The sequence below is a fragment of the Xenopus laevis genome, chromosome 2S, assembly GCF_017654675.1.
Source record: "Xenopus laevis strain J_2021 chromosome 2S, Xenopus_laevis_v10.1, whole genome shotgun sequence".
In the NCBI taxonomy this organism is placed as follows: domain Eukaryota; kingdom Metazoa; phylum Chordata; class Amphibia; order Anura; family Pipidae; genus Xenopus; species Xenopus laevis.
The window spans coordinates 93,542,982-93,611,255 of record NC_054374.1 but is presented as its reverse complement, the minus strand read 5'-3'; the positions used below and the strand labels follow the sequence as shown (position 1 = coordinate 93,611,255).

General features: G+C 36.3%; 1 protein-coding gene across 1 annotated transcript; it reads right to left on the bottom strand.

Annotated features, from left to right (window-relative positions):
• Positions 1-14,139: 14,139 nt before the first annotated feature.
• On the bottom strand, positions 14,140-65,110 carry zpld1.S (zona pellucida-like domain containing 1 S homeolog). Its single transcript, NM_001094327.1, is given in 11 exon segments — positions 14,140-15,089; positions 27,436-27,465; positions 33,394-33,502; positions 34,100-34,271; positions 35,119-35,199; positions 37,558-37,655; positions 41,236-41,308; positions 43,021-43,202; positions 43,530-43,750; positions 45,580-45,693; positions 65,040-65,110. Coding segments are annotated over 10 exon segments (1,248 nt in total). The 5' UTR covers positions 45,686-45,693; positions 65,040-65,110; the 3' UTR covers positions 14,140-14,913.
• Positions 65,111-68,274: the final 3,164 nt, after the last annotated feature.

Below are 68,274 nucleotides of genomic sequence, written 5' to 3'. Positions count from 1 at the left end.
GTGATGATTTTCAAGTTGAGTTCTATTAAACAGATTTTATTGTGCACTTATTATTGTGAACTTATCAAGAATAACTCTGCCATGATCTGCTTCCAGAGATGTAAATCTGGAGAGAGTATTGTTCTAAAATTCTCTTTCTTTGCTTTTCATATACCTTATATACTTTTCACAGCTAGATAGCACCATCTGCAGTAATCCAGCCTCACTGTAGCATCATTGGTAGGTATGATTTACACCCTAATCCTGGTTTATAAATGCAGATCATTATTTACCTGTTTTGTACCCTTTATACAAGTTTTAACCTGTTATATGCTATTACTTCCTGGCACCTCCACCTACAGTATATAAAACCAGGCATATAGGCTTTACACACAGATGCTTCTCGTTCTTTATGCATTTATACATGCTATTGTCCACAGTGTTTATTGTACCTTGTTATGCCATGTAATGCTGTATACTAAGCACTGTTCATTTCTTTTTTTCCCAGTTTTATAACTTCCCCTTATTAATAAAATTGAAGCTCTCTAATTTGGTCTCAGTGGATCACTGAAGGAAGGAGTTTAGCTGCATGTCAAACTACACACTGTCCTAGGGTAACAAGTAGCAAGGACAGAACACACTAAGAGCCCCATTTTACACAAGAAACTTTCTGGTTGTGGGAAGCCTAATAAACAAAGACATTGTAGCATTGGCCATAGGATATATGCAGCGAAAGGAAACAGTAGTGTAGGAACTTGGTCAAGTGTATGGGCTTGGTCAAGTAATTTGGAATATAGATTATCAACCTGTTTTCTACTAAAAACTGATTAGATTCCTTTCATATCTTCTGAAAACCTAGCTCCCTGTCCCAACTACAATTCTGCTTCATCCCAATCTGTACTGTGTTTACCCTCAGACTGATGGTCATTTGGAATCGTCAATCTGTGAAATGGCCTCTGGAGCCAATGATGACAACGATAGACTCATTGATCATCGCACATGACCTAGAGATTCCTGACTGGCAGGATGAAAATCTAAAAAATCATCTGGGTAAGGTGAGTATCAACAGTGGTATAGAAGTATTGTAACATTTATACATATATTTATGCTTAGTTTATAGCTTTATTTGTAGTATTCAAATAGATTTCCATTGAACCTTAAACTACGAAGCCAAAGGCGACATTTTGGTGTTAAAGTAAACATCAGGTGCCACTTATTGGGTGGTGCTGGTGCTGGAAGATGAAGGAGCTCATTCCCGTTTCAGATAAGAGCAGTAAGTACATGTTTTGTGATTACAAATTAGGAATGATTGCAGCCCTGGGTAAATGGCTAGAGAAATAGGTGTATCAGAAAGCAGTGGGATTAGTTTGTAGAACTAATATATAAACAACACACAGCCATGAAAGCTCAAGGAAATGTATATTTATGGCAAATTGAAACATAAAGAATCAAAGCCCTTTCTATAGATCTCCAAAAGCAATACAGTAACTATACTCTTGCTCATAATAGATATTTTGTATGTTGACTAAAATTGTTTTTCTCTTGTTTTTTTGTGAAGTCTTCAGCTGTAATATTTCAGTGGGAGCCAGAGATCTCATTTCTCACATCTGAGGATGGTAAAAGTTGCATCAGAGGACAGAAACATCACTGTTAGCTTCTCATTTCATGGTTCTCACTGGTTGATGGAATAATTGCATGTAAACCAGACAATAACAGCAACATGCTACTTTAACGTACACAGGTACATAACATCAATGGATAGTTGGCATATATGTGTATTATCTACAACTACTGCACAAATGCCATGTCATCTGTTTGAAACATCAGCCCCACCTTTACCTGGGGCAATATCTCCGAGATTATAAGACTGCTTGGTAATATCAGGTTCTGGCAAGTGAAGGGCACTTGGGTAGGTATAACTATAGGTGGAACTAATGATGTATGTGACAGAATGTGAGATATAAAATGCCAAGGGTGCAACAAGAAGGCAAGTAGTTGCTAAGATTGCAGCCTGCCTTGCCTTCATGTTCATTGTGTCTATAGAAACCTTACCCTATTAGGAATATATATAATTTTTTAGCTATCCAGTTCAACAGGTTTTTTTCTCTATTCGTGGCATATTGGTAGATGGGATATTGTTAACTTCCCCTTTTATGAGTAACGGGTGATACTATATAAATATGCATTTTTAGCCTCTTGTGTTAATGACAAGAGACATCTTTCAATTGTAAAAGGGACATCTGCCATTGACTTCTACATGATATCGACAGGTTTTCTCTGGAGTATTTTTGTTTTTGGATTTGTCGCAATTTTGTCACATAATAAATGCCAAAATGTCACGCCTTTTTTTCAGTAACTTTTTAAAAAAATTTGAGAAGAAAAAACCTGACCAGAAAACTTAGACATTTAATAAATGTGCCCCAAAATGTCTGGCTCTTTTATTCAGAGAGACGGGTCCAGCACTGGTTCCTTAATGCACTGCTGCTGTCAAAGAGTGACATAGTGACACTGGAGGAACAGGAGATTTTAAATCTCTCATTACAGACTTTAATGGACACTGAAAGAAAAACTGTAAAAGTAAGGTCTTTTTTTTTTTTGTCCTACACAATGTTTTGATGTTTTTGATTAAACATTTGATAAACACTTTGCTTTATGTCCTTCTGACAAGTCACTAAACATTGATATTATTGATAACACAAAATTTCCAAGTGATTTCTCAAATTTGGATAGCTTTCAAGAAATATGTACCGCCATTCAACTTATAGAATTGAATTTTGGTTCATCTGAGAGATGATATTATAAAGCTGGTCACATACAATCCACAACTAAGGACCCTCAGAAAAATAGCCAGAGATCTACAAGGTACACTTCTAAGGACGAGAGGCTCAAAAGCATATTCCCAGACCCACCACTCTTAGCATTCAGACAGCCTCCCAACCTAAAGTCACTGATAACAAGAAGTGCCGTATTGCAACCCACCAAAAATGAAACACATCCATGTGGCAAAAAACAATGCAAAACCTGCCCACACATCCTGACTTCAGACAAAATACCAATTCCAGACACATTAGAGGAATACTGCATCCATGGTCAATACAACTGTTCTACTTCTAATGTGGTGTATTTAATACAATGCACTAAATGCATAATAGGTGGGCCATATATAGGAGAGACTGGGCAAAGCCTGAGAAAGAGAAATACACACCACTGATTCACTATAACCAATAAAAAACTGGACACACCAATAGGAAATCATTACAATGGCCCTCATCACTCCATAAAGGATCTAAAAATTTTGGTTCTTAAGGGCAATTTTAAAACAGATAATGAAAGAAAAGTGTGGGAATACAAATTAATGGAAACTTTCAATTCTCTGAAGAATAGACTAAACCTGGGCCTTGGATTTATAGCTAATTATGTGGACTAAGAAAGGATTGCACCAGGTCAGACATACCAACATATCTGCATATGGACTAAGAGATCATATGGAATTCCTTTGATTCTACACTCCAATAATTCAGCCCTAATTTATACTCAGCCTCTTTGACCCACATTATCTTGTACCTTATCTGCAGATCCCCTCGCAAATGACTTTGACACCTTACACATATAATAATATTAATAATTTTTGTTGGTCATTTGACCTATGAGCTGTATGTTGTACATATAGAACACCACAGCTTCAGTGTCATCTTGAAAAAGGAACTAAAATGTTCTGAAAGCTTGCTATGATTATATTAGTTAGCCAATAAAGGTATCACCTTTATACCAATTTTGTTATTTTTTTTATTTCAAAAGGGTTGCCCTGTAACATTTTTACTGGCTAACACAGTACAGCAACTTTACCTGCAAAAGCTGTTTCAGAAACAGGCAGAGAACAAATTGACCAATCTTCGAGTCTTTAAAAACATATCCTCTACAAAGAACAATCTGACCAGGGCAGAGAGAATACTTCTTAAAAATGTACAAAGTGACAAAGATATTGTAATTTGCTCTGCCAATAAAGGTGGTTCGATAGTGATATTAATTATAACAGGGAAGCTTTACTACAATTTAGTTATATGAATACCTATACCCTCCTGAGCACCAATCCCACCAAAGAATACCAAAATATCTTATTCCAACTCATAGATTGTGCTATAAACAAATATTTAATCTAAGAGGATACCTTGGAATACCTAAAGGTATAGTATCCAGTTTGCCCAATCTTTACCAACTTCCTGAAGAGCACAAATTCAAAGACCACCTGCAGGTAGACTCATTATAGCTGATATAAATTCCTTGGGTGAACTCAGAATTTATAGATCACTTTCTTCAACCATTAGTTTCCAGACTTTCCAGTTTTTAAAAGATTCCCAAGTTCCCATGTAATCACCATAATTGACAGTGGAAAACCAATTACCTGTGGCCCACTATATATGTAGCCTCCCTGTATTCTTCTTTACTGCACAATATGGGCCTTAAGGTGATAGCATATCATCTAAATAAGTATAGTACATACTCAGAGACATTGATAGACTTCATTCTTGAAGCTATTGAATTTTTGCTAACGCACAATCTTTTCTTGTTTGAGGATAGTTTTTTCTTCAGAAGTGTGGCACTGCCATGGGGGAAAAATTTGCCCCATCTTTTGCTAATTTGTATTAAGCATCTATCACAATGACAACCTGTTCCGAGAATACATTGTTTACTATGGCTGCTACATAGATGATCTCATCATAGTGTACTCTGGTAACAATGAACAGTTCATACAGTTTAGAAGGTACATTAATGATAATCCGTTAAACTTGAAATTCACCTATGAAATACACCCCATGTCTATTGCATTGTTAGATATTCTACTTTCAGCTCAAACTGGGTCAGTTACTATTTCACTACAAAGCAAGAAATGCATGGTTATCTCTATTCTAAGTGACTTTTTCTCACATCTATCACATCTAATACTCAACATCCCAACAAGTAAATTTTTAGGGTCTGATTTTAATGATTTTGTGGCTGTCTTGTGAACTTAGGGATAGGCTCTTTGACTCATACTTTCCGTAGAGCTGTCTATACCCCTAGGGATACTCTGTTTTCCCAATACAATAATCAATAATTCTGTAACCAACTAAATACAATGAGGAAATCATTAGTGCTTTGTAAACCCAATCCTGTATCCTGTGTGCTCACGTTTAGTCCACTATATGGTGACATTGTGAAAATTAATAAGAATAATCTATCCATTCTAAAAACAGACCCTGTATTGGATCAAGTCTTAAAAGATGGGTGTTGTTTTGTTATGAGAAAACCTAGGTCTCTTAGGGATGTTCTTTCTCCAAGTATGATTAATAGATCACAAAAAAAACATATGGTTGATACAGAAAGGATTATACAAATGTGGATCAAAGAGATGTACTACTAGTCAATACATGATGATGTGTAAGGAGTTTTTCTCATTGAGTACAAAGAGAACTTTAAGATTAAACAATATATTAACTGTAACACACCAAATGTGATATACCTGATCGGCTGTACAAAAATGTGGCTAACAATATGTGGATCAGACAAGTCGCTGATTGAAGGAAAGGATACATGAACACATTAGTAAACTTAAGAATAATATAGAGACAAATGTAGCCAAACATTTTTACAGATGTTGCAATAATAACTTGGATTTTCTCAGTGTTTAGAGAATCGAGAGAGTTTCCCTTAACAAATGGAGGGGGGATCTGATTCAAAAATATACATATAGAAACCAAATGGATCTACACTTTAGCTACCAAATTCCCTTTGGGTATGAACAGTGAATATGATATGACTTGCTATTTCTGATTGTGTTTCCTTTGTATGTATTTTTTATTAGAAATGTGTTCTTATAAAGTTTTGTCTGTCCTCCCGACAGATTGGGAGTACCAAGATGGAGCCCTTGGCTCAGTATGATGATGTCATATGCACAATTTTCCATCTTGCTTTGTGATTGGGAATTGTCATTCATGCCTGGGCACCCATTGGTGGACGTTCCTTTAAATATGCTATATAGTGTATGTTTGTGTACGCTATGATTAAGTATCTGCTGAGATATGAAATTAAGAATAATACAAAGACAAATGTAGCCAAACATTTTCACACATGAATAAAAAAAAAAAATAACAATATGTGGATCAGACAAGTCGCTCCTTGAAGGAAAGGATACATGAACACATTAATAATATTAAGAATAATACAGAGACAAATGTAGCCAAACATTTTTACACATGTTGCAATAATAACTTGGATTTTTTCAGTGTTCAGAGAATAGAGAGAGTTTTTCTTAACAAAGGGGGGGGGGAGATCTGATTAAAAAAATATTACATGTAGAAACCAAATGGATCTACACTTTAGCTACCAGATTCCCTTTGGGTATGAATAGTGAATACAATGTGACTTGCTATTTCTGATTGTGTTTCCTTTGTATGTATTTTTTATTACAAATGTGTTCTTATAAAGTTTTGACTGTCCTCCCGACAGATTGGGAGTACCAAGGTGGCGCCCTTGGCTCAGTTTGATGATGTCATATGCACAATTTTCCATCTTGCTTTGTGATTGGGAATTGTTAATCATGCCTTGGCACCCATTGCTGGAAGTTTCTTTAAATATGCTGTATAGTGTATATTTGTGTACCCTATGATTAAGTATCTGCAGAGATTTGAAACGTGTAAGGCGATGCCTAAATAGAATTTATTACGTCTGTCTGGAGGTATGGTACTTTGAGTGCTTGCTCAACTACATTACGGTTTAGTGTAGCACTATTTGTCAATGTAGTGCTGTACTCTAACAATATCATTCACGAGTCCTGGTAGTCCAAGCAGATGGTGATCAATCCCATTTAATTAGCCAGGAAGAAGAAGATCCCATATCACAGATCTAAGGGAAAGTGCCTCCCTCCTTCAGGGCAAGTGTCACTACTATGTCATTTATTGTCAGAAAAAAAGATTAACTATTTCACATCACTAGATCAGCAATGTTGCCCCTTTTTACAGTATTTAATTAATTTAAGGCTGACTGTGTTGATGAAGTAGGGCAGTGCCATTGGTTTTTTTTGAGTGGGGTGCAAGTAGGAGTAAGTTTCCTGAGCATACCCCTGAGAAGCAGTTATAGGTTAGAAGGCTGGGTATGTCTCAGTATAGCAAGTTATGATGGTGCATTAATCAGCACATACAGTATGGACAGCCATAAGGCATTTTTTGATTGTTAGTATAGTCTTTTACTCTCTAATAGATGAACAATATGGCAACAAAGTAATTGTGGTTTTTGCCTAATTCCTGAGCAAATTATACAGTGAACTCAGACTGTAGCACCAATGACCAGATTCTATAATGGCAATATAATGTAACTATACCCTGTTTAAAAAAAATCAGCAGGTAATAGAGTTGCATTCTGGACTCAAAGACTTAACTATTAAAGAAAAATGTAATTAATTATAGCCTATGATTTCTAGAACACAGGAAAAATATGGTTACCCAAACCAGTGTCACAAATTGCCTGATATTTTCATAATAACCCTATTCTCAATATAGATTCTATAGACAATCACTAGCAACTAATGTACTTGCTGCTCCAGGTGCTTAGCAACACTAAAACTGGAACCATCATGAAGTCATGATATTCATCAGATATTCAAGCTTTTACTATGCAGGTGCTTCGGATTCTGCAAATCAATTCATGTGGCTCATTTACCATTAGAGAAGTTATTCAACTGCACAGTAACCTAGCAACAATTTGTTTTAACTAATCTAGTGCAAGTTAGATAGTGAAAGGCCATTGCTGAAACATAGAGAATTTTACTTACCTACTTGACGTAAATTCCTTTTCTTCTAGTCCCGACATGTCAGTACACATGGGGCATTGCCCCTCCCAGACCTGGAGGTAGGACCTATAACATAGCCAATCAAAATGAATCATGACCTATAAGACCACATGACCTCCTCCTCACCACAGTTATACTTTTGCCATAGCAGTACAGTAACCAAAATAAATAATTGGGATGGGAAACCCTGTACTGACATGTCGGGACTAGAAGAAAAGGAATTTACGTCAAGTAGGTAAGTAAAATTCTCTATTTCTTCTACGTCCTCCATGTCAGTACACATGGGATCTACCAAGCCATGCACCGAAAACAAGGGGTGGGAATAACCAACATAATGCAAAAACCAAACTGATGCTAAGGAGGCCCTGAGAAAAGGCCAGCATCACATCCATCCAACAGGGGAGCTGATAAATGTATATCTCCTGAAAAGGGTAGATAAAAGGCACAATAACAACATGTCCTAGGACATGGTAAACAATTAACAAGAGCTACAAAATCAACCACAAAATTACAGAGACCGGTACTTGAGGATCAAGCATTGCAGATTAAGAATAACATATTCTGTTTAAAAAGGTTCCCTCAGTGACTAGAGGGATACCTGCAATATGGTTATCTGACAAAACCCCACCTGGGGAAGAACAAAATCCTGCAACTGTTAAAACAAAAAAGGTGCCTAGGACAAAACCAGAATGATGGCAATAGCCATCTCAGAACTAAAACACCCTAGAAACCACCAGGAAATCAATCAGATCAGAAACTAAACACAACTTTAATGCATCTATCACCAGTGCTGGAGAAATACACGATCCTCAGCAATAGCAAGTGGCCCTAAAAAGACTTGGCCCACATTAGCCTGGTCCTGCATCTTAATGGAAGCAGCTCAAACCAGTGCTGACCGGAGTCACCTCTACACCAGAGATCAGTCCAAGATCCACTAACTCCATGCTAATAATAACTAATGAAGACTTAACTAAATGAACACAAACTCTGGGTTATCATAAATCAGCATATCATTGTAACCATTGTAGAGCCAAGCTGGTACAGCCCAGTAGCTCCACCAACCACCAAATCTAAACTGGGTATACAACAGCACAAGGATAAGCTGCTGAACCAACCAATGTGACTTAAAGCCATCTACCAGTAAGCTATGCTGTTGCCCCAGCCAACTGCTACACAAGCAAGCAATGGGACTCAAGCCAATTACAGTTCTAGAAAACACCCACAAAAGCCGAGGCCACTACAGCTCAAGCTGCACAATGCTACAGTTTATGCAAAAACTGAACCAAACCTGTGACCATACATAGAAGCTACTGAACCAGCCAACAACTGGGATCACAATCCAAAATCAGGCATGCCAGAAGCTTATAGCCTACAAAAACTGGTACCAACCAGCAATGATGCACAATCCACTGGCAGAGAGCCAGCCACCATACATGCAACCAGTTTGTGGACCAGCCAGCTATTATGTATTCCAACATAGATGTGCAAGGCCATTGTCACACTAGCAGGCCAAGATGCCCGTCAGCTGAATTGTTTGCAAAAAACAGTGTGGAATTCGAATACACAAGCAATAGTAAATAAGCCAGCTATTGTGAATGCCACCCTTAGGGACAAGGTAACCAACTGCACTGGCACCTGACACAAAAGTCAATTTCCATACATGCAACAACGGAGCACGTCAGTTGTTGAACTTCAAAACCCTGGTCCACAAGCCAGCCTTATTGATAATAAGCAGTGGCATACAAGACCAAAAACAATGCATATAAGGCAGAAGAAAAGGTTAGCTGTAAGCCAACATATGACCAACATCAGCTGCTGAATACCAATCAGCAACAAAATTAGCTATGGGCTGTGAAACTCAGAGCAAACACCAGCTGATGGTACAACCCATGCTAGATCCAACCAAATAGTCAATCATGCCTACTGCTGGTGTAACCAGAACCATACCTGCAAGGATTGCAGACAAGACAAAACCAATGGCTGTTGTCCTGCCAAGGATTGCCGCAAGGCAAACAGACATGCCCACCAAGGGCCACAGCAAGAATAGTAACCATGCCTATCAGCCGCCACAGCCTGGCTGGCACAGCCAAGACTGGCAGCCACAAGCCCACAAGGACTATAATAAAAACTAGCGGTCACCTTAGCCAGGAGCCACAGAAAAGGCCAACAGCCCAAGAACCCTGGTAAAAGGCAAGCAAGCACCTAAGTTAAGGGCCATGAAAACAGGCCCGCAGCCATAATAACCCAGGTAAAAGGACAACCAAACAAATGTGCCAAGGGTAAAAGACCACACGAGCCAAAGGCTCATGCAACAGGCCAGCAGAACAAGGGCCCTTGTAAAAGGCCAGCAGACCCAGGAGCCAAGGACCATGGTAAAAAGCCATGGACCAAAACAAGGGCTCTAACCCAAGCCAAGGACCATAATGAAAGCTAGAGGCCACACAAACCCAGCTCCCTGGCGAGATACCCGAGGCCACACAAAGGGTACATAGACTACAAGTTGGCTTCAAGCATGTTAAGGTGCCAATAGACATAACAGTAAGTGCCCTTTAATCTACCAACAATTAAAGAAGGGAAACCTACAGTCACAAAAACTCAGTAGATGTTTTATAACTACAACTGAGCTCCCAACAAAAGCCACCAGATGGGAATAGAATATCTAAGAGAAGGCCTATATCACACAAAAAGACATCATATAACTCGGAACACTGCCTGTTAAGTGTGGAAACATCATAGGAAAAAATGGGGTACAATGCTGCTACAGCAGAACAAACCCCTAGCCGGTCCTGGAAATACCAGGTGTAACAAGAGCACACTTACCTACTGTGTCTGCGCAGAGAACTCGGGCTCACAAACCTAAGACCTCAGATGACAACTATACAAGAAGTCAGAGGAATACAGGCACCTAACCAGATAATGTGCGCTAGACAGTAGGAATAATCCAGACAGATACTTGGTGGCAGACTGCTTCTAAGGAGCAGACTCAGGGGCGTAACTAAAGAGGAAGCAGACCCTGCGGCTGCAGGTGGGCCCAAAAGGTATAGGGATCCATGAGGCCCAAATAAAGAGCAATTTCAATACGTATTGGTAAAAAAGCACAACCTCTGGATATGTTAGGGGCCCTAAAATGAATTTGCTGTGGGGCCCAATGACATCAGGTTACAGCACTGAGCAGACTTAATGTAAGGAAGGGCTACCATACTGCTTCAGCAGTGCAAGCCTCCAGCCAACCCTGCAAGCACCCAGTGTAATAAAAGGCAAATATAACCTCTGTGTCTGCACAGAGGACAATAGAAACAACAGAAGCAAACTGAGGAGTATCTGCACATTACCTGATAGCAATGAAAAGTCCGCAGGTTGGAAACTTCAGCTAGAACCCGGATAGCTTGCAGCTGAGGGACATAATTAGCTTATTAACATGCAGACTTAGTACCTTGTGTAACTGCATTTTGCACAGAGGACTCCAGCTCACAACATACGACTTCATATAATATAAGAAGGAACACAGGCAGCTTACCAGATAGCTCAGACTTGTCAGCAGGAATATCCAGTCCAGTGGAACACTGCTTGTTAAGAGCAGACTCATAAGAAAGGAAGGAGGTGCCATACTTCTTGAGCACATGAGCCAATATAACCACTGTGTCAGCCAAGAGGATGCAGGTTCACCCATACAAAACTTAAAATATTAAACAGCAATAGCAAATGGGCCAAAGGAACACCTGCACCTTACCAGATAGTGACTAGTTAGCTTGATGGAAACTCCAGCCAAAGCCCTGATAGCTTTCAGCTGAGGGACATATTAAGCATATTAACATGCAGACTTCCAGTGAAATTAATGTTTCAAATACACAATGGATACTGAGAAATCAAAATCTCTGGATTCAGGTACCACACTGCTTAGGCAGAGGGATTCACCAGCCAGTACTTAAAGTGCAGCAAGAGCCAATACTGTATTTTGCACAGAGGACGCCAGCTCACAACATAAGACTTCAGATAATACAAGAAGTCAGGGGAACACAGGCACCTTACCAGATAGCTCAGGCTTGTCAGCAGGAATATCCAGGTGGAACACTGCTTGTTAAGAGGAGACTCATAAGAAGGAAGGAGGTGCCATACTGCTTGAGCAGTGCAACCTCTAGCCCTTCCTGGAGGTGCCAATATAACTTCTGTGTCTGCACAGAGGATGCAGGGTCACCCATACAAGGCTTAAAATATTAAACAGCAATAGCAAAACGGGGCGAAGGCACACCTGCACCTTATCAGAGTGGCTAATTAGCTGGATGGAAACTCCAGCCAAAGCCCCAATAGCTCTCAGCTGAGGGACATAATTAGCTAATTAGCATGCAGACTTCCCAGTGCACTACACACAGTAGATAATGAAGAATCATACTCACCAGCTTCAGGCTGTTATAACTAGCCCATATGCATACCCACGGCCCTTTTGCAGAAGTTCTGTAGAGTTCTGTAAAGTCTCACATAACTCAAAAGAAAAGGGGAGTCCAAAAAGCTCACAGGTAACAATGTGGGAAGCCCACACCTGTGTCTGTTCCCAAAAAGCACTAGATTGAATCTTGTGCCTCGCTGGGCATATAGCAGGGGGCTGTTTTAGCACAAGGCTAGGACCATGGGTATGCCCACACCTGCACTTCTTCCCAATAAGCGATAATTTACAGATTATGCGTCTTGAGGCATCAGGTAAATTCTTCTCCATTACCTGGGAATCATCCCTCTGTGTCCACACAGAGGTAAAAAATAAGCAAAAATAAATAAATAAATAAAAATACAGAAGAAAAAACAAAAGGCTCACAGGTAATAATGTGGGAAGCCCACAACTGTGTCTCTTCCCAAAAAGCACTAGATTTAATCTTGTGCCTCGCTGGGCATATAGCAGGGGGGCTATTTTAGCACAGGGCTAGGACCATGGATATGCCCACACCTGCATTTCTTCCCAATAAGCGATAATTTACAGATTATGCGTCTTGAGGCATCAGGTAAAATCGTCTCCATTACCTGGGAATCATCCCTCTGTGTCTACACAGAGGTAAAAAATAAATAAATAAATAAACAAAAAGAAAATGCAAAAGAAAACAAAAACTTGTGTTTGATTTCTCTCAAAATTCAACAAAAAATAAAAAGTGAGGAGGGAGATCCTACCTCCCTGTCCAGTAGGACAAAAAATAACTGTGGTGAGGAGGAGGTCATGTGGTCTTATAGGTCATGATTCATTTTGATTGGCTATGTTATAGGTCCTACCTCCAGGTCTGGGAGGGGCAATGCCCCATGTGTACTGACATGGAGGGACGTAGAAGAAAATATGTTTTATGCACAGTTTGGGTATCTGGGGGTTTGTGTTCCTTTATAAGGGCTCTTACACATGGGTGACAACCCATGTTCACTGCAGTGGATTTCTCCTGCGTTCCACCAAAGGAGACACAAGAGGAAACTCAGCCCTTTGTTTCAGATTTTTCCCACAGGGCACTGCAGGGGAATAGGACTTAAAACACTTGCGTGTAACAATATAAGTATACTTATATTGTTTTACCTATGATTAAGGGCAGGGACACTCTAAACCTGTCAGGCAATAGCAGGTGCTGCTATACTTTTTAATGTATACCTCTAAACATTTTTATGGGATCCGATCTGGAAGTTGCTGCATTTCTCTGCAATTCTGTCCATCTGTGCACTAAAAGCCTAATGCCATTTCTTTTAGTACACAGTGATTTTGAGCAGATCTGCATTTTCTTCACTGGTGTGGATACACTGGCAGAGAAAAAAATTGGTGTGACATGGCCCTTATCATTTCTAGGCTATGTGCTGTGTGTGCATTACCCACTGTTGCTATAGGCGCCCCCTGCTATACCTGCTATCCCACAGCCACTATTCCTTCCCAGAGGCTATTATTCGACTGCTAATATAGGCACCATCTCTCCCTACTTTACCTGCTATCCCAGAGCCCCTTCCCAGTTGCTATTATCCCCACTGCTACTATAGGCACAATCTCTCCCTACTATACCTGCTATCCCACAGCCACAGTCACTTCCCAGAGGCTATTATCCCCACAGTTACTATAGGCATCATCTCTCCCTACTATACCTGCTATCCTACAGTCACACTCCCTTCCCATGAGTATTATCCACTGTTACTATAGGCACCATCTCTCCCTACTATACCTGCTATCCTACAGCCACAGTCACTTCCCAGAGACTATTATCCCACTGCTACTATAGGCATCATTTCTCTCTACTATACCTGTAATCCCACAGCCACAGTCCCTTCCCAGAAACTATTATCCCCATTGTTACTATAGACACCATCTATAACCCAAACTGGAGCTTGTAATACAAATGTTATATTTTTATTTTCTTTCTTTCCAATGATGATGAATGTATAATGTAAATCATGTACAGTAAATGACAACCTGCACCACAGCATACATTGTTGAGAATAATGGGATGTATAGTTCTGTGGCATCTACAACACAACATGCTTTTATACAGTATCAAGTATAGACAGGGAGTTTTACTAAACATCTAGAAAAGGGACACAACACTTGCAAAATATACTATTACTCTTGCTTTGGCCTGCTCCCCCTAATTAAATGTTACACACTCAAAGGTGCAATTCACTCAAAGGTGCAATTTAAAAGAGAGATTTAATACTACAACAGCTGCCTTTCTAAAATAAAGGAATTACTTAGCACATAAAAATGAAAGGGCCTGAAGCATGAACAGGTTAGAAAGTAAACATTCGGGATTATCGATCAATATCATTTTACACAAATCAGATATATGCATTCTATAGCAGTTTGATACATTATATAAAGAGCAAATCATTGTAATTGTAACTATTATAGCAATGCAAAAGTGCTCTTTATATATGCATACTTGTTAGACACAGTATTTAACACATGACATTCAATGTAGCATTTTATTTTCATATTTCAGTTTGCAAGATACTTATGGTCATCAAAACATTTCAGTGCTCATGCAAAAACAGGGAACCCAAATTTGATCGTTAGACATGGCAGTCCAATACTGAATTGTCCATGTTAGTACATTTTTAAAAACTTTTTTTTAAAAATGGGGGGGTGGAAGTGCAAATCAAACCAATTAATTGAAAACTGGGTTGCGAATGCCACACAAAACCAAACTGTTTTGCTTCTTTCTGTTCAGGAGAGTTAGGGCAATTATGAAGAAAGAAAAACTAGTTGCACCGAGGATTACAACTCCTGAGATGAGTGCGCTGGTGACAGAGTTTATCTGGAACTGCTGATTTCCTGGGTGAGCTGAAATAAAATACAAATTTGCCTTAAAAATTTACAATTATTACAGTATAGACAATATAGATAATATGATGTACTGGATCATAAATATCAAAGCTTTATAGATCAGTGCAAATTTATGAACAAAAATCATTTTCTTCTGCAGCTTGCTCATTATTCCTCTGTGTTTGACAACACCCCCAAAAGCAGGCAGCATAGAATTTGTTAGGAGTATTTTTTGACCAAAATAGTATTGTTTCTCTGTTTGACTCTGAAGTACTTTAAGGTGTACTTTAACAGCACATTTAGGTGTACAGTTAGGCATACTTTAACTGAACACATCTTAAATGGTATCTAAAACCAAAAGAAGAATTATTGTAAAGATTTACAGAGGCAATTTAATTTAATTTTCCATTTTCAGCAGTTTCTGAGAAATCAGCATTTTTAGACTGCTAACAACAAGATGTTGGCTCATCGGCATTCATGCCAGTGTTTGCGCATGCGCACGGGGGGCCCCAGAAGTGTGGAACACAGTGGGCCCCCACGCTCGGGTCCAACCCTGATGGTAGATTATATATACTTTTTATTTTCAGTAGTTTAGCCCATCAGGCTGATCACCTGGGGCTCCACTGCCTTGCCTACTATCTGTTTGTACTTTGAATTAATAGCATTTTTAGACCAAATGTTTAGATCTGCATATTTTGGCCCACTAAGTTGCAAATATCTGCATGTTTTTTGGCTACCTATGGATGCCTATTTATCAAAATTCAAATTAATGTATTTTATAGGTTTTTTTGTCAAATAAATTTAAGATTTTACCAAAGTTGAATGTTTCCTTATTTATTACCGTATATACTCGTGTATAAGCCGACCCGTGTATAAGCCGAGGTACCTAATTTTACCTACAAAAACTGGGAAAACTTATTGACTCGCGTATAAGCCTAGACACAACTAACATCACTACAGCGCAAACTAAATCACTGAAAATTTGTCCCCCCCCAGTGGATTTATATTACAGATATTTTTCAGCTGAGACAAAATATACTTTCCACTAGCAATTATACACACATAGACACACATATACTTTACACACACACTCTTCCCACAAAATAATCACACACACATACTATACACACAAACTCCCCACACATATACTATATACACACACAAACTCTCTACCCACACCATCATTCCCCCTCGGTGATGTCGGTGGGCAGGTTCCCCACAAAGAGTAGCACCAGTGCCCATCAGTGATACCCAGTAGCACCAGGGGCTTTTAGAGAAGTCACATTATAAACCTGTGCAGCCATGGAGGCGTCCCCAGCCCACAAGTAGAATAAAAATGCTAAAAAGTGGCGTCACAAGCAAACAGATAACTAAGACATCGTATTAAGGTGCCCCCAACCTGCCTGCCTTACCCCGGTAAAGAAGTGCTGCTGATGGTCCTGCTCTAGTACATCCACACTCTCCGCTAACCTCTGCGGTCACTGCTGGCTTCAATAAAGCGGTGTGTTTGGGTCCCAATAAAAACTACGGTACATTTCCCAGCAGCAGCGCGCGTCATGTGCACGTCAGAGATCAGAAGCCGCTCGCAAGGCCTTTCGGGAGCTGTCGGTGGGCAGGTTCCCCACAAAGAGACGGCAGCGCTGCGTGTCTGCCTTCTACCGTATTTCATCTAAAAGACCCGCGTATAAGCCGAGGTCAATTTTTTCAGCACATTTTGTGAGCTGAAAAACTCGGCTTATACACGAGTATATACGGTAACTTACTTATTTATCTAATTTTAAAGAGGGTGTTCACCTTTCAGTTCAGTTGGTTTCAGATCATTCACCAGAAATAAAGACTTTTTCCAATTACTTTCTATTTTCTGTTTGTGACCGTTTTTCTAATATTGAAGTGTAAATTAAAATGTTTCACCTTCTAAAGCAGCAGGGGGGGGGATCGCCGACTCTTTAACTGTTCTAAATTTATATATTTGTTATCTTTAACCCTGCTGAGTAGTGATGAGTGAATTTTTTTGCCAGGTTTCACATCGAAAAATACTCCAATTGAGTCCAATGCGTGAAAAAAATAGCTGTGCATCAAAAAAATTGTCACCCATGGACTTTGTCGCCGTTTAGTGAATTTTTGCCGAAGCAAAACGGGCCACGGATCACTGAGCTGCCAAACTGAAACACTAGAGACATGAACATTAAACTTTACAATTTTGAGAAAACAGTAAAGAAAAGGCGATAGGGCAACTTCAATTGTGCCAAACACCTATGTGCGCGCTCCACAGCTGGCATCATTACTTCTTTATTGCTGTGCCGGGGGCAAAGTGCTGGGAGCAGGTGAAGGAATGAATGGACTGACTGTGTGGATTTATGGCTGACCTGGGAGCTGCCTTGCAGCACTTACAGCAACAAATCACGCTGAGTTAAAACACAAGGGGCTAGAATATCCTTCATAAAGTTGCAGCAACTGACTTCAGGTTTGAGGAGGAGATGTGGGGAGGTCAAACCGAGCACTAGCATGTAGGGTCTGGCACTGTTAAAAAGATGACTTTTTTAATGTTATTTTTACATAAAGCACTTGAAATAAAAACTATTGTGCAGGATAGATGTATTGTTAGAGGGGTATAGAATGGATTTTGAAATTAATAAGTTTGAGTGTTACAGTTCCTTTAAGTTTCCTTAACATTGGTACCAATTTTATTTCAAACTAAAGGTAACAGCATGTCATAGTCTTGAATACGGAGAAAAAATACATATTTTAGGGATTTGCTTTTTCTTTATTAAATCATAAATGTTCCTGTGCAATACTGATCTTAAAAGAATTATATATATAGTCCCATCATTTGCCATCAATTCCAGATCATTTTCTATGCATAAGGTGCAGCATCATATTTTTAAAGGGATACTGTCATGGAAAAACATGTTTTTTACAAAATGTATCAGTTAATAGTGCTACTACAGCAGAATCCTGCATTGAAATCCGTTTTTCAAAACAAGAAATGGATCTAATTTTAAAATTTGCTATGGGGCTAGACATTTTGACATTTCGCAGCTGCCCTCAGGTCATGTGACTTGTGCTCTGATAAACTTCAGTCACACTTTACTGCTGCACTGCAAGTTGGAGTGATGTCATTACCCCTCCCTCCTACAAGCTGCTGTAATGTAAATAGAGCCTTGTCTGCTGAGCCTGTCAATGGAACAATAGGCAGGTATCAAGATAAGCTGCCACTGACACCACTTCAGAAGGACTGAAATAAGATAGTCCTGTGATCACTGCCCCCACTTACATTTAAAAAAAATATATATATATACACACACAATCCATTTTGGGCACTGGAAAAAATATTTTATATAGATAGTTTATTATATTTGTTTACACAAAAATGAATGGCAGAAACACAGGAGTACATTCCCAGGACTGATGACAGGAAATAGAAAAAAAGGATAAAATAAGGAGGACATACTTGAAAACCAGGAAAACTTAGGAGGAAGTCTAGGAAGGGTTAAAATAGCTCAGGAGAAAGGAGGCAGTAAGTAGTTAATGAAAAAAGAAGTATTGCAGGCAGGAAAGGAGCGCAGTGTGTGTGAGGTGGATAGCAGAGGGAACTCACAGCTCCTTTACCTCATCTAGAAACCAGTAAAACTGAAACCAGTAAAACTAACTAGAAAGGCAGCAAGGAGAGAAAGCTCCCCCCTCCAAAGGAATACAGAGAACAAACTTACAGAACCGCAGGAGCTTTGATAGTGTCTGTGGGAGGAGGGGCTGCTAGTGCAGCTGTAGAGCAGGACGTAGGAAAGTGAAAGTAATTGCTTCCCTGCAAACCATGTGACCTCTCTCCTCCAATCATCACACGCATGGGCAGAGAGGGGAGGTTGAGTGTACAGCTAGATTCTCATGTCGTAGTGCGACCTGGCTTTTCATTATAGAGTGGCTGCCTCCAAGCACACAGGTAATGCTGTGCCTGCTGTTAGAGCAGCACAGGATAAATGTTTAATGAGCAAAAATGGAAGCCCCCATGACAAAATAAAAACTAAAATAACTTATGCATGGATTTGTGGATTAACATTTTATTTGCCAGACAGTGTTTATGGATGTGTGTTTTTTATAAAAATGCAAAAAAAAAAAAAAAAAAGTTTAAAATGACGACAGATTCACATTAATGCAGGGGTCCCCAACCTTTTGAACCTGTGAGCAACATTCAGAAGTAAAAGGAGTTGGGGAGCAACACTAGCATGAAAAATGTTTCTGGACTGCCAAATAAGGGCTGTGATTGGCCATTAATATCCCCTATGTGGATTGTCAACCTACATTGAGGCTGTTTGGCAGTGCACCTGGTTTTTATACAACAAAAACTTGCTCCCAACCCAGGAATTTAAAAATAATCACCTACTTTGAGGCCACTGAGAGTGACATCCAAGAGGTTGGAGAGCAACATGTTGCTCATGAGCTACTGGTTGGGGATCACTGCTTTAATGTATACAATTCTTATACAGAATTTATCAAAATGATAATGTAAACACACAAAAGCAAAAAAAAAAGGAATCTCTAACATATCAACTTATTTTTCTAAAAACAACCATTGCATGCCATTTTCTGCTCAAGCCATCAAAATCACATGAAGGAATGTTACAAATAGCATTAGCAGACACAAATGTATGTAAAGTGGCCAATTGTTCCTCACATGGTTAATATATGTAGTGATAAGTCAATCTGGCCCATTTCGCTTCAAGTTAGCGAAACATTGAGAAAATTCACAAAACAGCAAAAATGCGTTAAAGTGAAAGGGCAGTTTTTAACAGAGAATTTCTCGTGCCTACTTTATCCATGCCAAATACTGTACATTGGAATCTATGGGTGATTTATCACAGTGACTTATTTCAGCTGTGAATTTTTCCACAGAAACTTTTTCTGTGCAGTCTATTGTTGTTGTTTTTTGTGGCAAATATTTAGGTGGCAAATTTATTCACAAACGTATTCAACAATCCATACCTAGAAAAAAATTGAAGTACTGTCTCTTTAAAAAACTTCAACTTTGTCTGTTCGCCACCTTAAAGCTGCCCAATTGCTATATTAACCTATGGGGACCTCCTAGAACTTATAGCCAGTATTTGGCTAAGTTTTTAGAAGTCAAAGGTTTTTTTTGGAAAATCGTTTGATCGCTCGATTAAATCGTTCGAAAATGGCAAAATTTAATCAAAAAAAAACTTCAACAGAATTTCTAAAATTCGGGGGTCGAATGTCGAAGTTTTACCACTTCGAAATTCGACCCATAGTAAATGTACCCCTGAAACATGCTAGTGAATGAAAAATTTGAGTCAAAAAATTATGGCATCTTGAAGCTAGTCCTAAATGTTTATAACATACCACTCATAGGGGCATATTTATCAAAGAGTGAAGTTAGAAATCTCCACAATCCACTAGAGTGAAATTCCTCCACTCTCCATTCTTTTCTATGCAATTTTAAAAAGAGTATTTATCAATGGGTGTATGTGAAAGTTCATCTTTTGATAAATACGCCTTTTGAAATCCCATAGAAACGAGTGGAGGAATTTCACTCTAGCGGATTTTGGAGATCGCTAACTTCACTCTTTGATAAATTTGCCCCATAGCATGGGCCACATTCCGTTCAGTGAGAAAAGTTCTCTCATGTTTTATCACATGAAACTCATGGTGGCAGATTCACTAATCGGCAAATTTTCGCCAACAGATTCGCACCCATTGCACCACTTCGCCAGCGCAAATAATTCACTAAAATGAGAAGTTTCATCCCGGGCGTCAAACACTGCCAACTTGTGCGAGCATTTCGTAGGGAAGATGCACTAGCATTCATTTGTGCCTAGAGAAACGTCACTAGTAATCTAGTGCTTAGGCCAATTTGCATAGGGCGGAAAATTTAAAGTTGTATGGACGTCTTTATTTTAAAAATTGTGGCAAATGGTTTAAGTTATCGGTTTATATTACACATGTCCAGGGAAGACAAGAGAGTTGATATAATTCCCAATGTGTGGAGAAAACCGCTTACACAAAAAAGTAAGTTAGGACTTTTGCAGCCAATCCCACTTAAAAAAAGGAGAAGTCGCCAGGGTTATTTGAACTTTAATGCATTTTCAGCACACAGGATATGATATATGTGACAGAAGATTGAGGAAGATCTAGCTGCTGCTTTATAGCACTTCACCTGGTCTGAGGTGCTGAAGGCAACTCTGGCGAAAGAGCTAACGTTCAGTAAAAGAGAATTTGCGGAGTAACGTCCGTTCGCCAGAGTGAAAAGTCGCCTGGCGATAGAGTGTGAATTATCGCTAGTGAACGGAACCGTCAGGAATTGACGATCTCGCAACGCTGGCGAAAAGTCACTAGCGTTAGCCTCTTCGCTCTTTAATACATCTGCCCCATGGACAAAATTCAATTCAAGGAGAAAATACTTTCCAAAAACATTTTTATTCAAAGTGTTCAGTGGTTTTGATAAAGTACATACCTACTAAAAACAGCAAGTTGTACTAATTTCAGAACCCATCCCCCAGCACTTCAAAATAAGTAAAATTGTAATTCTCTAATGTGGTATTATTGCTTTTCAAAGCTAAACCACATGCGTATTTTACACATAATAACAATATTGCAAATATTAAAGTCTAAGGAACAATCAGTTCTGTAGTTTAAAGTAGAGCAGCTCCACACAATTTAATTAAAGTAAGCAGATTACTGCAAATGGAATTACCTTACTGCTTCTGTACAATATTATTTTAATAAAAACACAAAGAGGAAAAAAACAAGAGAGCATTAAGTAATGAGCCACATGGTGAGGGGAATACTCTTTATCTGTTTATAAATGCTGCTATCCACACGCTCCTATGTTGTGTCTTTACTTTTTTTTATATATATATAATGCAGTTTGAATCTTCAGTGTTTTCTACTCCCTACCCCTTTTAATTTTTGTTTCTCTCAGGGGCAAACATTTCACTTGTACAGCTGTTTACCTGCAAATGGGCCCTACAGCGTGGGTGCACAGGAGTCCTCTATAGCATAGAGGCTCTCAGCAGAGCAAAAACGCATTGGATAAATAGTGAGGAGTCCTTATATCTGAAACCAGAGCCGGGCCAAGCCAGGCAGGCGCCCTAGGCAGCCTGCCTGGTTGCTGAGCCGTCTGGGTGCACGCATGCGTGCCAGCTAGGCGATTGTGCACATGCGCGAAAAGACCCTCGTGCGCATGCGCGAATAGATGCTTGGCAGAGAAGGCACCTGACTAGTGGTAGAAGTAAGTACGTGCCTGGCGCCCCTCCACCTCTGCGCTCTAGGCACGTGCCTACTCTGCCTACCCCTAGTTCCGGCCCTGTCTGAAACGACTCCAAGAACGAGTGTGAATTGAGAGAGCTTGAAATCCAGACCATAGAGGGACTGATTGCCGGCACGGGACTGGTTGTGAGCACCAAACACACAGAGTGGGACAGAGAGCGAGACATAAGGACAGATAAGAAACTTATATGCGATTACTATATTTTTTATCCTGTGAGTGTAACTTTGTATGCAGGGATATGTTGAACTATAACTAAATACTGCAGATCCCTTGTCTCTTTGCGCTTTTATTTTTAACTACAGATTAAACAAAAAGGTGCAGAGTCAACAAAAAGTCTCTATTCACTGCAAAAAAGATTCCGCACTCTCACGACTTATAATTATATAAAAATTATTTTGTTGCAAAGGACTAACGTTTCGGCCTGTCCCCTGGCAGTAAGTATCGTGACAGTAAATTACAAAGCATATTACAATAATTTTATAATATTCCATAAATTAAAAAGAGTTTCAGAAGCTCCAGCACTGATTTTTAAAATGAGATTAAGTACCCAATTGAGATTTTTTTTCCATGAATCCCAAGAAATTTGTAGTTTTCCTATATTTATAAAAAGCTTTAAAATTTCAAGATTTATTAAGTGTAAAAACCTCGAAAAGCCCTTAATGCCAAACTTCGCCAAGAAAAAGTTGTTGACATGCTGTAGAAGTCAATGGGTGCAGCGTAGATCCTATTGGGCCATTTCTAAACCAAAAAAAAACGTTTTCCAATTTTTTTCCGCTACAAATTGAAAAGAAACTTGAATTTTTAGAGGTTTTTGAGGCAATTGTATTTTTTTCAGATCTTTCAGCTCTTTTTTCATTCATACTTTTTGTAATCAGAACTTTTAATGAATCAAATGACAATCATGGTTCTAGAGTTTGTGAGTTTAGTTGTTTCAAAGACTTCTAAAACCACTAAAATCCTACCTGTAAGCCTCATCGTGATCTATTAACTAACTTTCCAGTTTCTTTTTTTTTCAAAAATATATATATTTTTTTATTAATTTTTTTATTACTATAATTCAAGATTTATTACTTTTATTTTGGCACTTCCTAGAAATCAGTGCCCTTCTCATATTTTCCCTCTCCACTCAGAGTGTATAATTGTGTAGGCTGTGCATGGGCATGAGCATCAGGTCCCCTTTTCTGGTGCATGCATGATATTTTGACATGAGGCAATGCTTTCAGTGATAACAGCTTCCACAAATAGCACCTGTCTGTATGCTTTAACTGTCAATTCCAAAATAATGAAGAAAACAAGATTTCATTAAATAAAATAAGATTTGGATTTTTAGTCTAAATAAAATGTAAGTAAAGCTTTGGTTTATCCATTAATATATATATATATATATATATATATATATATAATTCAGTAAGCAGGACCCGCACTCGTTCAAATTCAGTGAAATAAAAGTGTCTTTATTCACAGGTTCATTTTCCAACGTTTCGGTCCTCACTGGGACCTTTTTCAAGGATAAATGACTAGTGCACAAGTGAAGATTTAAATACAGTTCAAAATTGGCGCCAAGTGTGACGTCATGACTTAGAAAAAACCTTTTTCAAACAGTTAACAACATGTATACAGTTGTGAATGTAAATGCAATACATTTACATTCACAACTGTATACATGTTGTTAACTGTTTGAAAAAGGTTTTTTCTAAGTCATGACGTCACACTTGGCGCCAATTTTGAACTGTATTTAAATCTTCACTTGTGCACTAGTCATTTATCCTTGAAAAAGATCCCTATTGGGATCGAAACGTTGGAATAAGATACCATGTCACAATAAAAGATTGTTGATTTTCACCAAAAGGGAGTGCTGGTCTGGAAACTTTGCTGTATGTCAATATTACCGTGCACCCCTACTTATCCATTGCCTTGGAGTGCGGATACTCATCCAAGAAATATATATATATATATATATATATATATATATATATATATATATATATATATATATATATATATATAAAACTGAATGACTTTCTTTTTACTGGCATTTTTTACTGTTAAAGGATTGCTTGCATTGAGACTAAATCAAATAAGACAAATTCAGAGAATACCTGCAAACCTAAAGTCATATTCTTTTGTTGTAGATACAGCGTAAGCAGTATTATATAATGACATATCTCTGGAGCAAAGGAAATTACATTAGATACAGGATTGTGAATGCATTTTTATTTATTTCTTACAATTTTTAGAAAATAGCTTTACATAGATAGAAAAGTAATTGAATAAATTACAACTTAAATATCAAGAGAATAAAATGTACAATAAAGCACAAAGTAAATATGAAATTTATTTTTGACATAATTTTCTTTAGGTAGTCGTAACTCCAAATATATATGCCTGGCATTTATCTAAATGTAAGGAGGTGATAGCTACAGAAGAGGACAATTATCAATTCAGTGGACACAAATCTGGGATTTTTTGCTGAATAGGCAGGCAGGCCTAGTACCCACCTCCCTAAAATTAACTGATGGGAGTGTTTCTATGATCTTCAGCATACAAAAGACAAGATCCTAGTAAGTCCCAACACTCAAAAATATAAATGTCATTCACAAAAGTACTTAGGGTCTATTTACAAATTATACAGTGTACAAAGTTAAAGGAGAACTACACCCTAAAAATGAATTTTATTAAAAATGCCATATTTTACATACTGAACTTATTGTACCATCCTAAAGTTTCAGCTTCTCAATAGCAGCAAAAAGCCAGGACTTGTCACAGGGGGTCAACATCTTGGAAAGTGTCTGTGACACTTAGTTGGCTCAACAACTTTTCAAGCAGAAAATAAGGTTGGTCTGTAATATAAACTGATGCTACAAGGCTGACTATTAAATTGTGATGCTAATGAATGCACTGCTTTTTGAACTGAGATGTAGTAATTAAGCAGTAACTGAAAGAAGCACAGAGCATGTGCAGTGAATGAGCAGACACAAAAATGGGGAGCTACTGGGGCATCTATGGAGACACAGATCTTCCCTGCTAAAGGGCTGTCAATGCCTTGGACTGGTACAGAAGCCCAAACCATAGTGCACAACATTTCTAGCTACTTCTTTAGTTAAGCTTTAGTTCTCCTTTTAAAAAAAGGCCACAATTGGCCATTTCAGAGACAAGAGACCTGCAGAGCACACTTTAAGTGGAACCCTGCCTTTGTTAGGCAGCACTCCATTTAAGAAGGGCAGAAGGAGGCAAATTATTAATGAACCCTCATCTTTTAGAATTTTTTTTTTAAATTGTGAGGTGCTGTCAAAGGCTTTGTTAGTGAACCAACAGCTACATTTATGGGCAGATTTATCAAATGTTGAATTTCAAATTTATTTTTTTTAACTCTAATAAATTAGAATATACTCACAACTCGAAGATTATTTAAGTAAAAATTTGAATGTGTGAATTTTGACACCAGAAAAGTATTTGAAAATTTGAATTCAAATTTACTATTCAATCCTCAATAAATCTTAACCTTAATAAAGTGTTATCAGGACATGTATATCAACTTTTGATCAGTTCGTTCCTGCAGGGGCAACTATGCTTAGATACCCTAAAAAGTGGAGACCCTTTGCACAGTGTTATACAGTATATATTTCATAGATTTGCCTCATCACTAGCAGATAAATTCCAAATTAGAGGAAAAGTAAAGAACCACGGGACAAATTGAACGCCACTATTGATCAATAAAGAGTACTGTGAATGACCCTAAAGAGGCCTCTTTCCAAGACAATTGCAAATTGCAGGAGTAAGGATCCCTTTAATTGCTTACAAGTGTGTTTGAAAGCGAACAGTAATTTTGGACTAAAGGTGATCTCTATCCATATATTATAGTTAAACTATGTTATGACCTGTCATTTGATACATTTGAGGTTTAAATCCTGTTTTGCACAATGGATGTTTTACAGACAATAGGATATTGTACCTTTACTTACTCTATACCTCTATATTCTCTGAGGCCATCTGCTGGTGAGTATTACTGGGATACTGACTCCACAACAACACAAACCTAAAGGTTTTGAATCTACGCAGCCTAATTCCGGCCATACATGTACCGATAAAATACTTTTGTACAATCCTTATAACATGCAAATAAATAATGATAATGATTAATACCTACTGTATGTCCTAAAGATCAGGAATATATGAAAATGCATTCGGTAAGGGCACTGTGTCAGTCAGACCATGGTACTGTACATCAGCAGATGGGGAAGTGAAGAGCTGTTGCTTCACTTCCCATTCTACATGTAACTGTACCTTGCGGTGTAGTAGGGAGGCAGGACATCTGCAGCTGTTGCCTCCTCTGCGAGCTGCTTCCAGGTTTGAAATGCACACGCATGCGCACATTCTTTTATATTCTCTGTGCCGCAGATGACATCATAGTTTGTATGAAATACAAATATTTAAAGGGGGTGCACCCATTTACTCATTGCCTAACGTTTTTTAATTTTCTGGGCAAGCTTCTTCTCTGTTCTCTGTTCCTTGACCCCTGCCTGTTCTTGACTATTCCTGTATTGCTGCCTGAACCGACCTCTGTCTGTATTTGACTACTCTTTCGATTCCTCACTTGGTACTGCATATACCGATTAATTTCACCCGGCCTGTATCCTTGACTACGCGATGACCTGGCTGATCAATTTCCTGACAGATGTCGGCCGAAAAAATTGTAAGATGTACGATCGTTCGAATCCCACTAACCGCATGATAATTTCGAAGGATTGGTCGGACTTCCCTAAAATCGGTCGTTTGGCAAGAAGAATCGTCGCGTCTATGGGGAGCTTAACTCTGCTATAGCACCTCAACAGTACAAAAAGCACACGAAAATAATTTTTTTTAATAATCTTGCAAAACGTGCCAATATTTTCTGTAAAAAAAATGATTGTTGGGGGTTCTTTCAATTAATATGAATGGTGACAAAACACAAACATGAAAACATTTCTTCCTAAATAGTAGTGTCTGTTGTGTAATGTGGCTATTTGCATCCAGCAACTTGGAACATTGCTTATTATAAGTATTAAAACAATACAAAATAGCAGAGTAAGTAATTGAGGGACTTACCAAGCTGTGAATTATTTGCCGGTGTTTCATCTGTTTAAAAATAAAAATGGGAAATGTTAATCAATTTTCAGCAATGTAAGTTTTTTAAGAGGACAGTCACTATTTTCTCTGTGTATTAAATATGAGAAAACTCCTTTTTACCAGTAACATTCCTTTTAATTCTGTGCAAACATTAATGTCATCAGAACTTCCCCCCTCCTGCTAAACCACTAATTTAAATCAAAATGGTATGGCCCATTTCTCTACCTAACCTTTAGTTCTACCTGTTGTCTTTTCTACAGTCTGCTAGATAACTCTTCCATCAGGCACATTCACCTAAATTATAATAATAAATGCTTGTGATAAGCTGTATTTAGACATACAGTAATTAAATCTTTTCAGGTGGGACTACATTAAGACTTATGGCAAGCTTACTCTAAAGCCTTCAGCTCCTTCAAATCCACTCTCTCTCTCTAGTGTTAATTAGATGCAAATACTTAAAACCAATGACTTCCACTACATTCAGATTATTCCCTTGAGTGTGTGATGCAACATGTTTGTCGTATGAAACACTTGGGATGCTTAGCTATTTCAATATGTCGATGGCCCCTGTTGCAAACACTAGCAATCAGTTTTAATTATAGGCAGTCAGACTTTAATCAGAATGAAATCTACAATGTGAATGGGCCCTAAAGAGGCCTCTTTTCAAGTGTTTTTGCAAATTGCAGGCGTAAAGATTCTTTTCATTGCAAACCAGTGTGTCTCAAAGGCAGAGTCAATTTGTAAATTAAATACCCACTGGAGTTATTCTTTACATATTTCTTCATAGTGGTGTGGTTATATGTATGTGTGTATATATATATATATATATATATATATATATATATATATATATATATATATATATATATATATATATATATATATATATATATATATATATATATGTAGTCCCACAGTACCAGCACTCCGATCTTTAAACAGGTTCGTGGTGCACGATCAAATACAGGATATATAGAACAAGAAGGATCAGCACTCACTGTATTGATGTGAAGAAAAGTTTTGCGTTTATTGATTTACAACATAATCCGACGTTTCGGTCCCACCTGGGGACCTTTCTCAAGGATCCTTGAGAAAGGTCCCCAGGTGGGACCGAAACGTCGGATTATGTTGTAAATCAATAAACGCAAAACTTTTCTTCACATCAATACAGTGAGTGCTGATCCTTCTTGTTCTATATATATATATATATATATATTTCAATAAAGGCTGGTGTCACAGCCGAAACATTAGGCATTTTATAAATAAAACCAATTATAATCTATTTAAGTCCTGTGATTGCGATCCTTAAAAAGCATCTGTATATATATATATATATATATATATATATATATATATATACACAATATATATATATATATATATTTATATATATGTAATGTAATAGTACTACTGCAGTAGTACACGAAGACAGGAGATATGCTTTGTTTTCTACATAAACATGCATTCATTTTGTGTTTCTGTTCATGTGCACAATTCTTTTTCATACTAATCAAGCCCCTGGCTCGAAAACAGGAACAATATCACTGTAACTATAACTGCTGTCCAAATGGGCTTATGGTTTTTGCAGAATCATTTAGAACCGTGAAGCAACATTAATTGCACAGTATATTGCATTTATCTGCCAGCAGCGATCAGACACACACACATTTCTGGCATCATTTATTTATGCTGTTACACAGAATCATCAAATAAGAAAAGAAATACCATGGCAGAGCAGGCAGAAAGCACTGCTGTTATGAACATCAAAAGCAAGTTTTAATTACAAGAAACTTTAAGTGATGGCACTGGAGTTTGGGTTGGCATTTCTATCACTAGAAAACTAGAATAAGTCAGGAGTTTATCATCTAGAGAAATGATAAGGACACTTCATTCCATAAGAGCATGTTGGCTGAGTTATTGATTTGGGGATTATACTACTATTGACTGGAGGATTGTGATGGATCAGAAGGTTTCTTTCCAAAGCACACTAGGCAATTCCTGGAAACCGATAAGCTATTTTGTCCTATTACTCTGTATAGTTCCTAACAGCGAGTGAGCCAAGTTAAACTTACTGCTCTTCTATACAAAATGATAGCGAAACTTTACTATAATGTCAATGTGCATAGATCCTAGACTAGGACAGAACATCTAATGAATCTTATTGCACACGTTTCATTGTCCAGTGTAAAGCCAAATGAAGCCTCTTGAGCAACAGTTAAAACGTCTGTGGAGTCAACATGGTAAAGCAGTATATTTTTTTTTAATAAAGCCTACTTGTTAGATGAGAATATACCATAAAAAATAATTACATTTATATATGTGTATACAGCATAAAAAATGTCCTTATTAGTTATATTTTTAAAAGCCAATAAACACGTATTCTGCAGTTTTAGTATTCAGTAAATTCTTGTTTGTATGCATTAATGATTCTGTTCTAAGATCAGCTTCCAACACTCTATTTCAGTAGAGCTGCTGCACTGCTGCCAGGCGTGAGAAGCGGAACGTATTCCTCATCTTCATATCATATCCTCTGGTACTTGTCTATTTTTCATATTCAATCATTTGAAGATTGATGTTCATTTTGCTATACTGTGACTACTTACTGACTGTTATCATACAATGCTGAAACATGTGAAATATATTTGTTTAATGTTTAAGTCATTGCATTCCTTTGTGGTTGTTACCGTTTACGTGGGGGTTATTTACAAATATATATATATATATATATATATATATATATATATATATATATATATATATATATATATATATTTGTAAATAACCCCCACGTAAACGGTAACAACCACAAAGGAATATATATATATATATATATACAGTATATGTTTTTAGGTACGGGTATGGGATCCGTTATCCGGAAACCCGTTATCCAGAAAGCTCCGAATTACTGAATGGCTGTCTCCCATAGTCTCCATTTTATCCAAATAATCCAAATGTTTAAACATGATTTGCTTTTTCTCTGTAATAATAAAACAGTAGCTTGTACTAGATCCAAACTAAGATACAGTATAATTAATCCTTAAGGGAGGCAAAACCAGCCTATTAGGTTTATTTCATGTTTACATGATTTTTAGCAGACTTAAGGTATAAAGATCCAAATTACGGAAAGATCCATTATCCACAAAACCCCAGGTCCCCTACCTGTATATATTTAATCATGGTTATCATTTTTTATAGAAGAGCAGTAAGTTTAACTTGGCTCATTCGCTGTTATGAACTATACCTGAGTAATACGACAAAATAGCTTATCGGTTTTCAGAAATTGCCTAGTGTGCTTTGGATAGAAGCCTTCTGATCCATCACAATCCTGCAGTCAATAGCAGCATAATCCCCAAATCAATAACTCATTCTCTGTTCTCTCTAGTTTGGAAGTTTTGTGTCAGCCTTATCGTAAACACATTCAGCAGATTTTGCATTTCCAGCCAAATCCGCCACGTATGTTCACTCTGGTGCCAACACAAGGCTTCCGGACATGAAGAATATTCTATTAACAATTGGGGGCTGTGGATTTCAGCAGCTAGTTTCGCCCCATCTGGCCCTAGCCTCAGACTCCTATATGATACACACATAAATAACGTTCTAATGGACTTTTCACATTGTTACAATAGGTGATGAAGATATCTGCTGAGGCTATTATATTGATTACACACATTATATATAATATAGTTCAGTCATGATTATGCAGTAGTACTGTTTCTGAACAATATCAAGTGGCAGCAGGTCTTCTAGATAGCATTATTTCCTTCTGATAAGGTTTTTTTTGCCCATGCTGTACTTCTTGCTTCTGGTATGCCTTGTTGACTAAGAGGTCTTTAATTTTTGCTTGTTAAATATGTCTGCATTCCAGGAGGCACGACCCAAAGAGCCCTCCCCCCGTACTTTGGGTTAACACTCTATGCAAGGGTTAGTTTTACCCAGATTACAGTTTGGCCACGGGGAGGGGAGGGAAGTTGGAACATATGGTTTGATGACATGGTTAATGTTTATTGCTTTATGGAAAATAACAATGATAAGATATATGTTGGGGGAAATGCCAAGGGGAATGTTTACAGGTATATAGAGGACAGCAAAACCGTGATATACAAGAGGGGGAAAAAAGTTTGGAAAAGTTAAATATTACTGTGTTGGAATATATGCATGTTATGAAGGTGTACACAAATATGGAAAGTATGGTAAAGATGGGGGAAAAAGGAGACCTTTACGATTTGCACAATGGCGGGTAACATAAAATTGGTTACATGGAATGTCAGGGGATTAAATGACCCTATTAAGAGGCGCACAGCTTTAAGTCAAGCCAAAAAGCTTAACCATGTTATATTGTTTCTTCAAGAATCACATCTCACCGGATCATCTATTTCAGCACTTAAGAAACCCTGGGTGGGTTGGGGTTACCACTCGACTTACTCAGTGTATACAGGAGGAGTATCTACTCTAATAAATAAATGGGTTTATTTGAGTTATTACATCTTAAAACTGACCCAAAAGGAAGATATGTCTTTTTACATTGTAAACTATTTTCTAAAGAATATCTCCTTTCCAATATTTATATACCCCCATCATTTATAAGGGATTTGTTAACTGAATTTACCAAATGGGCTTCAACTCCTCCCCCCAACTCCCTCATTTTAATGAAAGGGGATTTTAACACCCCCCCCAACCCAGAACTAGATAGATGGAAAAGGGATGGAACGAGGGGAAGTGGAGATAAATTGAAGTTTAGCAATTTCATCCAATCTTTAGATCTCATAGATACTTGGAGAACATTTCATTTATTTGCACAACAGTTACTCCTGTTACTCCAAATCTCATCAATGCCTATCCCGCATAGATTTTATTTTAACCCCAAGGTCTATGGTACCATTGATTAATGTTATTGAGTATCTTCCAAGGGGCATTTCTGATCTATCTCCTCATCAACTGAGGAGATAGATGCCCTAATAAAAGAATATTCAGTTAATAATACCCCTCAAGGAGACACACCATATCACTGTGATGTGTTTAAAGCATATTTAAGGGGCATTTATAGCTCTGAAATTAACACAAAACAAAAATGGCAGAAACCAGGCTACAAACAGAGGTAACCCTCACTGAACGTCAAGTAACAATAAATCCCAATCCACACACACACTTAGGGGCCCATTCACTAAATTCGAGTGAAGAAATAGAGGAAAAATAGTTCGAATTTCGAATGGTTTTTTTGGCTACTTCGACCTTCGACTACGACCTTCGACTTCGAATCGAACGATTCGAACTAAAAATCGTTCGACTATTTGACCATTCGATAATCGAAGTACTGTCTCTTAAAAAATTTCTTCGACCCCCTAGTTCGCCACCTAAAACCTACCGAGGCCAATGTTAGCCTATGGGGAAGCTCCCCATAGGCTTGCTAACAATTTTCTGATCGAAGGATATTCCTTCGATCGTTCGACCAAATTGCGCAAAATCCTTCGACTTCGATATTATGACGAATAAATATATAGGACCAGTTTGCATAACATATGAACCTATTAATGGAAATTGTCAGTACTCACACGTGGGTTTTTACCTCGGAGATGCAAAAGCTGATTCATCATGGTCTTGTTGTTTTCTAGTTTGTTTTTTCCTTTTTTTATTTTTATTTTGTATATTATATTTAACAAAGTTTGGATTTAATTTTTATAGCCAAAATGTTATTCAAATTATCACAATTTGTGTTTTTTGTGGCTATGTACTGTAATTATAGCAAACATAATTATTATTAATATCTTTGTGTATATAGAGTCAACATACAGTGCTTTACAGAGAATATACTGTAAATCATTCACATCAGCCCCTACTCCAGTAGAGCTTACAATCTAAAGTCCCTAGCAATTCACCCACATTGCGGTCAGTTCTCTTTTAATTAAAATGGAATTAAAAATAGACAGGGGAACTTCTTACCACTTCTTGTAATGATAGGTCCTGCAGATACAACAGCATTACCAGATAAACTGTAAGGAGTTAATGTGGTTCTTATTACAGCATCTCTTCTATCTCTGTTGTGACATGTCTGGGGATTAATGAAAGACACTGTGTTACTTTGCAGTGATAGACTAACGCTAGTTTGTTTACACAGTAGCAAAGTAAAGAGGTTAGAAGATTAAATAGGGAAACACCATTATACACTGTGAATGTTATAACTGAGTTTACTTTATGTCCATACTGCTCAGTTTTACAAAGTTTAATTAAAATGATACACTCAGTAATTAGTTCAAGATTAAAAGTAAACAGCTGTGTTATGCTTTGTCAGATTTTATATTTGCACTTATCACTGAACATTACGGGCTGTTTAACTGTTATTCTGATAATATCCTTCTTTGACAATGTAATCTGCATTCGGTAAAGGACCATCAATAATTGAAAGTTTTTCTGTGGACATACAAATGCTTCTGGGGCTACGGTGATAGAGGAAGCCTCTAGAGAGTCAAGGCTTGCCAGCATCAGTAAATGGGCATGTATGAACAGAAGTGTTACTGTGGTACTGCATCATGAAAGACATTAAAAGACCATAACCATAACTGTAAAAAAATGATGACTGTAAATATCCAACAGCACTAAAGCCCAATTATAAAAAATGACCCCTAAAAGAACAATTCTCACTACTTACTGGTGTTAGGTAATGGCAGTCATCTGATCGGCACAGTTTTGTTATGCAGTGTAAAAACACCGTCGACATTTTCTGGTTCTTGTGCTTGACGAATCGGAACACTTCAAAGGAAAATCTTCCCATCTGACTCTTGCCATTCTCAAATATTGTTGTCTGTGGATCTTTGTCGCAGCTTTAAAATATAATATGGTATGGAAATGTTTTATTGTGACTAGAACATTTTTCAAGTACAGGTATAGGACCTATTATCCAGAATGCTTGGGACCTGGGGTTTTCCAGATAACAGATCTTTCCCTAATTTGGATCTTCACACCTTAAGTCTACTAAGAAACCATTTAAACATTAATTTAACCCAATAGGCTTGTTCTGTTTCCAAAAAATAATTAATTATATTTTAGTTTGGATCAAGTACAAGGTACTGTTTTATTATTACAGAGAAAAAGGAAATTTGGCTTATTTGCACAAAATGGAGTCTATGGGAGACAACCCTTATGTAATTCAGAGCTTTCTGGATAAAGGTTTTCCAGATAAAGGATCCCATACCAGTATTACTTAATGAAGTTTATCTTAAATTCATGAATTATTGTGTTATATACTCAGCATATCATTTTTCCTGCTGTAGACAAGTCAGTCATGCTGTGAATCAGTGACTGATTTCCCTGGTCTAACAATCTTATTCCAAACAAATGATCTGAAATGTCCAACAGCCAGAGAGTACGGTGGAGCTGTTTGCAGCACATATAAATATTAAGCTAAACAAGCTGACTCGTATGCTATTTATATGTGAAAAGAAAAACTAAAACCAATTTGTGAAAAAAGGATTATTATGCATTCCCTGTAATGTAGGCTTCCCTTTAAGGAAATCACACTTGCATTTGAAAGCCATTTAATACTGTCAGCATTACAGACGTTTCTATTTCCATTTTAAAAGCTAAATTGCATTTATTACAGATACAAGGTAAAGCAACTTAATGTATCTGTTCTATAGAACAGAAAATGTAATGAAATCTATTTCATACCTGAGGAAGAGGTCATATCTGATATCATCACTTGGATTGCCAGAAGGAGTAGTGTAACAGTAGTCCATTAAAACATTCCACCTATTTGATTATTAAAATACATTTTAAATAGCTATTATCATTTTCTTTAAATACTTTACAAAATGTATAGAGATAAACCAGATTTATTTACAAGAGCATCTTATTTGTAATGCAGTGTATTTATTTGTAATAAATAACTCAAAGGGCAAATCACATTATTTGCAAGTGCAAGTAAGGTAGACATGACCTCAGCGCCATCAGTCAATAAACATGATTAAGGAGCCATTATTCAACTGTACTAAAAATGCTTTGTTGACACAGTGGCTTTTTGGCTATATATGGAATAGATTACATAACCATTAGAACTTGCAAAATGGAAACTAATGGGGTTTTTTCTCACATTAAAGGAACAGTAACACCAAAAACTGAAAGTATCTTAAAGGAATGACAATATAATGTAGTGTTGCCCTGCACTGGTGTGTTTGCTTCAGAAACACGACTTTAGTTTATATAAACAAGCTTCTATGTAGCCATGGGAGCACAGGATACTGTAAGATATGGGTGTCTAAAGGGCACAATATTGTGTGTATTTCACCAGCATTAAGCTGGTGAAATCAAAACTCCAGGGAAAACTGTGTTGCTGCAGCATGTAATGCTGCTTAATTCTGCACCATCTTGGTAAAAGCTGGATTAAGGGTCCCTGGAGTGTATGGAAGAGAGCAGGATGGGCTTCCATCCCTTGCTCCATGTAAGGGTTTTGCAGCTGCCAAGCTAAAGGCAGTTAGTTAATTAAGGATAGTTAAAAGGTGTGGAGCAACACCTGAGCTGCTGCTTCCTGATAGAGACCTCTTGGAGTGAAGGAGGGTGAGGGGCTACATGTGCTTGTGAGCAACAGGGAACAAGAATGATTCCCCTGAGCTGGAGAGAGGACCAGAGAAACCACTCCCAGGAGACAAGAGTGTCTCAAGGGTGCCCAGAGAGGATTCTGGGATTTGTGGTCTTCTGAAAGCCATTGAGGGCTAAACTCCACTGTGAGTAAGGTGAACACCAGTGAGGGTGTGAAGCGGGACTGTTATTGCTATGATGTGAAGCATATGTGATTCCCCATGTGAAGCCAGTGGGCTGAAGAGTTTGTGTTTCTTGAAAATAAAAGCCAGCAAAGCGGCAATTTGAACTCTTTAAGGTGGTCAGTCTCCATTTATGTGCTGAAATCTGTGCCGGGGCCTAGGGTTTCGCTACCAGAAGCTCACAATACACAATGGATAACAGAGAAGTTCTGAAGAATCCTATTGCATACTACTGAGCATATCTGTTATCTGCTGTTTATCATGTGCCTTTTCTCCTTTTTCAGCTTTGAATGGCTGCCCCCATGGCTACACAGCAGCTGGTTTATATAAAGTATTGTTGAGTTTCTGATGCAAACACATCAATTTTAACAGTGCAGCACAACAGTACCTTATATTTGCATTATTTTAAAAGATTTAAATTTTTTTCGTGTTACAGTTCCTTTAAAACAAAAGAACTTCTCCTGACTGGTATATAGTGATGGGAGAATTGGCGCAGTTTTGCTTCGCCCAAAAATTCGCGAATTTACAAAACGGCGACAGGGTCTTGTTTTTTATGCCGGCATTCGTTTTTGATGCCGGTGTCCGTTTTTGACGAGATTTTTCCCGGCAGTTTCACGAATTTATTCACCGCCGGCGAATCGCTCAAATTCGTGCCTGGCGAGTAAATTCGCCCATCACTACTGGTATAAGCTGGCAAATAAGGTCATTCTGTTCTAGAGTCAGATGGGTGAAATAGATAATCAGCAGCTACGACAATAGATAGGTAGTTTGTAAAGGCATTCATAGTGACAATCTCAACCCATTTCTAACCAAAAAATATTTTAAAATGCTGAATGTATTTTTATGTCATACACAGCAGTTCTGCCTGGGGTCTGTGCAGATAAAAAACCTGGCACATGGTGCAGAGCACAGCCAGACCCTGAGCTGGACTGCTCTCTGCATGAGCAATTGTGATAAGATGCAGAGCATCGGCGGGTGCACATTAGCCCTGTCCTTATAACCAGTATTTGTCCATCTCAGCTCCCTAACTTGTGTCTATGAAGATTATTTTTCTAGGCTTAGCCCCACTGTATAAATATCTAATAAAGGTAACTATTGGTGAAAAGACAAATCTGTTCTACAAAGGAACTGTGATCTAGTCAATGATCTATCAATAGTTTTCGGCCAACCAAGTAGTTATTCCATTTTAGTACATAGCTAATTGAAGGGAGCTACAAAATATACCCATATACTTTAGAAATGGTTTAAAAGTATGTTCCAACATTTGGGTCGATTGATAAATTCAATTTGTAGTGAATCTTTTCTGTACAATGTCATATGGAAAAGCAAATTGAATTCAGTTTCACATTACCGTCCGTCAAGGTTGGTTGCTCTTACTGCTGCGTAGATTTTTGTCTTTAGTGGCAATCCTGCACTTGGTATTAGCAGTTGCTGGCTATAGGTTGAATCCTAGGGTGGTATGGATTATAGAGAGGAATTACTGGTCATAACAATTTTAAAGACAATTCTGTCAAACAGATTTAAGGCAGTAAAAGAAAGAAAGGTGTTCTTAGGAGAAGGTAGTGAAATATGAAATATGTTCTTAGGAGATGGAATTGATATATGAATTATATTTTGATACTGTAGTTTAACCCTTTAAAGATTAATTGTATGTTGTGTCAATGAAAAGTTACATCTCTGTTTAATTGTATACTTATCACAATAGCATTATACAGTATGCTTTACAAATAAGAGGGGCAAGGTGAAAATTAAAAAAAAAACAAAAAACAGGCACAAAGCACAGTTGAGCTCATTTATCAACACTGGGCAAAAACTCAACAACCAAGGCATTTTTTTTATTTATTATACCTGAAGATGGCTATAAAAAGTGAAAGACTGGGTTAGTGACCGAATGTAAATTTGCCCATTTTTGATAAATATTCCAATGTGTTTGTCCACAATGCAACTTAAAATTCAGAAGAGGCTGGCACAGGCCTGGACCCATGAAATAGTAAAGGCGGAGGTTGTAAAAAAGTTAAAAAAGCTTACATTTATTTTCCATAATTAAGAACCAGGCCTGATGCGTTTCATGTCTACCAAGGACACTTACTCATAGGCTGAATATTGAACAATACATACACAGTATTTAAAAGAGAAGTGGCCAATGGGAAATGAGTAGGCGATGCATACCATCTAAAACCATGTAGACGTCAATGGCAGAGGTCCATTGACCGATTTTAAGATTTAATAGCCTTCCTGACATTCAAGTTTTTTTTTCAGAAAAAAACTTGATTCAAATTGCGTTCGAATTCGATTTGAGTTTTCGGGATGGTAATATTCGTTCTAATTTTAGACATTCAAGTTTTTTCTTGAATAAGATACCATTCAAGTTTCAAGGTCATTGGAGTTCATTTGATGTAAAAAAAAAACCTATCACTCGACCTTTGATAAATCTGCCCCTAAGTTTCTCACTCTTCTTAGCAATAGACATATATATATATATAACATAAACCTTCAATACTTTGCATTTGTGTCATATTATTATAAGTTGCTACTTACTTTGTTCTTATTTACATAGATTGTTGATGGTCTTCAGAAAGGGAACCATCACTATTATTTGGAAAATCCACTAAACTGTAGATGCTTAATAATTATTTTTTCCCCAATAGTTTTAATTAATTTTTTCTTATAGTTCTATGAGTGTGCTTCCTCTACCTAACATTTTCCCTACTGAAAACAACTTAACCATGCTATTTGTCAGTAGTGCTGGAATCAGTTTCTAGAGAAGCTAAATTCAATAGCAGCTAACAAAGAGCAAAAGGTTGTTGGTTGCAGCCAGGAAAATGTTTTTGAATTCCAACATAAATCAATAAATACAAACACCTAAAAGAAAAATGTGATAAAACCTGTTTGTGAAATAGATTTAGTAGCATCACTGTTTAATATATGTGTGGCAGTTGCCCCTCAAAGGAGAAGGAAAGGCTGATATACTGGAAGGGGCAACCCTTTAACAGGAAAAAGCTTTTTCATGTAAAGAGTTAAAGCACGCCTATAAAATTTGTGGGCTTACACTCTGAAGAGAGAAACAATAATATTTTTTAAAGAATTTCACTCTACTGAGTGCTGTGCACCCCCCAAACACACACACTAGCTGGGAGTTCCCAATGTAGGCAGCCATGCTGGGACACATACATACATATAATGAGCACATGCCCTGGCTTACTGTATGCACATGTTATGCATGCTACTAGTGAGCCAGTCAGGGCACTATCTTATGCACATGTGTATCCCCCAGCATGGTTGCTTATACCAGGAGCTCCCTTCTATTGCAGGGACCACAGCACTCAACAGGGAATTAATTACTAAATATATTTGAAAACAACCACACCTAGGGGCACATTTACTATTGATCGAATATCGAGGGTTAATTAACCCTCGATATTCGATCCTCAAAGTAAAATCCTTCGACTTTGAATATCGAAGTCGAAAAATTTACCGCATTTCGTTAGATCGTTCGATCAAAGGAAAAATAGTTCGATCGAACGATTCAAAGGATTTTAATCCATCGATCTAACAATTTTCCTCAAATTCAAAAAAAGCAAGGAAAGCTTTTGGGGACCTTTCCCATAGGCTAACATTGGTGCTCGGTAGGTTTTAGGTGGTGAAGTAGGTAGTCAAAGTTTTTTTTAAAGAGACAGTACTTCGACTTTCGAATGGTTGAATAGTCGAATGGTTTTTAGTTTGATTCGTTCGATTCGAAGTCGAAGTCGTACTCGAAGGTCGAAGTAGCCAATTCGATGGTCGAAGTAGCCAAAAAAAACCTTCGAAATTCAAAGTATTTTTTATTCTAATCCTTCACTCGCGCTTAGTAAATGTGCCCCCTAGTGATCCACACCATAACCAATAACTACTAATTATTGAATAGCTTAAAACCAGCTCCAAGCACAATAATGAAAACAAAAAACGGAAATGCTGTTTGTTGTCTTGCAATCATCAGTGCCGGACAGAGTTTAGAGCTGTCCAGAAATAATAAACGTTTGTGCTGGGTCTATGGAGCTTTTTAGGCAGGTGACATTCTACACTGCATGATTAAAATAATCATATTTTTTGTGTAGCCCCTGTTAAAGCACACTAGCTAGAAGTAAATATACCAATTTTTTTTCTATGAATATATTATTAATAAATATGTGTTAAGTCTGTTTGTCTGTGCCTCCCTACTTTGGTTGTGGAGTTTAACGTTTTGGCCTGCACTCAGGCCTTTCTCAAAGTGGATAAACCCAGCAAGCAGTGCCAATTTAAACACACAGTGGTCACCACTACAGAGCACAATATAAGTATGTATATTTATATTTGTTTATGTTGTCTTCCCAGTGTGTACACAAATTGTCAAATTTTACAGTGCTGCAAATTTTAGCGCTTTATAATAAAATGTATACATATTGTGTAAAAACTACCATTTAAATCCCTATAAGACTTATAACTTAATCCAGGAACCTTCTTCACAACTCAATTGTAGTGCTTCCTCTGCTGAAATTATCTTGGAACAGGCTGCGTTATGGCTTTTCCCTAAACAGGAACCCCACCCCAGGATGACAGGTTACTGAGGCTATAGTTGCCTAACTAGACAGTTTTGTCAATTAGCCAATCACCTTCCCTGACTGGAGTTAAGCCTAAACCTCAGAGAACCAGGGGAACATGACTCCTTCTATGTGGCCTGATCTGGGGAAGGTGCATCAATATATTAACCGTGTTTGATGGGGAGTAAGAAAGAGCATAATGAGCTGCTTGTTCACAGCTAAATGCCATACAACAGCAGGAGGGATCAGAACAAACAGAAAATAGAGAGATTTTGTCCAGTATGTCATTTGTTAAATATGGAAAAACATGTATAATAATAAAAAAAAAGTCTACATATATTTATCCCTGTTTGTTTTAAATAAAATTTCCATTCATCTTTGTATTTGTACACCTCAGTATTTTGCTTTTATGCTTATGTTGTAACAAAGTGTGCCTCTCTACAAATCAAATTAGCTTTTTTTTTTTTACTTACGTTGTAGAGGAGTAAATTCAGTGTACTGATAAATGTACCGTTGCCTTCTCGTACAGAAATAGCAGCTGAAGATCTACAATGATAAAGTAGTAATGACATTATTTTACAATGACATACCATTGAAATGGACATATATAAGCATGTGTATTCGTATCTGGTGGTCTGTTGATTTCATGTAAAAATATAAACTAATACAATATTTTCTGTAAAAAAAATCTGTTCCAGAGAATTTGAACTGTTCATTGTCCTTGTTAATAGAAAAATGTGCTGTACTGTATGTTGTGTAGCCAGTTTGCAGCATTTGTTTGTTTATTTGATTTTTATGTATAACATATATAACATTATATTTATATGTATCATAAGGCAATAGAGTTTATTATTAAAATTAGGATTTTAAGATTAGATTATTGTCTCATGTGCCTTTATTCATTCTTAAATAATTATCAATTTGACTATGAAGATTTTCATTCATCCAGGTCATGGTATATCTAGTATAAATACTGTGATAGGATTACCAATTGTGTCATGCAACTCCTAGAAAGGTATTACTTGTGAGAGTTGCATGAATGGATGTGTGAAGTGTTCTGAATCCGCTGGGGTACAGATGTTAGAATAGCATTGTATGTAGCAGACAGGTGGTGTCGAAGGCCCCCGGCACTGTTCAGGGATGGTTTCTCCACCATGACATGAATCGCCTCTTTCACGCCTCATTCAAACTAGCGGTCTTCTTTATCCAAGATTTGGACCTTGCTTTTTTCAAAGGAATGTCCCTTGTCTTCTATATACACTATAACCTGCCCAACTATTATTTGTTCCAGAGGAAGACAAAAAACCTCTTTGAAGCCTCTCAAATTTACCTCAGAGGGGGAAACAATTCCTTGCTGACAAATTATGGGTGCAGTGAACCCCTTCCCTGAGATACAGTAAATGATCTTATACATTGGTTTTCTAGCTCACATATATACTTCAGATTTTACTTAAAAGGGGTGCACACCACTTGGTGTGTTGACCATCACATTCAGCACTCCCATTTCATAGTAATAATACCACCTTTATTTCACATATAAATGGAGTGCTGCAATTCTTGTAAAACTGATACAGAAATGCTATAATTTGCCATCAATACTGACAACAAATTCAGTTGGGGGTTACAATTGTATTTTACTCTTTGGGGGTTATTTATTAAACTCTGAATGCAAAAATCTAAAAAAAGATTGAGATTCTTTTTATTTTATAAAATCGGATTTTTAAAAAATTTCAAATTTTTCCGAATTTATTTAACCCAGAGGATGGAAACTTCCAAATCAGAAAATCCGCCATCTCAGACCTGTCGAGGTTGCATATAAGTCAGTGGGAGAAGTCCCAATGATTTTTTGATGTGTGCAGGGTTTCATGCAATACTCCAAAGTATTCTGAGTTTTCGGGTGAAAAATCCGGAAAAAAAATTGAAAATCAGATAAAAAAAATCCAAAAACCCCCTGAAAATCTGATTATTTTTCCTGCAAAGCAAATTTTCAGGAAAATGTAATAATAAATAAGTGTAGAAAAAAACACAAGCGGAAAATATTGAGATAAATTCGGACTTTGATAAATAACCCCCTTAATGTCAAAGATCAATGCTACAGGCAAACCCCCAACTTTAATGAAAAGGGGTCTAGTGTTTGTTTTTTCTTAAAAAACATAATTAAAAGGAAATTGAATGTCATTAGCACTGAAAAATCTGATTTACTTTGATTATTAAAAAAAAAGTTAACTTCTTTCATATCTGCAGGATTTCATACTTACGAAGCAAGCTGAGTGTTGTTTACTAAGTACTCTAGAGGATAGCTGCAACTAAATTTATACAGAAGTCCAGGAAGATAACTTATAATTGTTGGAGGGTCTGGTGTATCTATATAACCGGATATGTTGCCAATTTGTACCATTGATGCAATTCCATATGCGTTGACTCCAGGAACAGTAGATACCTGTTAATAATACAAAACATTACTATAACAGAAATGCAAGCTATTAATTACAAAGAATATGACTGTAAGGTTATATAGGAAACTAGGTTTATAAAGGAAAGTAGGTTTAGTTTTTTGCTTAGGTGAAAACTTTGTGTGATTATTATATAAGTACATTGTGATATGTCTGTTAATCCATAAGATATAAGGCCTTTAATTTGTTTAATAAAAAGGCTATGTACCCAGCACCTACCTTAAACAGGCATCTCTTTGCACATTGCATCCACACATGCTGCTTTTTGTGCTAATAAAATTGCAAATAAACCAAATAAAATTGTCATTTCTTACCACTAAGCTGTTTTCACACGATTCCAATGTGCTAAGGTTGATGGTAAATATAACTACTGCAGGAAATGTATTGTTGTTTATGAAGCCTCTGCAATGTGCATCTCCATGTTTTCCATTCAGTGATAGATCTGATTCTGAATATCCAGAAAACAGAACCGTGCAAAAGTTTATCTTCATTGTTATTGTCTGCACTCCACAATAGACGGTGATGTCTCTTTCCGCTGAAAATCACATATACAGATCAACAAATATACAGTATTAATATTTGGGGGAGGGATATGCTTTCATGTTTCATGTTTTTGTACTTTGCACTCTGCATGCTTAAAGAGAATTAAACTAAAAAAATGAATATGGCTAAAACTGCCAAGTTTTATATACTAAATTTATTGCACCAGACTAAAGTTTCAGCTTCTCAATAGCAACAATGATACAGGACTTCAAACTTGTCACAGGGGGTCACCATCTTGGAAAGTGTCTGTGACACTCACATGCTCAGTGGCCTCTGGGCAGCTGTTGATAAAATAAGCTTAGGGGTTGTCGCAAATTATCAAGCAGAAAATGAAGTTGGCCTGTAATATAAGCTGATGCTACAGGGCTGATTATTAAATTGTGGCGCTAGTTGCACTGGTTTCTGTTTTGGAGCACAGACACCTGAGGACTCACCCATGAATACAGCACTGTATTAATTAGGAATGGGCAGGGACATGCATGTAGGTATCCCCCTGCTACCGCTACCAATTCTAATTCAGACAAGCAAGTAAGTACAGGCTGCATCGGGGCCCTGTATTTATGAAAAGGGCTGCCTTGCAATTATTGTCCCTGCGCAGAGCACAGCCAAACCCTGCAAAAAAAATCTAAAAAAATAGCTGAATGAGCATTAAAGGAGCACTTTTAAGCTCCTTAGTGTTCTGGCTCTTCTGTCCAGAGTTTTTGTAAATTACCCTTATCTCTGTTGAAATCAGTTTTTTATATTTTTAACCCACATTAACATAACATGATGAAAAAGGTAAATCTACAGCATACATACTTTTTGTCTAAAGAAATTCCATGTTATCATTTTTGAAGCACTGCAGATTCCTCTCTCAGCTGCACATTATTTCTTAGACCAACTCTTTAAGGTTAAAGTATTATATTAATATTTTCCTTATTTGTTGGCTCAGATACATGATCACAATGAACTGTATTTTCTTGTTTGCTAAAGCTTCAGATTACACTTATAAAAAACTTGTCACTTTAATTCTCCAGAGCTTTACATGACATGATAAGGGTTTCGTTTTGGTTTGGTTGAATACTTAAGATTCAGTGGAATTGGTATTCTACACAAAAGTGCTTTAATTTATCCAAATTACAAACAGAATACTGGGGATAGAGAAATGCTATGATGTGCCATCATGCTAATAGCATTTGGGGGTTTTAAAGTTACAATTTATGCCAGTGGTGCAGATAAATCTCCCAACTTTCATGAAAGGGGTCTAATTGTTTTATTTAGAGAAACGTAAACCACCTTATTCTGGATAGGTAGATAGATGGATGGATGGATGGATAGATAATAGATAGATAGATAGATAGATAGATAGATAATATATAGATAGATAGATAATAGATAGATAGATAGATAGATAGATAGATAGATAGATCTGTGTTTTGTATCATAGATAAAGTCATTTTTAATATAATTTAGACATTGTATTTATTTTTTGAAATGTTCTTTATAAGTATTCAAGCTGTTACTCATTTTTTACAAGTTCTTCCATGAGAAAACCTCATTTCACTGACATCTGTCTAAATTTTATTTTCATAAATTTGCTGCTGCAGCAAGCCAAAATGGCTGAAATGGTAACATCGCAAAACTGTGTTGTAAATGAAACATTTTCAGCGAAATTGCTTTTTTGTATAAATTGCTGAAATAAACATAGCGAGAAGGTTTGATGTAGAAACTGTGAAGTAATATATTTGCTATTAGGTTACACTACTATAAAATGTATAAAATATACTGAATATGAACAATAGACATTTTAGCAATTTAAAATTAGATTGTAATATCTCTTACCAGGGAATCTGCTGTGCTGATTGGCATCACAGTTGTATCCATTAAACTGTGTAGAAACTGAAACTGTGAAAATAGCCAACAGCAGTAACAACCATATTGGTTCCATGGCCAAGCCTATGAAAATGTAATTATGGAGAAAAAAGGAATAAATAGACACATAATTTAAAATTTGATTACTTATATTAAATATGAACAGAGAAATAATGTTACATATTTGTACAGTATGTGTAAAAAATCATACAGGTGTCTTTGTATACAAGGCAAGTTGCAATGGCAAACACTTAACTTCAGTAGTTAAATAGAGTTTAAAACAAAGGTTCCAAAAAAAGTTCTTTGTCACCTTTTCATTCAATTTTGCAAACAAAAAACAATTAAGGCAACTCCAGTGTAAAGATTAGTGATGGGCGAATTTATTCGCCAGGCGCAAATTCGCGGCGAATTTGCGCGTTTCGCCGCCAGCGAATAAATCCGCGAAACGCCTGGGAAAAATTCGCGGCAAAAATTCGCCGGCGTCAAAAAAATTTTTTTTCGAAAAAAACGGGCGCCGGCGTCGAAAAAACAGTTGCCGGCGTCAAAAACGGGCGCCAGCGTCAAAAACGAGACGCCGGCGCCGTTTCACGAATTTTTCGACGTTTCGCGAATTTTGCGCGAAATTCGCAAATTTTACGGCGAAACGGCCCAAATTCGCCCATCACTAGTAAAGATGGCAACTAGAAGGTTGGATTTTCTTTTTTCTAACTCAGTTATTTAGCTTGTTCAGTGAAAGCTTCATATATACAAAAACATGACTTTTTTTGATATGTTTGAAAATGTCTGCCTAAGCACAATCCAACACCTGCAAGAGCTAGATTGATTTTCTGATTTTCTGTTCACAAATTTAATCAATGTCATTATCGGTTTCCACTAGCACAGTAGTCATAATTCCACACTACAGTATTGTGCCTATAAGAATCCCTTTTATTTACTCCACTATCCCCCAAATGTAATAAAATGCACTATGTTTACCCAGCTACAGTAATCTACAGCACACCAATAAGATGTTTGCTTTTAAACACATAACCTGTATAAACTAGCTACTATTTGGTTGCTACAAAGTTTCTGCACTCTTTTATTATATAACCCCATAATAATTTTCCATATAACTATGCTGTGGTCAAAATATTAACAATAGAAACTACACAGATTAATGCTTCTCCTACTGAGTATCTATAGTTAGAGTTATACTCAATTGGGGTTATTGAGGTGGTCGTTTTCCTAAGGTAGGAATAATGGGAGAGAAAAGGTGCACCCACTCCATTTCATGGCCCTGTGAAAAAGGCTGAATGGTGTCCTAGCTATTTTGGGTTTGGTAGTTTGTCAGATACATTGTGTTGAAGACAAGTTACTGTATCTCCTGGGATGACCCTAAGTTGCCATTGCTCCTATGTGTATGAACTGTTCAAGGTAATAAGTACTAAATAATGTGTTTAATGCACAATTCCTTGTGCAAACACACAATTTGTTGTGTGGGTGGGCCTCAAAAAAACATTGCTGGCAGATGGCTTTTTTCGTTACTTTAAGGAGCAGGCAGGGCAGAGTTGGACATTTCTAAATGTTGGCACGAATGAGAGCTGTGGGTGATTTCTTCATATCTTTGTTTTTTTTATTTTATGGCATTCACAGCTAGTGATGAGAATAATTTTTCCCTAGGTTTCGCCCCCCCCCCAAAAAAAAACACCCATTAACTTTAATGTTTTGTGCAAAAAAAAAATTGCATGGTCACTGAAAAAATGTCCATTGACGTCCAATGAGTTTTGCAAACTCTCATTAGTTTGCAAATGTATGGCAAATCGGAATGGGACAGGTTCGCTTATCACTATTACAGCCATTTCTCTCTGCAAATAGTTTTTTTCAGTTACCGACTTTTATTACATTCCCTCAGTATGTTAGTGAGGTACTCACTAAGCAACATAGGTGTTTATAATTGTGAAAAGCTGCTATGAAAAGCACACAAACTGTTAAGATGCAAAGCAATTATATATGAATGAAATAGATGCAATCAACATAACATTATGCCCTTCCATGTCATTCCATAGGTGAGTGCTTTTCCTATTACTTATTTGACTGCTTTTCTTTTTTGTATACATTTCGTGTACATTTATTTTGGCTTTTTAGACACAGAATCATAGAAATTGGTGCTACAGATTAACGGCAAAACCCACGGTTTACAGTTATGCCAATCTGACCTGCAATGATAATTTAGAAAGCGGGATGGGGGAGACCATTGGATTTACTTAACAAGGAATGGAAAAAAAAAGTTAAGACTACCAAATATTAAATACATTTAAAAATCCTGAAAAGAAAATACTGTATGGTTTGTCATTGGACACGGCCGAGGAAGAAGAAGCTGAAAAAAGCAAAGGCAAGAAGTCAATCCCTAGAAGATGTCTGTCCCTATATTGTGTAGAGGCATTGCTGAGTCAGTTCTGGTATGATATTCTTCCACTTAGGTGATACCAATGTCTTTTTGATTAGGATACACACAGCACCAACATGAGTGCTGCACCCAGATCAGTTTCTTACAGTGGCTGTGCTGCTACTTGTAATACCATAGGCAGTTTGCCTTAATCATATTATTAAAGCAGTCTCAATGATACTGTAATGAAATCATCAGAAAACAAATTTTAGAATTGTCTTTCATGCTATTCAACATAATTGATTATGGGAATACAATTAGAAAGAACATATGAGAAATTAGAATGGCAGTTTAGATATAAAAAATCTTAAAGAGAAAGATATAAATGTGCTTCTTTATAGAGTAGGACATATGGTTTCATGAGTGCACTACAGTATGATGTTCCAGCATGTCTGAGTAAATGAAGTTTCCAATTAAGTTTTCATCGCCCAAGTGAGCAGGATTGCTTTATGTTATTGAACTTCGCAGTATGCGTGACTTCAGATCAATATTTTTCTATTAGAATGTTGTTCCAGAACTCAGTTTCATTAGTATAACTGTCTCTTTGGGACATGCAAGGAAAGATACACAGACACCCTAGAGATTCTGAAACACATACTGTATTAGGTGTATTGATCTTTAATAGTCATCAAAATCAACATAAGGTAGGCAGTTTCCTAGCCAGCCACTTTCTCCACTCTGCTTAGAGATACTTTATAAGTACTGTTAAATATGACTGTAAGAGAAGCATGTAATAAAATTAGAATATTGCCTTTTTATAACACTATAATAACTGTATAGTTTACCACAAATGTGGGATTTCCAAACCTTTAACATATTTTGTTCTCTGTGAAATATTTAATTTAAAGCAATATGATTTGAAATAATTAATAATATCAATCAAAATTGGCACTTTCCTATAAAATGTCCCCAACAAAGGTGGTGCAAGGCCTAAAAATAAAACACCAGCTATTCAAAACTGCCACACAAACATGCCAAAGCAGTAGCCTATAGACTAAACTCTGAACATGCTACCTGCTATTATATGTATGTATGATATAAATGATCTGTTGGTTAAGCTTTCCCCATGAAGGTATACAGTAGTTATCCTTTAAGTACAAAAACTTTTAAGCAAATAAAAATCAATACCTTAAATCATGTAGAAAAAAAAGGTTACTTGTTAAAAGGCACACCATATCTACAACAGTAAAGATCCATGCCTGTGAAGATGCCCTTCTAGCAAAGTACCACTGTAACTCAAAAGCCTAACAAAATCCAAGACGGAGCTGCTGTAGACAAACTTGAGTGCAAAGATTATATGGCTGTTATGACTGCTCAAAAACAGGGCTTGTAACATGCATTTCAAATTTAAATGAAAGAACTGTAATGCCTTTAAAGCAACTATGTGTAAAATTGAAAATGGATTGACAGGATTGGTATCCTACTATACTATATCTTTGCTATCTTGTTTAATTAATAAAACCAGCTTATGAAATTCACATGCTACATGATTAAATGAGCACTAATGCATGCAGAATGCTTTGGTTTGTAAGAAGCTATCCAACAAGAACACTAACTGACTTCTGATCAACATGTAGTATGGGGTTTTCGCATGGCTTTTATTCACAACCTGGGGGCAGGTAGCACCAAACTAAGTGAGATCATAAAGCCAACAAGAAATGATGTCATGGGAAAACAAGTTTTACAAAATGCATCAATTAATAGCACTCCTCCAGAATCCTGTATTGATGTCCATGTTTAAGTATAGCAAACAGATTCTTTTATATTTAATTTTAAAATCTGAAATGGAACTAGACATGTTGTGAGTTTCTCAGGTGCCCACAGTCATGTGACTTGTGCTCTGATAAACTTCAGTCACTCTTTACTGCTGCACTGCAAGTTGGAGTGATATAATCCCCTTACCCCCCCCATCAGAACAATGAAAGGGAAACTAGGAGGTAACCAGCTACCTGACACTTGCTTTGGTAAAAATGCTCCCCACCTAGTGGCACTCAATATTAATATCCACAAGCTTGACTCCTTCAGTTACATTGAGAATGAGAAACAATAACCTATCTGAAGTAGTTCCATTGTGAAGTGCTAGCTCTTTCTGAAAGCAAATGATCAGGCAAATTGACCTGAGATGGCTACCTACAAACCAATATTACAACTAAAAAAAATTGGTTCAAGAATAACATTTAAAAAGGTGGATTTTAGTAATAAAAACGATGTCATAACAATCACAACAGAATCCCTTTAATAAATTTAATTTCCTAGTACATAACTAGATTCCTTGAAAAAGCTAACCAACTGAAATATCAAGGAATGCATACTTGTACCTCTTGTTGTTATCTTTATATAGCTTTTATGATGCAACACACCTAACGAATTTCAGACTGTTTTTATATATATATGCTAGTTCTAAATGAAAACATATTTGCATATTAACAACAGGTTGTCTCTGTTGTTAAGATCATTATTAAGCAATCCAATATTTTAAAAGAAAATCATGCTTTTTATGGTTGCCAGAATTTTTCTTTAAATTAATATTTTGCTTTCTTTCATAAATTGCTTGCCTAGTCTTTTTTTTTTTGTTTCTTAAATCTTATACTGATTTTGTTTATTTTCTTCTGAGCTTATGTGACACTGTTTTTATGGACTTAAGCCTAGCACTGTATTATATTTTCCAAGAATAGTTGTACCTTACAAGGTGTCAAATAATATTTATTTCCAGTGCATCTATATTACTTCTGCTGCATAGAGTACTGCATCTTGCTGGCATTCTCACCAGCAGATATGTGGTCTGAATGAAGATTCTGTAGATTTAGCCTTGTTTGTTGCTTTGTTCATTCAAACAAATGCAAATATGTTTTCCATTTCTTCCTGGGTGAGCTGCGGGTTTTTTAAAATTGGGATTGTCAATATCTTTTCATGTATATACACTAAAATAACACTGATTTATATGATATGGCATTTTGCTAAGTCTTATTAATCACATTCTTATAATCTACATTCTTATTCAGTACTAGCAGTACACTGTATTAACAATAAAAAGATAAGATAAGTATAGATACTGTTTTTCAGAAGTTTTTCATTGTTTCCTAAATTAAAAAAAAGGCGCAGATGACTTTTAGGGGTCCATTCATTAAGTTCAAGTGAAGGAATAGAAGAAAAAATACTTTGAATTTCGAAGTGTTTTTTTGGCTACTTCGACCATCGAATGGGCTACTTCGACCTTCGACTTCGAATCGAAGGATTTGAACTAAAAATCGTTCGACTATTCGACCATTCGATAGTCGAAGTACTGTCTCTTTAAGAAAGAACTTCGACCCCCTAGTTCGCCAACTTAAAGCTACCGAAGTCAATGTTAGCCTATGGGGAAGGTCCCCATAGGCTTCTTTTTTTGGTCGAAGGATAATCTTTCGATCGATGGATTAAAATCCTTCGAATCGTGCGATTCGAAGGATTTAATCGTTCGATCGAACGATTATTCCTTTGATCTTTCGATCAAACTATTTGAGCAAAATCCTACGACTTTGATATTCGAAGTCGAAGGATTTTCATTCCCTAGTCGAATATCGAGGGTTAATTAACCCTCGATATTCGACCCTTAATACATCTGCCCCTTAAACTTATTATTTGCCGCAAGGTTTTTCTTTGTTTCGCTTGCTCTTTTTACCCATAAGTACTTACTTGTTATTATTTCAAAGAAAAATAGCTTTTTGATTAAAAATTGTATCCCAGTTACTGAATGTAATTGTAATTTAACAGACTTCTGCTTTTAATTTATCAAACCATCTGATGCCATATTTTTTGCAGAACGAAACATGTAATATCTCAACCATTTGCCATAGGCCACAAGTTTATATGACAAGACATTCAACGGCAGACGGCACTTCTGAAAAAAGAGGGTTTATTGGAAATCCTGCTGGAAAAAACCTCACGCGTTTCGGGAGTTATCCCTTAATCATAGGTTCCTAAGGGATAACTCCCGAAACGCGTGAGGTTTTTTCCAGCAGGATTTCCAATAAACCCTCTTTTTTCAGAAGTGCCGTCTGCCGTTGAATGTCTTGTCGTATACACAGTGGGGTCACTGTCTGACTGTGCACCTGATTGGAGGGGAGAGCGGTGAGCTAGTGCGGCCCTTTATTTTTGTTTGCCTATCCACAAGTTTATATGATATATTTATTTTCTTTGTAATTTGTTTACTGTCATATTTTAGGAAACCCTTTATAAATATTCATAATGGCCCAATCACACTGTTGGGTTTTAGGCACCCCAATCAGACTTGCCCTACTGATATATATATGCAATTATTCTTAAAAATCTCAAAACATTAGAATCACAATTTTACATTTTCCTAGAATTTATTTATTTATTTATTTGTAGAACCATACAGGCAAGTGGTATCTTTTTTTACCCGGATTTTGCATTTTCCCAAAAAAAAAAAAAAAAAACGTAAAATTGGGTTCTACTGTACACTTTTAATTTTAAAAAAAAGTGGCACCCAGTAAGTAGAAAAATATTTACAGAAAGCAGATACTTATGGACAAATGAGAATACCCCTTATGTTATTGTACAAGCCTTTATCAAGAGGCATTCTAGTGGACTCCATTTGATAAAGAAGTATATATATTCCCATACAAGTAATGCGAAGGAACCTGTCACATGATTTACCTGAACCTGAGGAGGAAAGTGAACATTCTGCAGACAAGAATTAACACATCATGGTCAGTTGACAGAACGTGTCTGCTGCTGTGTATTATTGGGCTTATGAGAGTTAACGTACTAAGTTTGAGAGATCTTTTCTCAGACTGTGTATGAGCTGAGTTTTACTTTTAATGCTGTTATTAATCTTGAAATGTAAGAATACAAATAGTTTAATGGTGGAATAAAAAGTAGCATTCACTGAAATATCAATTATAGCAGGATAAGTAAGATTGTTTTATTAAACTTGCCATAGCTGGAACAGGGTAAGTACTTCTGTATAGTTCATATTTTCATAATTCCTACTATTCTGAATTGTCCTGATTCATTTCGTCCCCACATTAGTTGCAATTGATGTCAGAAATGCTATTGATCGTATGCTAATTTGAAGTCATTACTATGTGCAGCACAGGGTGCAAGTAGGCATAATCCACATTGGCGTTTCCCTTCCTGTCCTCTAACTTCCACATTATTCAATTTTTTTACCTAAGTGAGTTGCAGAGAGCAGCAAACACCCTATGTGATCTTTGAATGAGCTTTTGCACATTAATATTCTTTCACTTCTGTTCCGGGTCTGTGTAAATGATCCCGGTATTGGATTTTTTGCGGCTAATGATTCTCTATTGGATGATTTCATGTGGGCATCTTGGTAAACGTTACAAAGACACAGTGAACACTTTGAACACAATTTGTGCCACGGAACTCGCTTCTTAACACCTTAGTTAGCACAAAGGTCACCAGTTCAGTTGTATGTGGTGGAGCTTTATCCACTATACCACATTTTCCACGGCTGGCATGTCACAGTCAGCCTAGAGGACTTCCATTACGGCAGCCTTAAATAAGATAATACTGGACTAATCTGAACTCAGTATCTATTTTTAATACTTTGATAACCATTTTCTTTCTGGCATTGATGCAAAACTTCAAAAACATTTGCATAGAACGCAGATAAAATGCAAAGTCAAAGTGCCTTCCCAGTAATGCCCTCTGAATTCAGTATCTATTTTTAATACTAATAATGATAACTATTTTATTTCTGGGATTGATGTAAAGTGCCAAAAATGATTGCACAGCATGCAGGGGATCTGCAAACTCAAAGTGCCTTTCAGTAATGCCCTGTAGTGAGAAGCTGCGATTTCTAGTACCAAACTTCTAGTGCGTTATGGCCCTTTTAGAGTTTATTGGTATATATAATCGTTTTCCATTGCATTATTTGGATAAAATAAATTGTGCACTAAGCAAAAAAATTATAAAAAAAACTATAAATTTAAAAAGGAACAATAAAATTAGCTTGAAGAAAAACATTTAATCAGAAACACATTGTTTTCATGAAATAGTTTCAGACAACAGGTAAATATTGGTTTAAGTTAAAATTCTGTTGCTGGCAGCAAGCCTGAGAAATGACTTAAAGAAACATTCCATGAGTAGTAAGAACTTGTGAAATATATGAACCAAAGAACATTGAAATTTGTAAAGTAGATAAAAACAGAGAGAGCGCTCAAGTAGAAAATTGCACAATCCAGCATTTGCAGAGGAGGCATTTTGGGGTGACATAAAAGTCATAACGATCACGTTTTAAACAAACTAGAGATCAGGAAAAATAGAATTTAAATGTCTATGATGCTTAACCTTTATCATTTTGCTTTTTGCTACCCAGATAGATTATAACCTTTGCCTGTTTATGAATATACCCTTTACAACTGGAATATTTATGGAGTTACTATTCATTGAAGTTAAATCATTTATATTTTCCTGATAACCATAAACAATAGAACATTTGCTATGTTTAGCAAAGAAAAATTATATGAAAATTATATATAAAACAATTTTATATAAAAATTATAGGACAAACAAAAATATGTATTAGCTTGAGGAAGATGGCGTTCTCAATAGAACAAAAAATGCACTAATGACAAAATCAATAACTTTTCAACACATAGTCAGTCCATTCAAGAACGTGAAATCAGAGCTACAAGACACACATCATGACCATACAAATAGCAAAGGCAGAGACAAAAACATGCCAGACCAGGACAATGAAGTACCAGAACTCCAGTTAAACCAGAAAATAATAATTAAGGAGGAACAGGAGTTAAGACACAAAAGAGGACTGTACCTAGGAACAGAGAGCAGATTTAGGATCAGAAACAAAGAGCTAAACTAGAAATTAAAGATCTATAACATGCAGTAATGTTATACAAATAGGTTTATAAACATTCATATGAAAAAGTTTGGGAACGCCTCTTAATTCTTCTGAGTTTTGTTTATCATCAGCTGAGCTTTCAACAACTTTCTTTTAATATATACAGTAAAATGGCTTAGGGAAACAGTAGCCTTTGATGAATGGGTTGAATTCATCTGACCCTTGACTTTAACAAGGGCCCCAGTCCCTGAACTAGCCACACAGCCCCACAGCATGATGGAACCTCCACCAAATTTGACAGTAGGTAGCAGGTGTTTTTCTTGGAATGTGGTGTTCATCTTTCGCCATGCAAAGCACTTTTTGTAATGTAATGATTGTGGCTTGTCTAAATGAGCTTTTGCATACAACAAGCGACTCTGTTTGAGGCGTGAGTGCAGAAAGGGCTTCTTTCTCATCACCCTGCCATACAGATGTTCTTTGTGCAAATTGTGCTGAATTGTAGACTGATGTACAGATACACCATTTGCAGCAAGATGTTCTTGCAGGTCTTTGGAGGTGATATTTGGGTTGTCTGCAACCATTCTCACAATCCTCCGCATATGCAGCTCCTGTATTTTTCTTGGCCTGCCAGACCTGGGTGTTACAGCAACTGTGCCTGTAGCCTTTCATTTCCTGATTACATTCCTTACAGTTGAAACTGAAAGTTTAAACCTCTGAGATAGATTTTTGTAGCCTTCCCCTAAGCCATGATACTGAACATTCTTTGTTTTCAGATCTTTTGAGAGTTGCTTTGAGGATCCTATGCTGTCACTATTCAGAGGAGAGTCAAACAGAAGCACAACTTGCAATTGGCCACTTTAAATACCTTTTCTCATGATTGGACACACCTGCCTATGCAGTTCAAGGCTTAACAAGCTAATACAACCAATTTGGTGCTGCCAGTAATCAGTATTATGCAGTTACATGCATTCAAATTAGCACAATTACAAAAATTACACACATTTTTGCACAGGCAGTTTTTAACATTTGATTTAATTTCATACAACTAAACACTGATTAACTAAAAATGTTTGTTCAGAAAACACCCCAGTACTCAGATGTTCCTGGGGAAATAAAATAAATACCACTGTTATCTTTTTTGTTGAAAGTGGAGCCAATTATTATGCAGGCTGAAAGGGGTTCCCAAACTTTTTCATATGACTGTATATAGACTTAAAAGGTTGAACTTGATGAACGCGAGAATTGTAATAAACAAAGTACTTGAGTGACTAATGCCATGCAATGCTATTCCATTGTAAACAGCTTTTTTCAAAAAAATGACATCTGCTGTGGAGAAAGATGATACTTCTGAAAATATACTCTGATAATATCACAAAATAAAATGGACTGGTACTTGGCACATTCGATTCGCAATAAGTTTCAAACCTTCAACTTTCTACCAAAGTCTTTCTATATTTCTTTATAAATGATTAACATATTTTACAGCACTGTACAGTAAATTGGAGTATACACTGAACATACAGATTAACATACAAATCAATCAAGAGATGCCCAAAAAAGTTTACAGTCTTTATGCAAACACTTCAATTAGGAATAGAACTATGGAATTATGGAACTATGGAATATATGCTCAGGACCTGTGGTTTTCCGGGTCTTTGGATATTGCAATAATTTGGATATTCATAAGTTCTTCTTAAGTCTGCTAGAAAATTATGTAACACAATAAGATGGTTTTGCTTCCAATAAGGATTAATTATCTTTCAGTATGGCTCAAGTACAAGCTACTGTTTTATTATTACAGAGAAAAGGGAAAAAATTTCAAAAACATTAGATTATTTGATTATAATGGAGTCAATTTGAGATGGCCTTTCCATAATTCAGTTTCAGTTTGAGTTTTTTGGATAACGGGCTTCCGGATAATTAAAATTAACTTGTTCTCTCTTAAAAAAACTTTACCATATCTGATAAAAATCAAGATAAATTGTATAATCCTCATCCTGACTCAGCAAATGGTCAAAAGACATTGATAGTCATCAGCAATGTAGGGTTTTCTGATCAGTGAATATAGAGCAAGAGAAGTGGGTCCCAGTGAATACTAGTTAAATAAAAATCGTGAGAGAATCTCCTCAATCAAAATGCTTTTTTATGTTGATTAATTTCCTAGCTCTACATATCCTACATCGAAGACTCTTCACTTATTGATGAACTTCAGTGAGGGCAAAATCAGTCTGTAGTTGGCATCTAATCAGCTAGTGTCCTGAATGTGCTTTAAAACCAAGTAGATAAGAATCAGCCTATAGGGTATTCCATGAAAATGATCATTTTAGTTAAACTGGGTTTCCTTCTCATGATTCCCCTTGCCATAAAGCAAGACAGTAATGTGTTATTTTTTCAGCAGAAACTGGAATGTAATTGATCATTAATTCTGCATAGGATATACAGCAAGGTAGACCGGCAGACAGGTACACTTAAGAGTACACTGCACTGTACTAGTCAGTTGATATTCATGAATCGAGGAAAAACACTGAGAAAAAAACATAAATGCAAATATACATGAGAATATTTTTGGAGCTTTGAATAGTCAGGATTTATTAAAGAATAAAACCACAACAAGTCTCCAAAAAAAAAAATACACCAAGGGGCCCATTCACTTAGCTCGAGTGAAGGAATAGAAGAAAAAAAGTTTGAATTTCTAATGATTTTTTTGGCTACTTCGACCATCGAATTGGCTAATTGAACTACGACTTTGAATCGAACGATTTGAACTAAAAATCGTTTGAATATTCGATAATCGAAGTACTGTCTCTTTAAAAATAACTTCGACCCCCTAGTTCGCCACCAAAAACCTACCGAGGTGCCATGTTAGCCTATGGGGAAGGTCCCCATAGGCTTTGTAAAATTTTTAGGTCGAAGAAAAATCGTTCGATCGATGGATTAAAATCCTTCGAATCAAAAGTTTCGAAGGATTTAATCGTTTGTGGTAAATCCTTCAACTTCGATATTCGACCCTATGTAAATCTGCCCCCAAGTAAAGCCTGGTGAGGCCAATAATTGGCAATTGCCTCTAACAGCTTTATATATTTTTTATATATTATATAACATTCAAGTTTTTTACCCTAATTTGAAATGAATGTAACAATGTGATCGCAATTCAATTGTTAGTAAATGGGACCTATAGTATATGAAAAAAACACAATGATAATATTAGTAATGTGTTTGCTTAGCTATCTGCACCAGTATGTTTGTGTGCTACTTCCATACTAATCTAAACAACAAATGCTGTGTTAGGCTACAAATGTATTGTTATTGCTATTTATAACCCATCTTTCTATTCAGTCCTATTCAGGTCCTATTCATATTTTAGTCTCGTATTCAATTATGGTTGCGTGGGTAATTTGAATCCTAGCTACCAGATTGCTGAAATTGCAAACTGGAGAGCTGCTGAATAAAAAGTTAAATAACTAAAAAGCCACAAAACATGAAAACCAAATACAAAATTTCTCTCTACATCATACTAAAGTTAATTCAAAGGGGAACAACCCCTTAGTTCATGAACTTACGCAATAGGGTAATATGGACCAATAGGACCTATGATTTCGCTGATTTAGATTACCAGCACACATATAACTCCCTGCATAAAGACCTTTGTTTATCTGTTAGCCAAAATGTTTACAAATGGGTTAGGGCATTGGGTTGTTGATGTCTCTATTTAAACTGTATAATCTATTTGCAAGGAAATTAGTAAATGTCAAAACAAAATAATCGCAACTATTATGGATTTTTAAATTATAAATAGACATAATACACAGCATAAGTTCTATTTATTTTGCATATTTTGAAAAAATATTTACAGGTATATAGGTTATAATGCCTATAGACAATATAGAACGTGGGAGGGGTATGGGAATGTTTATAGATCTGTTTCTCATAGTGATTCAGTTTTTACATTTGTAATATAAAAACTTTGAACAGCAGCAGGGGTATAATTTTAAATCTGACTGTGGACAATTATCAAAGTAACTGAGCAGAGAAGAGTGAGGAGAGGCTTCCTTCATTACCTAAAACATTGTTAGCTGGCCAGAGTAGCAACGTGGTGCTGCTGTTCCTAATCATAAATTCAGCATGGTCAAATCATAAACCTAATCCAAAGAGGAATAAAAGTGCATAAAAGTGCATTTTTTTGTATATTTATTAGTAATCACATTTCTATGTTAATGACAAGCATACATTTGAGTCTGAATTATCTAATAATTATCTAATAATTTCAAAAGAAAATAAAAGGCAAACATTTTCAGAATGGGGTCTTTTATATTTTTCAAGGCTGAATTTCCCTACACACTCTTGAACCATCACAGTGGGGTTGCCGTTTATTCTGTATTTCAGCGATGGTTCAGCAAGCATGAAAATGCATTTAAATTAGATGTGTTTAATTAAAGTTTGCTTGCTTATCCCAAAGATACAAGCAGCTTGGATTAATAAAGGAGCTGTTTGAAATCCGGCGCTTCATGTTTCATCTATTAAACTAATTGCAAAATTAATGAGAATATTGAAGCACTGTTATGTGACAAGTGTGTTTTAAAATAGGTAATACTATAGCTTTCTAAAGTGCTCAGCAAAGCAGACACAACTTTGGAACTACTGTAGATATGAAGTGTTAATTCAATTACCTTTATTAACACCCTATGGGGTATGTGCTGGGACATTCGGAGTGGGAATTGTTATGAATTCTGAAGTTTTAGAAATAGGCAGTAATGTAATAGTGGAGGAATGATTTAAAAAAATTGTATCAATGAAAATCACTTGTACCGCTGTTTATACAGAGATTTAATGGTGCTCTTGTTCCGGAATCTTGCTACACATTACTGTGTAGCATTGTCATGAATAACAAAAGGGACAGAACGAATATGTATTTAGTTGAGTCATTTTATTGAACCACCGACTATTTTGCCATCAAGTAGGATTATCCCTCTGAAAAGTTGCATATACAGTAAATGAAACGGGCTTAAATGTATGTGAATACTTGGTGTTGCTCAAAGAATTTAGTAAAAGTCATTCATTTTTTTTATTTAAAAAGCTTTTGCCAACCTGGATGATGGATACTTTTATAGTTTGTGCCATTTTGTAGTGAATGGAATAATGTTTCTTGCTGGAAATAATGACAAATGAAAAAAAACAAAACACTTGCAAGGTCTTGTTATTATGATTGTTCCATATTGCAATAAAACTGAACATAGGGCCAAATTTAATTCAGTGAGAAAAAGGTTTATCACGTAAGAACTCATGGACGAGATTCAATTTGAGATGCAATTCAATTCAGAAAAACTTATCTCACTGTTTACCATGTGAAAACTCTATTGAAGTCTATAGGGAAAAAACTTAACATAGAAATCCCTGTCCCCAAAGCAGTATATTTGTTATATTCTGATGTGTGTCACCTGCTTTAAGGTGCAGTAATGCCATTAATAACAATTGATCATGTGCTTTTTTGGCAAACTTCTAAAATTGCAAGATCATTTTTAAATGCGTTTAAGATATTTTCTGACATTATTGGTTCTGTGCAATTGCACATTTTCCTTCTGTGTCCTAAAGGGTACACTCAGTTGCAACAGGACAGATTGTGTTTATCGCTTCATTTCATCACTACTGTGATATAAATTGTGTGTGTTGCAGTAGCATATCAGTTTTCTGATACTTTAATGCCATTTCGTATCTTGATTGTAAGTATATATCACTGCAGCTCATCAATAATTGAATATCATTTTATTTTTATTCATTATTTCAAAACTGTTTCACCGCAGTTGAATGATGACTAAGATAAAATGTTACTGCCATTTATAATAATAATAATCATATTGCTTTCCATTACTAATATACTAAGCTTTCATTTCAGCATATTAATACATTTCCATTTATCACTACAGTTCATTATTGTATACTATGTCAATGAAACTGAATATATTAGTATCATGTGTTAAACAGTTCATCATTACAATATGGTGTGACTCTTACGTATATGTGGAGGCCTGTTTATTAAAGTATAAGTGGTTAGTGGTTTTAGAGGTTTTTGAAACCATGATTAAAATCTATTTCTCCAAACCACTAATGCAATAAAAGTTACTAAAAGATCTGAATATTAAAAATACAAACAAAAAAATGCTAAACGATGCACTAAACACATGAAAACATCTAGAAAATTTACTTTTTTGGATAATTACTAGAGAAAAAAAGTCTGAATTGATTAAAACTGCTCCAACAGGATCAGCACAACTCCCATTGACTTTTATGGGACCTTGACAGTTTTTACTTTTTAACAGTTTTTACACTTAATAAAGCTATAATTTTTGGAATTTTTGAGAAAGTTAAAAAACACAATGTTTTGAGAAAAAATATGATTTGTAAAAAAAATCAGAAAAATCCATAGTTTGTGCAGCTAGGAGATTAAAAGGACATTAGTCACAGAACCACTGCAATAGATTATAAATTGATAGACAGACAGACAGACAGACAGACAGACAGACAGACAGACAGACAGACAGACAGACAGACAGACAGATAGATAGATAGATAGATAGATAGATAGATAGATAGATTTTTGTTATAATTAATTATGTTATAATTATTTTTTAATTTTGTAATGAATTGAGTTTTTCTAAACATATGCAGGATGCAGTTGTTTTCTTTACCTTGCCTTCTTACCTCAAATTCTTTACTAATCCTGTTAATGGCTCAAAATTCTGCAATCATGTAACCAATTAGTTTCAGACAGAATGTCTGATCACTGTGTCAAGAATGTTCTATTATAAAGATAGCTCAGAAAGGAGATTTAATTATCTGATTAAACATCCTACATGCAAGTCTAAACATAACTATAACCTTTTTTTTAATTTAGGTAAATTGTTTTCAACAAAATGCTAGTTAACTAAACATAATGTTTTCAGGCAAATAGGCTACTTCTATGTACTTGTGGTTGAGGCCCATTTAACCTTATGTTGGCATGTTTCAGTGCAAGATTCTCATGAAATTTTAGGTTAGTTGGCTGGCTGGCTGATTTCATTGTTATTGGGTACGTTTTTATTTAAAGTGCTTATGATTGTGGTCTGGTGTGAGTATTAGCAAGCTTCTCAGCATCCCCAGGAATGTCTCATCCAGGGTAATACTTATAGAATAACATGAACACACCACCACTTGGCAATGTTTGTCATGAAAGTGGCTGGTGTGCCCAGACTAATACTTGCCATATATAATTAACAATTACATGCCAGGAATGATTCGGTACTGAATGTCAACCGGAGGATATACAGACAATGACACCCCATTGCTGAATTTTCCTATTTTAAAGTGGGACAAGGTGGCTGCTAGAATACCCGAATTCTAACTTATATATCAGAATTTCGGCTCTTGAAGATACCTGAAGCAGCTTTTTGCAGTCCATGGTAACATGTGGGCTGCTGCCGCCTGAGGCATCTTTCTCAACTTGCCCCATGGCAGCAAGGCATTTTTGCTTTTCCAGTGCTAGTTTGTTTAAATCTCTTCATCTGGACCCAACTGAAGTATTTATGTAATAACGTTCACACTGTGCACTTTTCACACTGGGCAATTCTTGCACTAAATATATACAGTATAGAGAGAGAGAGAGAGAGAGAGAGAGAGAGAGAGAGAGAGAGAGAGAGAGAGAGAGAGAGAGAGAGAGAGAGAGAGAGAGGGAGGGAGAGAGATTTTATTTTGTTTTTTAGAACAGGGGGTATAATATTTGTTCTAATATAAAAGTTACACAGATCCATATGACACACGTTCCATCACTAACTTACAATTAAACAGTAATTGAATAATTGCTGACATTACATAGTACCATTTTTAAAGACACATTTTACAGGATATATGTGGCTCTTGTGAATTTGAGATATACATGAATAAATATTTATATTTATTCAATAGGCATCCGTAGTCATGTTTTGAGGCACAACTGACAATTTACAAACAGCACCATTATACTCAGACTTCTACTTCATGGTTTGTCCTTTCCTTAATATTTCACATAGTTCCGATACATAGTATTCATAGCAGCTGAGCAGCAAAATGTTTTGATCAGTCTATTTAAGTCAGAAAATGAAAAAAGTATTGCTCAGTAACTGTGGGTAACTGCAGTGATACAATCCAGCATCTATTTTATCAAATTTGACATGTAAAATGTGCTTATATTCTTTTTATGTTGTGTATATCACCCATTCACAGTTTAAATAATGTTGCATCAGTAAAGGTTTACTTCTGTTGAAAAGCACTTGAAATAACACTATTAACCAGATTATTATTTTTTGTATTGCATAGTAGCAAACTATATGGCAGAAAGGTTTGCCAGAAATACAGTATTTTATAGTAGCATACTAAGTAGCAGTAAGGGCTACAAGAAATATAGTATCTTCACACAAATATTCTTTGACAGGAGTTTAAAAAATAATATGCACTTGTAGTTACTATGTATTATTGGAATCATCATACAAAACATTACAAATCATGCACATGGATTCATTTAATAATGTGTATAGGCACAAATATATGCCTATACATTTATTTAAAAAACACATAGGGGCCAATTGTGAAGGATTCGAAGCTAAAAAACTTCGAATTTCGAAGTTTTTTTTGGGCTACTTCGACCATCGAATGGGCTACTTCGACCTTCGACTACGGCTTCGAATCGAAGGATTCGAAGGATTTAATCATTCGATCGAAGGAATTATCCTTCGATCGTTCGATCGAACTATCTGCGCTAAATCCTTCGACGAAGTCGAAGGATTTTAGTTCCTAGTCGAATATCAAGGGTTAATTAACCCTCGATATTCGACCATTAGTGAATCGGCCCCTTACTGTTAATATCAATGGAAAACATTTTTCATCCTGCAGATTTCTGAACTATTACCATGATATTATATATTTTAATTGGAAGATTTAATAAAATATAAACTGGGCAGCACCTAAGGATCTTTAAGCAGTTTAATGTTTACATCACATTCTGGGGCAAATAATAAAACAGATGGTAGGATGGCAAATCTGCCCCTCTACATCAATTAAAATATACCAGAGAGTACTGTAAACTCTTTAGCCACCACATGTATGAATATTATATTGATCTAATAAACTTAATTTAGACAAAACACGGGCTCCTATAAACAATTAGTGTTTGAACTATCGTATTAAGCTGTCATTGATTTCTGGAATGTACTTGCTGAAAAATGTAGTTCCTAAATTAGATAAATAATTCAGTCTCACGTGAAAACTATAATATTTCAGTATAAGAAATACAAGAGCTGTTAACATTCCAAGGACTTATCTTATAGGGATCTGACTTTTTCATCCGAAACATTCAAATTACCACAATTAGACAGAAATCAGACAGACCGTCATGCTATTTTCTGTTTCAGTGGGATGGTGGAATAGCTTTCAGTTTGAAGGAATTTTCACTTATGGCAAATAGTAATGAATTCATCCCAAACTGTCAATTTTCTTTTGTCAAGATGGTAATTACAAGTGTGGCCAGACTGGACCACAATCTGAATGACCTCCTCTCAACAAGTTCTCAGGGATGTGTAACCCATTCATATGCTAATTAAAAAGAACATTTAATTAAAGGGAATTGTCTAATTTACTAAGCCTAATGGGGTTTTACTTCTCAAAAAACGAATAAAAATGTAATTAATTCTTTAAAGTCATCTAACAGAACCAGCCGCTGAAATTGAATTTAAGCAGGGAAAAGGGCACTTCAAAATGTCTTAACAAGATGAAGGTGTAAATTCACAGCTGTTTAATGCAATGCCTTTATACACATCTTTTAGTCTCTTGATTGTTTATCTTTGAGTTTGGAGAGGTGTGTACTTAGCATGTAGATTAGACCTGTCAAACAGTCAGCTTGTGCAAGCATAGCCACCTTGTAATGCACTTCACTTTGATGTTACATAAAGCTCAGCGTGCAACTTTCCCCGTTGAGTCCTAAGTCTTCTAATCAAAAACTGTCACATCGTACGCCTTCAACAATGACTAGGTTATTTTTATTTGACATTTTATTTAAAATCAACTGTAAACTGTGATTAAAAATGTTATATGCAGTAAGAGAGTTCTTTACTGGAGTATTTTAAAATATAAATATTCTACATCAGTATTCTAGAATAGAAAAAAAGAACTTACCCAAAAACCCCTTTGTAGTCGAATCAGCTGTAATCCATGTATCCTGTACTGCTGCATGTGACCAACTGTTTAACCTCTCTGTCCTACCAAATGTTTTTCAGGGAGCATTAACGTTCATTAACAGGCAAAAGGCACATTCATTCCAAAAGACCTCTCATTGAAATATGCCTGGGTGCAGAGGAGAAATTTGAACAGACTAGAGTTACTTTTTAAAAAAAAGTATATTATCCTGTAACCCAAGAATATTCCATGGCTGTTTTTTCAATACAGAATTCTAGTATCATTTTATCTATGAAAGTATTTGAAGAGACACATGGTGTAAAAGTTCAGCCTACTGAAATTATGCTGTCATCAGCTTTTTCAGGGTACACTGACTGTGAGATAAGCACTGCTAGCTAACCTGAAAATGTATCAATGTTCTACTGTCTTTTGTGAGAAATGTCTAGCCCTTTGAATAGCGGGCTAGACCTGCACAGGGAAAAAAAATGCATAAAACAGAATGCAGGTGGAGATGAAACAGCAATATGGAGTGTCAGCATAAAGACTTGTGTCATCGGAATGATAATAGTCACCCAGGAATGAAAACAGACAACACAGATGAACACAATTGAGCAGACCAAACGAAATGAAACAAAAGCTAAGTCATAATATCTACTCTTGTATCTCTAAAAGTATAATTTCTATGGAGTATTCATTATTTCATCCACTGGTACAGAGAAGGGGACTTGAGATGCTTGGCGCCAAATTTTTCCCAGAGTTGCTTTCTCAGTCAGTATACTTAGTTTGTTGGAAAGTAAGGTTGTTTTCTATTGTAAATATAATCATTTGAAACAGCATTCTTTATGCACTATTAAATAGCATGTAACTTTTCAGTTGAAAATTTATTAGTACTTCCTACCAATCAAGAGGGTTATTTTGTTCCATTATTGTTGCAAAACACTATAGTATTGCTAAATTACCCACCTAAGTGTCTTTATTCTTCTCAAAATAATTATAAAAGATTATGACCTTTTTCGATGCAATTGAATAACTGATTCTCCTTGAATCAAAGAGAGTCTTTTGTTTTATTAAACATAGTACTTCTTAGCCTCCAGGGCTGAATAGCATCTGTAATATTGTCTAGTATCTAGGAGAACTAGTACCTACTGCCCTCTATTGTAAATGCTATGGCCAATGTGTGATAAAACATGATGTTTTGCTTGATATTTGAGGCCTTTCAGATGTGTAACACTATTGACCTATACAATACATAGGATCCAATATTTGAACCCTTAAGCTGGCCATAGATGCAAAGATACAGTCGTATCAAAGCAAAGATTTGTATGATTTTCAGATCGTGTGGAGTGTCCCAACATTTAGGGGCCCATTTACTTAGCTCGAGTGAAGGAATAAATACTCTGATAATATCTATGGGTGACTGTCACTACTATATTTCGGGCATGACTTTGTACAATTGCTGTCTGTCAATTAATGGCCTGATTTGTTATTTTTCCTACTTATTTTAATATGAATGGGTAAAGGTAAGATCATTAGACAAAAACAAATGAGCATTTATCGTACAAAGTATAAAATCTTTACTTCTACGGCCAGCTTCACTCTTATCGTGGTATTGAAAAGCCAGTTATGATTACACATCAATATCAAATAACCTTTTACAAGTCCCAAATGATTGTGGCCAGTATTATAATTTATATAATTACTTCAATGCACAGTGAGTTTGCTTAGAAGGATTCAACATAGTAACATGCTAATTAAGGTTGAAAGTAGAAACACACTTTCTTAAATATGACTTGTGCAAATCTAGTCCAAGTTCTACCTTGTTGGTTAAATGAAATACATACAGTAGGTGAGAACTTATGGAGACATTCCCCTCTAAGTTTAGTTGTGAGTATTTATGAAATCATTGTGTAACAGCAATTTAAAATTTTGTATTTGGTCTAGTTAAAAAAAAGTTAACACACTAGCAGCTAACTTCCATGATAAAAATAAAGTCTATATTAAACTATTCATTTGTATAACATGTTTAAAAATATTTCACCATTTACAAAGTAGAAAAAAGTTGTACAAAGAGAAGGAAAGTTTTAAATAAAAAAATAATAAATGAAACAAAATGAAAAAAAAAAACCAGCTTTGGCTGATGGTTATGGTTATACAATGCCCAATAGCTTTAAAGTATGTGTATGTTCCATTATATATATATATATATATATATATATATATATATATATATATATATATATATATATATAGATATATAGATATATATATATGTAGAAAAACGTTGGTTATCCGCACTCCACTGTATTCAGCAAACAACCCTGGTGCTACTCAGAATCTGCATAATCAATATCTTCCAAAGTAAATGAGTGCACACTGGGAACCTATCAGCAATTTAGTTTAAAAACATAATTTTATTTAAATAATTAAAAAACAGGCCTGTTTACCATTTACTTTGGAAGATATATATATCTATAGGTAAACGTGTCTTTGCAACTGGGGATTATGAACGTGTGCACTTGGTTTAAAATTCTGGTTATCATTCCTATATTTTTTTAGTTGGAGCTGAGATGTTTTCCACTTGGAAGCAACTGGTATTCGATCAATATGTGTGCAGTTTACCAGTTTCTTTGATGATTTCGAAAATACCTATACAAATTTTCTTCCAGAAAGATATCAGTAGAAGACATGCCCCAGAGTGGTGCAAAGCACAGACTGTTTTTTATCATCCCCTCCAGCAATATAGGGATTAGGATCTAATACCTGGTTCATAAGTTTAGAGTAACCAATTTGCATCATTAATGCATGACTGGTTGCATATATTAGCTCACTAAACAGTTGTTTTGCCAAGTTGTAGATCAGCGTGGATTCTGTTTGTCTTATTATTTGAAAGTGTGACAGAATTGAGGGGGGATAGATTTTAACCTCCTCTGTTTTGTTAAAAGTGTATCATGGTATGTGTTTGTTTTTATTTTTTTAACCTGCAAATGACAAAATGTGCAATTTAGGGGGATATTTATTACTGATCATTTTTTTCTGTTAGGGCTCCTTGGGTTTCATTTTATATTAATTTTCTATGTTACTAAAATTTGTAGCAACATGAACCTTTTTTTAATCAATGTGGTAAGTACTTCTAGAAAGGCACTGCATTGAAATTTACTCAATACTCATGATTTTTCAAGTACATTCCAAGTTAGTAGTTACCAAACATGTTGCTAGAGTTTAGGACTGCTCTGAA